The 68798-nt window shown below is 53.4% G+C and overlaps 3 protein-coding genes across 7 annotated transcripts; 2 read left to right on the top strand and 1 right to left on the bottom strand.

Moving 5' to 3' along the window:
- Positions 1–8636: 8636 nt before the first annotated feature.
- C1qtnf1 (C1q and TNF related 1) lies at positions 8637–29923 on the bottom strand. Its single transcript, XM_055592697.1, has 4 exons — positions 29671–29923; positions 15444–15602; positions 13235–13371; positions 8637–12151 (listed from the first exon to the last, which is right to left on the bottom strand). The coding sequence occupies exons 2-4, from the start codon at positions 15596–15598 to the stop codon at positions 11601–11603; spliced, it is 843 nt and encodes a 280-aa protein (XP_055448672.1). The 5' UTR covers positions 15599–15602; positions 29671–29923; the 3' UTR covers positions 8637–11600.
- Positions 29924–39841: 9918 nt separating this feature from the next.
- On the top strand, positions 39842–53248 carry Cant1 (calcium activated nucleotidase 1). Of its 5 annotated transcripts, XM_055592396.1 has the most exons (6): positions 39842–39959; positions 40582–40733; positions 47584–47663; positions 47961–48619; positions 50593–50796; positions 51416–53248. In XM_055592396.1, exons 4-6 carry the CDS (start codon positions 47983–47985, stop codon positions 51784–51786), a joined length of 1212 nt encoding a protein of 403 aa, XP_055448371.1. In that variant the 5' UTR covers positions 39842–39959; positions 40582–40733; positions 47584–47663; positions 47961–47982; the 3' UTR covers positions 51787–53248. The 5 variants fall into 5 exon arrangements, with proteins under 5 accessions (XP_055448371.1, XP_055448372.1, XP_055448370.1 ...); XM_055592397.1 differs by lacking the exon at positions 47584–47663; XM_055592395.1 differs by lacking the exons at positions 40582–40733; positions 47584–47663.
- A 5451-nt stretch (positions 53249–58699) lies between these two features.
- Positions 58700–67654, top strand: Lgals3bp (galectin 3 binding protein). The gene is made up of 6 exons (XM_055592557.1): positions 58700–58892; positions 60801–60877; positions 61937–62128; positions 62284–62415; positions 63673–63925; positions 66250–67654. The coding sequence occupies exons 2-6, from the start codon at positions 60823–60825 to the stop codon at positions 67358–67360; spliced, it is 1743 nt and encodes a 580-aa protein (XP_055448532.1). The 5' UTR covers positions 58700–58892; positions 60801–60822; the 3' UTR covers positions 67361–67654.
- The last annotated feature ends 1144 nt before the right edge of the window (positions 67655–68798 follow it).

Raw genomic sequence — 68798 nt, 5'->3', positions numbered from 1 at the left:
TGTCCTGGAACTCACTATATAGATCAGGCTGGCACAGAGATCTGTCTGCCTCTGCCTCCCAAACGCTGGGATTAAAGATGTGAGCCACCAGTGTTAGCCTGGCTGCTATTTAACACGCTATTACTGTAAAAGCTCATAATCTACTTATTAATCTATTGGTAGACACTAAATAACAAACTATCAACTCTTCCCATTTTCAAGTGTGTGGTGTGTGCTTGTGTTTGTGATTGTGGTGTGTGCGTGTGCATACATATTTGCATGTGTGTGGACATACATGACTGTGGGTATGCGTGCATGTGGACACCCTAAGACGTCAAGAATCATCCTCCATTGCTTTCCAGTTTATCCACTGAGGTAGGGTTTGTCAGTCAAGCCAAGAGCTCATCAATACAGACAGTCTTGCTAGCCAGTGTGCTCCGGGGATATCCTGTCTCTGTCTTCCCAGACTGGAGTTACAGGTGGGCAGCCATTTCTGCCCAGCATCTATGTGAACTGACACTTCAGCCCTGGTCGTCTGGTTTTGAGACAGATGTCACTATGTTGGCACAGGCTGGTCTCAAACTCCTGGCCTGGAGTGATCCATTTCCAGCTCAGAAGCTGTGTGGCACTGTGCCAGCAATGTTGACCCACAGGCTCCCAGCTGTTCTGTCTCCACCTCCATCTTACTGCAGGAACGCACAGCACTGGCTGTTCCGAGGTTCTGGGGAACCAAGCTCACATTGTCAGCTTGTGCACTGTGATGATCAGCTCTAATTGCCAACTTGATGCAACCTGAAATCACCTGGGAAAACAGTCCTATTGAGGGATTGTTAAGAAAAAAACAAACAGGTTTTTTTCAGTACATAATCTTGGGTTCACAGTGTGAGCAAATATCCTGAGACAAGGAATTGTTTACACTAAGTGGGCAGATGGGCTTGTCTGGAGAGGACTGTCTTAACCGGCATGTGAATGCCCAGCTCCCTGAGAGTGACACCATTCCCTAGATGGGGGTGGGGGTGGGGGCTGGCTCCACAAGCAGAGAGATGGAGCTGACCTCAAGCAAATAAGCAAGTGAACACATGTGAGCTCATTTTCTCTGCTCTTGGCTGCGATGTGATGTGACAAGATCCTACCTTGCTCTCCCCACAGTGATAGGCTGTAAGCTGCACCTGTAGGCCCTTTCTCCCCACGTGGCTTTTGGTCAGGGTGTTTTATCCCAGCAGCAGAAATGAAACCAGGACACTAGGCAAACGTTTTATCCAGTGAGCCGTCTTCCTAGCCCCACATCTTCGTTTGTTTGATTTTCTTTTTTTTTTTTTTTTTTGAGACAGTGTCTCACCACATAACTCTGGCTGTCCTGGAACTTACCAGACTACCCTCAGACTCGTATAGATCTGTTTTCTTCTGCCACTGCTAGAATCAAAGATATGCACTACTTACTTTCAGCTCACATTTTCTGTTTTCGTATGCACTACCAAAGGGGCTCGGCCGTGGACCCTCAGCTTGGGGTCAGTATCAGTTTCCCTGAAGCCTCTTAGACACTGTGATGGACTTGCTTCCTATTCGCCTGGTGGGTAGACGCCAGCACAGCTGTTGGTTTGACATCAGATCGCATAGTCTTTAGGGCTGCCGAGGCACCTGGGCACAGCAGCTCCTCCATGGCAATCCGGGAAGTTCTCTACCGTCCTCTGGTGGGAAGGGCCTGCTACACAGTGTGTATACTAATTTGTTTACTGCGTGCATGCAGGAGCACACACGTTTGCTACTCATCTCTTCACACAGCTCTCATTCCTCTGTGAGAGCAAAGTTTGAAGCCCACGGAGGCTAACGTGTGTGGTCTATCTGTTGTCTCCTGCTCAGCTCAGCTGTCTCTACCCCAAGGTCATCACTGCTCGGCTCTGCCTCTTCAGAGGTCTCTGGGGAGTGGGTCTCCAACATCCAGCTTCCCTTTGGTTGAGGACTGCAGATCCCTCTCTCTTACTGAACCATTTTTTTATTAGTTGTTTTCCTTGAAAAGTGTCCATTTCATCAAGGTTTTCAAATGTGGGTTATTAAGCTGCTCCTGGTCATATTCTTGGAACCCTCGAATTAAATGAAAAAAAAAAAAAAAAAAAAAAAAAAAGCACTCTACCCCCATGTGTGCTCTCTGCCCCCCTTTTTTCCCCAATGTTCTTTGTTGGCAGATTCTCCATCCTTGTTTTGAGTTTTTAAAAAGAAAGAAAGAAAAAAACCTTTTTTGTTTGTTTTCTGTTTCTCTAATTTCTGCCTTTATTGTCTTGCCTGCGGTTTTCTTTGGATTTGTTTTGTTGTTCTTCTGATTTCAAAAGAAGAAAGTTTGTCTGGCTTGTTTCTAACTGGCTCAGGTTTTAAGGTGACTGAGGCAACGAAGGCTTGGTTTGGCTTGTTCTGCTTTTGTTTTGTTGTTGTTGTTGGGCTGTTTTGTTTTAAAGACAGAGATCCTCTGTAGCCAAGACTGGTCTGGAACTCATACTGTAGCACAAGCTGGCCTTGAATTGGGAGCAAATCCCCCTGTGGCAGACTCCTCAGAGCTCCGATGACAGGCCGCCCCCACTAGCCACAGGGGTTCTGGAGAGAGAGTGCTGTTGTGTCCTCATTAAGTTCTAAAGGTAGTATCATTTCTACTTCCAGTTCCTACTTAGCCTGTGAGAAGAGTCTTTGACCACGGGGGCTGGGGAGTGGCTCAGCAGGTAGACGCTCAGCCTGCTCTTCCAGGTGACATCGGATCTGTACCCAGCATCCACATGGTGGCTGGAAGCCATGTGTAACTCCAGGGACCCCACACCTCTTCTGGCCACCGCTGACTGTTCTAGGCGTTCAGCCCTGCTCACGGGCTCCTGAATGCAACAGTGCACACATGTTCTCTCAGACACGTACGAACACAGTGACTGTTTCCAGCTTCTAAACCGGGGCAAGTGAGGTGGCCCGACCCCGCCTCGTCCAGCAACCTGAGTTTGATCCACAAAATCACAGGGCGGGGGAAGAGAACCAGTTCCCCAGGTTCGCCTGTGACCTCCACACACAGTGTGCCCACGCACCCACATTAAATGAGTAAACATAAAAACTAAGTCCTTAGTGGGACTCGGTGGCTCACTCCTGCAATCCCAGCACTCAGGGAAGCAGAGGCAGGTGGATTTTTGTGAGTTCGGGGCCAGCCTGGTCTACCAGAGAGTTGGCTCAGTGGTTACAGCGCTTGCTGCTCTCGCAGATGCCCAGCTTTGGTTCCTAGCACATACACAGCCTCTCACAACCACTGTAGCTCCAGTTCCAGGGGATCTGGCGCCCTCTTCTGTTGTCTAAAGGTACTGCATGCACATGGTGCACATGCTTGCAGGCAAACACACAAGATAAAAATAAATAAATCATAGTCTTGCTGAGGAGTTTCCTCCGTGCAAGATTTTAAATTACAGTTTGCACTTGATACCTCTAAAACTATCCAGCTGTTTCTTCACCTACACTAACCTCAGGAGTTGTGGGTTTTAGGGGGTTTCTATCTGTTTTTTCAAGCTCATTGTCATGAAGCAATGCTATTATTCATCTATAATCTATATTGATAGGATCTGCAATGATATTTTTGATGATTTTCCTGTTTCATTATTTATGACAGTTCATGATTCACTCCATTTCTGTGTCCTTTCCATGCTCCAAACCCCCAGAATCTATGTGTTCAATTTTGAAAATATTTAATAGACTATGACTAATTCTGCATCATGGCGACTCTTGCAGGCAGCCCTGACCAGATGGACAAGTGATTCAAGCATTGTCATGTGAGATGTGGAGACCACACAACAAGCATGAAGTAACAGGCTAGCACGCCACTTATGGGTCCCAGAGAGAAGACTGTGGGGAAGGCTAGAGAAGAAGAGAAGGAAGAGACAGAGAGAGGAGACAGGAAGCCAGCGTACAGGGAGACAAAGTTGGGAAGGAGGAGCAAGGAGGGAGGGGACATAGAAAAAGGAGAGGAAACAGAAGGGAGAGGAAAGGAGGGGAGACAGAGAGGAGAGAAGAGGGGAGAAGAGGGGAGAAGAGGGGCTGCAGGCTGTGCTGTCACTAGGAGCCCTGACACCTTCCCTGAGACTGTGCAGTGGTGGCATTCGGCAAACACACAGAGGGGACTTTGGTGACGTCCTCGGGTTTCTAGTCAGCAGCTGTGGAGTTCAGGGTGAGGACAGTAGGAAAGAACAGACCTCATCAAGTCAATCCCGGAAGGGAAGTGTGAACCAGGCCAGAGGGGACGGCGCGACAGTGCTGCAGCTCACTTAGGTCTGAACCCCAAACAGTCAGCAACAAGGGCAGTAAACGCCTGAGGAAGGCGGCAGCCCTCACGGTGCATGGCCTCACAGCTCTCTCCACCCTAGGCAGCTGAACTCCAGTCACCATCCTGCCGTCTGACTCCATAGTTTTTCTTCTAACGTATGAGCGTGTGGTGAATGTGTGGGGGCAGATGTGTGTTAGGGGGGTGTCACAGTGCACAAGTGGACCTCAGAGGACAACTTGCAGAGTTCAGTTTAAACCTCCCAGCTGGTGGGTTTCAGGGACCAAACTCAAATTGCCGGGCTTGGCAGCAGCAAGCCTAAAGCCGGCTTGCCAGTCCTAAAAAATGCCTTTTCACAAGGACAAAAAAAAAAGTGTATGTGTGTATAACATGTGAATCCACAAAAGTGTCTGCCATCCAGAGGGACATGAAGGCCAGTTCAACTTGCATGAGACTGTCTCAAACAAACAGAAAAGTGCACAGTTCAGCGGTGTTTAGCTGTGCGCAGCTGTGACCATGGCTTACTTTTAGAACAGTTCATCACTCCAAACGAAAATCCCAGTGAGTGGCCATCCCCTGGCCGCTCTTCTCCAAGGTACACGGCCCCAGGTATCCCATAATCCCCCTTGGCGGACTCCCTCTTCTGCTCACCCCCCCACTCACGAAGCCAGCCGAGCCCTGCTGTGACCCCCTGCCCAGCTGGTCCCTCACCATGGCACACACTAGCAAGCCACCCCCTTACTGATAAGTCATCACCCTCTTGCATGGTTACCCGAGTGTGTGCTCATGCACGCGGCTTCTGGTTTGCTCCAGTGTGGTGAGGCCCTGAACCCGTGTGCACGAGGCTCTGTGTGGGAGCATGTTTTTGTTTCTCTTGGGTATGTGCTTAAAGAGTGGGATTTCTGAGTCATAGCAACTCTATATTTAACATTTTGAGGAACTTCCAAGCTGTTTTCCAAGGTTGTTATTATTTTGTTTTTGGCAGGCGCTGTTCACTTAGAGTCAGCACCAAGCTCAACCACTGTGAGGCTCTTCGCTCAGCCGCCCTGCAGTTCTGGTTCTCGCCTTCCCTCTGCCACCATCCTCACTCCCGCCTCCTGCAAGTTTTGTGCATTTGCAAATGTCCTCTCTCTCCTGCTTGCTCTTCCTACACCCTCCCTACCCTCTCCTTCTCCCCCTCCCTCCCTCCCCCTCTCTGTCGTGCTCCCACAAGCGTGCGTTTTGTTTACGTGCTTGTTGAGAGCAGAGGACACCCCCAAGTATTTTTCAAAGTCGCTCCCCACTTAAAAAAAATTTTTTTTAGATTTATTTTACTTTGTGTGTATGAGTGCTTTGCCTGCATGTATGTCTGTTCCCCACACGCTTGCCTGGTGCCTAAGGAAATGGTGAGGCTCCATGTGGGTGCCTGAAATTGAACCTGGGTCCTTTGCAAGAACAACAAGCGCTCTCAGCCACTGAGCCAACTCTCCAGCCCCCACTCTTCATTTAAAAAAATAAAAGATTGTTCTTTGACAGTTTTACACATGTATAGAATACATTCTGGCTACTCTCCCCACCCACCCTCTCCTTCTCCTATCCAACTGCCGCCACTACCAAACCCCGCCTCCAACACGCACACGCACAAACATGTACATACACACGCTTCCCTCTCCCAGATTCCTGACTCTTGGTTTTGTTTTGTGACCCATTTAGTTTGGCCAGGCTCCTCAGACAGGTGTGTCTGATGCTTGGCACGACTCTGGTTATCTCCATCATAACTGCTGCTTTGCCAGACCGGGAGCCCTAGGGCCATCTCTGTCTACCCCATCGGTCAAAGTGAGCCCTAGTCAGCTGAGGGTAGTGTGCAAGCCAGTGGTACCCAGTCTGTTTGACTGACGCTGGACAAGTTAAGTCCTGAGAGCAGCCAGGTACCCTCTGGTTGTGCCTCATCCATGCCTAGCCGAACACCGGTTGGATAGTTGCTGCAGTAGCCTGGCTGAAAGATGTGAAGGAAGAAAGCTTTATCTGGGTTCCTGGTTTCAATGCAGAACTGTTCGGATCCTGAAGGGCAGGATGCATGGGTGAGCCGTACAGGAAGGGACCTTGAGGTGACACATCTCCAAGGGTGCAAGCCCTGTGACCTGCTTCCTCTGAGCAGGCCTCATGTCTGACAGCCCCCACACCTGCCAGCAGTCTATTCGAACTGTGGATCTGTCCATGGTTGCACTGTCAGAGCCCTGACAAGCAGCCAGTCCTCCAAACACTCCAGAGAGTGCTTCGGCGATCTTCTGGTAGGGCCTTGATCCAATCAAGTCAAAACCAGCCAGGCCCCTAGTGAAGGCCTCCGGCCCTGAGGAGCTGATGTCCATCTGTCTCTTGGACACACAGACAAACTTCCACTAATACACCGCCTGTGTATGCTCCATGACCCTGATTGTTTATGGCGCCTTTCACCTCAGTCCTCACACACGGGCCTCGGTTTTCCTGAGGTCTCCTCCGTCTTCTTCTGCCTTTGCCTTTTCCATGCTTGTTCCTGGGCATTTTCTCCTGACTCGCCTTCCCATTTGCTGATTTCCTCTTCAGCTTGTACAGCGTGTGATTGAATTCGTTTAGAGTTCTTGGTTTCATTCCTTTACTTTTCCACTTCCAGGACCTCCCTTTTGCCGTCTTCCAGTTCTTTGCCACACCTCTCAACCTTCTTTGATCCCTCTGACTGTAGTGAGTGTGTTAGTTTAAATTTTGTTGGTGACAGCTCTTGCCATCACCACCCCCTTTGCCTGATGAGCATGCGTGCATTTGTGTGCCTGTCTTCTGCAAATAGGCCTTCCGGCAGTGTGGATGCTAACTTAACAGCCTCACCACCGCAGTCAGGACATTTTCTTTGGGGAGGCAGGAAGCATTCCAGGTTCCCCAGGAGCACACGGGTTCTGAGGCCCGTTTGTAGGACTCTCCCAGGCACAGCCTCCTGGTCCGAGCTGGCTGTCTGTTCCTGGGGAAACGGGCCAGCCTCTGGCCTGTGCTGGGAGGAGCTGGACAATGAGCCTCTCGAGTGAGGGCACTTGAGGTCACCCCGCCTTTCTGATCCCCACACAGCAGCACAGGGATTAAGAGAAAAAGGCCCCCCCCCCCCCCATTACCTCTGCCTCTGGAATGTCCCCCGACCTCTGCGTCAGCCTCTCAAACTTGAGTGATCTTACACACTAGACGTTGAAAAGTGCTTATTCAGTAATGTTCTTGGAAGGCCCGACTCTCACACTCCCACCCGGCCTTCCTGGCTCCTGACTGTGGCTCCCCGGCTGCCAAGCCGGCAACGGGGGAAGGATGCTGAGGACCACAGCTCAGAACCAGGACTCTCTGGCCCTTGGCTAATGCCGTGTGTGAGTGTGCAGTGGTGAGTATGAGAATGAGTGGGTGTGTCTGAGTGTGTGACCCATGTGTGAATGTGGATGTGACGGCTCTGTTCTACAGCCCAGAAATGCATAGCATTCTAGTTCAAAGGGCCCTGGCAGTCACGGTGTTGTGTAACCATAACTGGCAAGTTTAGAACGTTTTCATTAAAAACCACCCGTAAAGGCATTAGCACACGCTGGCTGTCTCTCCCACTCTCCCCGCCCAGCCTCTGGAGATGTTGGTCTACTCCGTAAGGTTTGCCTATTCTGAGGGGGGGGGGGGCGGGTTAAGAGCAGAGCTGGGTTCAGTTCCCAGCGCCCACATACTTGCAGCCCACCACCATCTCCACCTCCAGTTCCACGGCTTCTTACACCCTCTCCTGGCCTTCGAAGATGCAAAACACTCACACACACAAAAACAGACATTATGAGGGACCTTGGAGAAAGCACACGTGGCACACGTCTGCAAGCATCCAGGAGGCTGTCGCTAAAGCGTGGCATGCATTTGAGGTTCGAGACCAGCCTGAGCTACAGCATGAGCTACGGCCTCAAAACAGACAGGCAGACCAACAAACGAACAAATAAAATGGCAGAGCAAAAGCACTGCCTCCCGGGCATGACGTGGCCGCTGCACTCTTGAACCCACAGCAGTTGTGATTGTCTGGAAACGACTGGGCACTTGGGCGCTCACTCATGGCACTGGGGACAGGGTGGGCTCTCATTGCCACACCCCTCCCTGAGGATTTATACACAGCTGCCTGGGGGAAAGGGTATGTTCTTCTCTCATAAGGTGCCCATGTTCCTGTGAACAACCCTAATGGAACCCAATGGGACACACACATACACGCACATGCACACACATATACACATATACACACATGCACAAACACACACAAACACACACACACAGGTAGAAGGGGGGCTAGCTGGGGAGAGGGAAAAATAGCTGGAGTAAAGGGTGAACAGGAGATGGATCATGGGGACTAGATATGATGGAAACACACCGTGGCCATGTATGCAAACGTCGTAAGGAAACTTTATTGTACATAGTTAACATATAGTAACATTTTAAAAGGTCAGGGGTATTGGGGCACACCTGTGATCCCAGCATTCAGGAAGTGGAGTCAGAAGGATGAGGAACTCAAGGTCAGGCTTATTCAGATAGTGAGTTCAAGATCAGCCTGGCCTACATAAGAGCTCTCAAAGCAGGCGGGAGCAGAGGCACCAGAGCGAATGCTGCCTTTTTCTCCACGGTGGCCAGGCCAGCTGTGGATCAAGCGTACCCAGGCCATAGGACAGGAAAGCAGCCAGCCAGTGGCCCTTGAGTGGGGCTGATGCATCCCTTCCAGGCCCCCACTGCCAGGCGACGGCCTCTCTCTCCCAATGGCCTCCATGCTGTGGAGAGGGGAGCTTGCTGTTTGATGGGGCCCTGTGTCCACCTGCTCCATTTTGGCACCATCCCAAGGCCATGCATGGCCACACGGGGCTCCCAGCACTGGGCCAAGGCAGAAGGCCAGCTGTTTGCCAGGCTGCTGGTTCCAAGTCAGCTGCTGGCAGGTGGAAAGGGGGGCCTTGTTGGCCAGCCATGAAAACAAGTGCCAACCCTTCACCGCAGGGACACAGAGAGGCTGTTAACGGTGTCCAAACCCATGGGTTGTCACAGCAAGCCTCACTGTGATCCCCAAAAGACACACACACCCTGGCCTCTGGCAGCTGTCAGTGTGCCAGTTCACAGGTCCCCTTAGCAGATGTGCTGACGTCCTGCATTTAAGGGAGAGCCTGAATGTAGCCCTGGGTGTTGATGAAAGGAAGACAAGCTATGGGACGGAGGTCATGTGGAGTCAGGACAGGAAGACTGAAGTGACACAGTCCCTCCCTCCCGGCAAGGAATGCCTAGAGATAGAGTTGGCAGGAAGCGCCCTCCTCCAGCCTGGCTCCGAGCACCTCCTTGCAAGCACCTGGTTTCTGAACTCTGACTTCCAGAACTATGAGAAAAGATTTGTCACTTTGCAGCCACCTGGTTTCTGGGCCTTTGTGACACAGCCCCAGGGACGGTCATTGAGTTGTCCAGACTGCAGGCCAGGCTAGGAGCCTACCTGCTCTGCTGGTCCCAGGGCCGTACCCTCTGCCACCATGTGGGAGTCTCCAGACCTGGGCAGCTCTAGATTTGCCGTACTCAGGAGAACCACGCCTCTGTGGTAGAAACACACCAGCTTGGGCACTGGCAGGTCCCTGAGTGCGAGGCTGAGGACACCATCTGCCTTTAATACACAGAAGGCGGGTGCCGGGTGGGGAAGAGAGAGGAAGGACTCTCTGATGAGCAAAAAAGCCATGGCTGTGGACTGCCATGGCAAGTTTCGTGTTTGCTGCAAAGAGCAGGGCAGAGCACAGGCGGCAGCAGGCCTCTGCTGCAGGCAGGGCCGTGGAAACAGGCTGGAAGAGCAGGCAGCAGGAGCCCCCTCAGAGGTGGCACAGGCACATGCCAAGCAGCAGCAGCCAGGCCCCGGAAGGAGAAGAGAGGGGTTCTAATCTAGGGCCACCAGGCAGCAGCAAGCAAGGCCTCGTTGGCACAAAGCAGATATCTATTGGCCCAGGCCCTGAGGATCGGCACTGGATGAGATGGGGAGAGGAAGCAAGTTCTCTGAGATCAGAGAATCAGCCCTGAAGCCATCCCTGAGTGTGAGGGGGTGATGTGTATTTCCTGTTTCCTCTTCTCCCACTTCAGGGTTGACCCAGAAATAGGATATACAGTCTAGCTTTTTACAGCTCTCCCACTGGCTCTGGGACACAGAGAGGGCCCTCCCACATTGCCACAGGCTGGCTAGGGCTGTCAGGCCTGGGTGGTCCTGTGAGGTGGGCCTGCAGGCAGACACATCAATACCCAGACAGTTCACTGAATTGGGGAGAAAGCAGGGCACTGGGCATGGTGGGGGCAGCTTGGTAGAACCTGAATCAAAGGCCTGGTGCCTCCCATGGCCAATCCATCTGGAAGGAGGAGCAGGGAGCAGACGCCACAACAGGCAAAAGAGCCCGCCCTGGCTTCCAGAGGGGCCTGGGGAGCAGAGCAAAGCAGAGACGCACTGGCACGTAGCGGGAGCTTTATTTCTTAGAGAGAAGCCCGTAGGTTCCGGAGTCCCTGAGGTCCCCAGCCACTGTCAGGAGCCTGTGAGCCGGCGCAAGCAGGACGCTGCCACCAGCCCAGAGCTGACCACAGGCAGCCTAGCTGTCCCTCTGGGAACAGCTGCCGTCCCCCCCCAAGCCCCCAACCCTTCCACTACTGTGGCTTGAGAAGACTGACAGTCCCCTGAGCAAGGCTGTATAGAGAGTCAACAGAGTTCAGAGGTCAGTCCCGCTGTCCCCAAGAAATCTCATCTGTGACCTAGAGTCAAGTCAGATGTGGTTTCCAAACCCATAAACTGCAGCTCCTCTGCTGCCTTCATGCTTCCCTTTAGACCCATTGGGGGGGGGAGTCTCTGACGCGCTTTCCCCGGTACAGACAGTGCTCTGGCTCCCCCTCCCCTTGCTCTGAGAGCCAGCTGGCTGGAAAGCCAAAACTAACACCCTTTTCCTTTCTCTTTTCTGCTTTACTTCGTTCCTAAGAAGCCCGGAGTGGGAATACATGGGGTTATGTTCTGGAACACCCGGTGGCCGCAGGAGGGTTGTCTGAGGCTGTGTACACAGCAGGAGCTGGAGGTCCCCCAAAGTCCTCGCAGGCACCCCGCCCAGTGACTTCATCAGCCGGCAGCTCTCTGCTTTAGAGCAGCAGCCAGATCGGGACCACGAGGTCCTCTGGGCTTCCCAGTGGCCAAGGGAATTCTTGTCAAAAACCAAAACTGAGGGAGCCGAGGCCAAGAAAGCCAGGACCGAGGGATGACGGGGTCAGCCTGGGGCAGGACTCCGGTGTCCGAGGAATGCAGGGATGGGCAGGGGTGAGAGGCAAGAAGGTCGGCAGTTCGTGGAAACACCACAGAGGGCGGCCACTAGGGCTCAGAGGCTGGCTTGACCAGGTAGCCGCTGAAGGTGATGTACGTGTCGAACTCGTCGCTGAAGATGGCGTTCTCTCGCTCGCCCTTGAAGAGGCGCACCCACACCTCGTCCTTCTCACGCAGGTCCAGCATGAGGCTCTGGCTCTGCATGATGCTCCGGTCACTCACCTGTGCGTATAGGATCACCATCTCCTCCTCGTTCTTCATGATGTGAAGATACGTCTCCTTCTGGTTCCACGTGTGCACGTTGAGGCTGAAGAAGTAGATGCCGGGCACATAGCAGTAGAACTTGCCCGTGAACATATTGAAGTGTTTGTAAAGGTTCACAAACTCCGTGTCGAAGACCACGGGCTGGAAGTAGTCGTTACTGTGCAGGTCCTTCTTGCGGCCCACAGAGAAGGCCGCGTAGACTTTCTTGCAGGGGTCTCCGGGAGCCCCTAGGGATCCCTTCTGCCCTTTAGGGCCAATGTGGCCCCTCAGGCCTGCAGAGCCTGTTTTACCAACTTTCCCCTGGAGGCCTCGGTCACCTCGGTCACCTTTCTCACCTAGGAGAGAACAGGAAGATGTGAGGTCCGGAGAAGGCTAGCCTGCAGGCTGTTTGACCCCGCCTCCCTGCCCTGACCCTCTCCCATGCCCCTCAGCAGGAGGCTCCTGGGCAATGGGGGTGTCTGGCTTCTCATATCATTAGAGCTAACAATTTTCGTTGTCAAGGGCTGGCCTACTTCCACCCAGAAGGTGTGCTTTTTCACTTTCTTTCTGGAAAGTCCTGGCAAAGATAAAGGGACAGATGGGTTTGTCCACCAGCAGCAGGCCAGGCCAGGCCTGGGCTCGCTCTGAGTGAATGGACTGCAGATGTCAGGGCTCGGTGCAGGATCCAGACTGCCAAGCATTCCCTGGGGCTGTGTGACTTATCTAGAAGGAGGGCGCAGTGTTTCAGAGAACCATTTGGGCATTGTGTCAAAACAAAGAACTTAGGTCTGCAAGTCCTGTGCAAACAGGGGCGGGCCAGAATCCCTGAGGCCTCTCTTTGCGTGTGTGCATGTGTGTGTGTGTGTGTGTGTATGTGGTGTGCACATGTGTGACGTGTGTATACACACCCTACAGGCACTTGGAAAGGCCAGGAGAGGGTGTTGAGTGTCATCTTTTCTCTGTCCACCTTATCTTTTGATATAAGGTCTCTCTGCATCTTATTGCCTCAGGTGTGGACTCTAGAGGCCCCCTGTCCCTCCACCTCCCCTACCCTTGTCCCTGCCCCTCTGCCCCTCCCCCTCCCCTGCTCCTCTCCCTTCTCCTTCCCCCTGCCCCTGCCATGCTATTTGCAGTGGTTACAGGCACATATGGCTACACCTAGCTTTCACATGGGTGCTAGGGATTTGAACCCAGGTCCTCTTGCTTTCTCAGAAATTGCTCTTACCCACCGAGCCATCTCCCCAGTGTCTTCTAAAACTCCTCCTCTGCTCATGGAGAAGGGTCACAGCTCAAGAATCAAAAATTCTTCCCCCCTTCAGATGACAGCCCCCCCCCCCCCCCGTGACCCTGCCCAGCCCTGCCCAGCAGCGTCTCCCTCTCCATCTCTATAAAGCAGCATCCAGGAAGCAGCCCCCACGCCGGCTCCGCAGCCCCCTCACCTTTCAGGATGGTAATGTTGATCTGGGGCGGTGGGATTGTCTGGTACACAGGAATGCCCGGGTCACAGCATCGATAGCACCGAGATGTGGGGAGGTCCTCACCCTGGTGAGGGCTGTGCTTCTGTGTTTCTTCATCCCTTGGGGAATAGAGCACCACAGAGGTGTGAATGTCTGTGCCAGGAGCTCTCCTCTGCTCCTAAGGACCCAGCTGTGGCCTTGCTCCCCTTCCCCTGCAAAAGCAAGGCTCTGTCTAGCTAGGCCTGGGGGAGGAGTCTGAGACCCCAGCTCAAACTGCAGGCAGCCCCCAGCCTACCCCACATACTCCACCCTCAGTAATAAATATCCAGAGCAAAGATAACACAAATGGCAGGAACCTCGGGACTGAGCTGGAGAAATCACGCCTTCGGGACCAGGTCTTCCCGGTGTTGAAGGACTGGGCTCTGAATCTAGAACACAGCTACCAGCGGCTCATTTGTAAACTAGTCTCCCATCATCTTCAGTGCCCAGCAGCAGCGGCCAGCGAAGGCACTGGTTCTACGCTGCCACCTCATGGCCATGCGCAACATTGCACTTTGCTCTCCTCGCCACTTGACCCAGGGACCTAAACAAGCCAGCCCCTCTCTAACCCTGACCCGAATACCATCCCCAGACCATCTGAAACATGGATCCACACTAGCCCCAAGGTCAGCCATATGAAAACACAGCCTGGATGGGACTCTCCCTCATACTCAGCTACGCCAGGCTTAACACTCTCCATCCTCCACTCCCAGGCCCCAGCTCCCGCCACTCCAACCTGCCCCCATTCTTCACCACTCGCACTACCCACCTACCTGCACCTACAGCACCCTGCCTTTTCCTCCCATGCCCAGGAGGACCCTGGTGCAGCACTGTGGAGGCAGCCCTACTTCGGAGCCTGGATTGTATTGGGTGTGTCTGTGTCCCTACGGCCCTGGAGCTTTTAGACTCCACGGTCTGTCCTCCATATGCTTCTCCAGGACCCAGGAAACGGCCTGGTTGACAGCAGCTATTTTGTGTTTGCTGAATGGAAACAAAGGAGGGGGAAAAGAAGAAACAAAGGAATGGGGTTTCTTGGCCCCAAATCCTGCCTGGAACCTTGAACATTAAATTGACCCAAGCAAGGTGCAGGAGAGTGAAGGAACCCAAAGCCAGCAGGGAGCCTTGTGCGTGCCTCTGGGACTTCGTGTTCGGTGTCCCTACAAAACACCTCCCACAGCCTTGGACCTGTGACCACTGAGGGCCACCGCCACAAAGGCAAGAAGCCCTTCCCTTCCTTTCAAGGGAGGCTGCTACCTGGCTGCCTGGCCTACCTTCACCAGCACTTTTCTAGGGAGAGACTGGAGTCAGACAGACCCCCTGGTAAGCACACAGAAAGAAGGGCCACAGCAAAGATGGTGCATTTCCAAGATGGCTTCTTCCTTGCCCTCCTAACTCGAGACAAAAGCCTGGCAGCTAAAGACAAAGGCTCTGCAGGCTTGCTCTCCCACCAGCAGGCCCCTGTTGAAGGATGGGCTCAACAAGTCCAAGGCCAGATCTGGACACGGTACAGAATAGTGACAACCAACCATCCCAGCTTCTTCAGACTGACCAATCCTAAATCAGAAAATGGAAAACTCTTCAGAGACTTAACCAAAAAAAAACACAGCCCTTGAGAAGAGAGTGGATTTTTTGGCTTTTTGAGCTTTCTTTGTCTCTGTGTATTGGCTGCGTGTGTGTTCCTCACCACCAATAAACACTCTTCTGCAAATTCTGCCGCTGTCTGCCCTCTCTGAGACTTCTCTGCTGCACCTGAGATTTTTCCTGTTTTTGCTTGTTTGCTTTTTGGTTTTGTTTTTAGTTCATTAACTGGCAGAGAAAATGAACCTGGTCAAGACCCCTAGACTGTGTCACGATTTTATAAAAAAATAAGTTGCTCGAGGCCACTTGTCCCTGCCCCCCCACCTCCTGGCACATACTCTCGGGAGGCCAAGCTAGAAGGCAAAGGCGACCGGAAGGGCAGAGCAGGTGCCCTTTCATGGCGGAGACTCGGGGTTAGGGTGGGACAGAACCGCCATCCTCAGAGTCACCGACACCCAGGGTCCGCCTCCCTGAGGACCACTCCTCAGCTTCATCTTTGCCCTTTGCAACCCAAGGCAGCCACATGCGGCGTGCCTCAAGCCTCACACGCTTGCCCGCTGCTAGCACGCCTCACCCCTTCACATGGCCCAGAGGAGACGTCAGCTCCTCTGTCTCTTCCCACTCCGGCTGTTCCTCCTGAGTGCGTGGCACAAGGCTCAGGACCGGGCCCCAGGCGATGGCCAGCAACACGCAGCATCCCAGAATGAATCCTGGTGCTCGGGAGCCCATCTTCCTGCCAGAACACAAGGAGAGGGCATGAGTTAGGAAGGGAGTCTACAGAGACACAGCCAACGGTGAGGGCTGTTTGCCCAGCCCGGACACACACACACACACACACACACACACACACACACACACACACACGCTCCTCCACCAGGAGTGCTGCTGAATCCCTGAGTGTCGTCTGCACCAGCCTTTCAAGGAGAGCCCATCACCTGCTGGCTCCCAACGACGATCAAAAAGATCAAAAACCGATCCCAGGTGAGTGCTAGCCCCTCCCTAAATGGGCTGGTAGGCTGAAACTGGCTGCGGTTGTCTTCTGCCACCAGGGGGCGCTGAGCGAGTATTCCTTTGCACTTAATTTAGGGAACGTCACCCATCCAACTCAATCCCATCTCTCAGCCCCCAGCTTTCAAGCAAAAGCTTAAGACAGGACCCTCCTTTCCCAATACAGAGACTGTCCTTCAAGCACCCCCTTGATCCCAGAACTTCCCCACCATCAGCCAAAGTAAGTGTTGATGGATGTGTGCTGAGCTTTAGTACCTGTTTAAATTCTCTGTCCCATCTCGAAGCTCCTGGCTTGGGGCATGCAGGACCTGCCCCTCTTCCCCTATGGCTACATGCCTTAGCCTGTGGTCCAGCCCTTGGCTTCTCAGACCTAGGACTCCTCTTCTAGTTCGGCTGACCAGAGCAGGGCCTCAAGACTGTTTTCAGCATACCCTGGTGCTGCCAGGGGTCTTCGGGTAGCACCTTGCCTCTGCCTGCACGCTAACCCTGGCACCTGTCGGGAAGCCTGTATCCCCATTCCTTAGGCAGCAGCATCTCCTCCTGATAAGCAGCCGACAGACCGGCCAGTGGAACCAGGCACCCAGCTGAGATTCCGAGCATGCTTCTCATTAATTCTTTGGGCCCAGGTGAGGGAAGGGTAGGCATAAGAACACGTCCTCATTAACCATCCCACCTGTGACCCCAGGGCCACTCTTTCCAGGAGAGAATTTTCATTCATTAGTAGGCCATCTGTAAATGAGGGTGGGGTGGGGGGAGGGCTGGGGAGCTCCAAGCCCTCGAAAAGCAGACACGAGGACACGCGTTCCATCCCTAGGATCCACATTCGAAATGAAAATAAATCAAAGCCAGATCTGGTGGCCCATGCTGCTGATCCCAGGATCACAAAATCGGAGACAGGCAGATAGATGCCGGGGGCTCACCACCCGCCAGACTCCCTCACTCGGTGAGCTCCGGGCCAGTGAGAGACCCTATCCCAAAAACACAAGGCAGACAGCACCTGCAGAGCAGCTGAGCCTGCCCTTTGACCTCCACACACACTCAGGCCCGCACACAGATGCGTTCCTGCACACATCTCAACATGCACAGCACACACGTGCCCACACACGATGCACACGCAGTGAAGACAGGGGGCAGGAACTGCTGGCCTAGGGCCTACTCCTGGCTGCACAAGCGGCCCAGTCAAGACCCACACGGTGCTAAGCTCTGTCACGTCCTCCCAGATACCTCCTCAGCCCCGACCTGGGGAAACCCTCCTCTGGGCTGGTTTCATGTATCAGGTTGTCTCCAGCCATGGAGACTTTTGCTTGGCCCTCACAGCTCTCCCTGTCCGGCCCGGATGTCCCTGGCCTAGCCAAGCGTCCTGCAGCACCCTGGACCTCACTAGTCCTCAACAAATATTTATGGAGCTAAGTTCTCCCGATCTGTTTATTTCTCTAATTCTGTATTTCCTGTTTTCCCCTGGTACCCTCATAATTGTTCTCCCTGTTCCCTGTAAGTGTCATGCTTGCATCAGGCAAAAGGAAGTTTTCCTTTCTTTAAACTTCAGTCTGTTTGGTTGTTTTGGTTTTCTTTTTTTTCTTTTTTTACTCACTGTGTAGCCCAGGCTGGCTTCAAATTCTCAATCCTCTTGCCTCAGGCTCCTAAGGGCTAGCAGTGTAGGTACGGACTACCACACTAGTTTTAAATTTGATTTTCTAGGAATCTGAACATATATCCATATATACACATACATATCCATGCATATCTGGGGACATATAAATGAAAGCATGCATAAAGCTACCTTTGGCCATCCCACCTCACAGGTTCTCGGCCTTGGCTTTACTGACACCTGAACTGGGCCGTCCCCTCAGACCCTGTCCTGTATATTTGAGGGTGCTTTGTAGGACCCTAGCCTCTACCCCAAAATGCTGTTAGCATCCTCCTCAGTTTGTAGCAACCAACAGCTGTAGACACTGTCCTGTATCTGTCCCCTCCGAGGCAAGATTATCCCCAGCCAGAAGCCGGTGCTATGGCCCCGATCCAAGGCTGATGTGCCTCTTCCCGAGCTAGAAAGGGGATTTTTAAACACGTTTGTCAGAAAACAGGGTGACCAGGGCTGGGCTGGGAATGCGACATGGTGGGTGGCAGGTAACAGCCCCCAAGGCAAACAGCTTCTGTTGAAGGCAGCGAGGTGGGCAGGGCCTCCCACAGGCACACACAGCGTCCTTTGCAGATTCCAATCAAGCCGAGGCTGAAATGCTCCGATCCTGGACGTCGTCTTAACAATCATAACCAAATCCTACCACAGAGTTGACCTCATCACATTAGGGTCATTTTAGTCACTTTTTGGGAAAAGCCAATATTGCGCAACATCCAACCCAATTTGGCCACAGACCACCTCTCTGTTCCCAGCACAGCCAGGGTCTCCCTGCAAGGAGTGAGGCTTCCCTGCAAGAAGGCCATCTGGGGGATGTGCGCCACACAGGGAGATTGGTCCCCACCCCCAACCTGCACTCACATGTGTTAGGTCTTAGATCCCAAGACAAACACAAATGGCTGAGGTGCCTGTTTAACATACTAAATCGGACCTGGCTACCAGGTTCTCCCAGCATCCCTCAGTCCCTACCTATTACTGGGTATGGCTGGCACATCCTACCCACTGGCATATCTCAACAGCTACCAAAATCTTCTCCAGCCCAGTGGCTGAACTGCCCTTCCCTATATAATGCAGTCATTTTGGTTACCTGGTCTTTGTCTAGTCTCTTGGCCCAAGCTGCCCCTCCTGGTCGACAGCTGCCCTCCCCTCTCTCTCCCTCTCCCCTCCTCTTCCTCCCTCTCCCTTCCTCTCCCTTCCTTTCCCCACCTCTCCTCACTCACAGAGCTGGGGGTCATGTCCACTCTGGACTCTCTCAGATGTTCTTGCCTCTGGCTATGCTCTCCCTTTTATTTTCAGTAAACTCTCACCTGCACCATACCTAGGAGCAGTCAGGTCCTTTCCTTTTCATTTATTTATTTATTTATTTATTTATTTATTTATTTATTTATTTATTTATTTATTTTTCCATTCGATATAGCCTGACTCTGGGTTGCGCTGCAGTAAGAGTCACTGAAGACAACCCCCGAATGACCCATCCCTGTCCGCCATGAAGGAGAGCTGAGTTCCACCGGAAACTGCTATCTTATTTCTCCCTCCACAGGACCCAGAGCAGAGCCTAGAACCCCTCCTCAGCCCACCCAGCAGCTTCCACCCAAACTTCACCCAGGAAGCAGGAATACTCTTTGCAGGAGAAGAAGGAAGAGAAGTAATGCAACTTACAGGACTCGGAGGAGGGTGGGGACTGTGTGGGGCTGCCCAGGCCGAATGTGGAGGGTCATTTACAGGAAACAAGATTCATCCTCAAGCTGTTTCCTCATGTTCCTTTAAGGTCCACCCTACTGTTTCTGGCCCCTTCACGCCTGTGTGTGCACTCCTGGAGTGGGAGGCTGCCTGAGTGGGTTTGGCCTTAGTCCCCCGCCCCAGCTTATTGCCATTGTCAAAAGCATTTTGTAAACACTGTTTTCTTCCTTAATCCTCATCCAGTAAGCAGCTGTTCAGAGAGGCGAGAAGCTTGTAATCTCCTTCAACAGCCAGGAGCCTTGGAAGGCAAGTTGGAGCCGCCTCCTCAGCTGGCATTTTAACACAGGCATGGCTTGTGAAATGCTCCTAGATTCGCCTGGCATTGTGCAAGACTTGAGGATTGTATGTGTGTGCACATGTGTGTGTGTGTGATTCAGCCATAATTTAAATGTAGTCCCTATCTCAACTGTGTTTCAGTCCAGGGAGAAAAACAGACAAATGCCCAAGACTGAATGACCAGAGGTGAGTGGGGAACTTTCGAGATCCTTTGCCCTCCCAAACAGTGGCATTGAAGCGTTGAAATTCATTCACATAAAACAGAAGTCAGGCACTAAGCGTACCTGCCATCCCAGAATGCACTAGGAGGAGGCAGAAAAAGCCCAACACTTTGAGCTCTGCCTCTGCCAGCCTTTGCCTCTCCTCACCATCCCGAAGACAACCACACCGGCATTCTCTACATAGATTCTGGGGACCATGGATCTTGTCTTTGTGTCTTTAATGCAAGAACTTTACCAAATGGGCTACTGCCCTGCCTGGAAAATCTCAAATCTGAAGCCAGTCTGGCCTTCTTAGTGAGTGTCTGTTTACAGGTGATCCCACTAGCCTACCCTTGGGATCCGAGCAATGTCCTACATCATCACCTGCCAAGGCCGGGCCTGCTGCCCCTGCCACCCCCAGCTCTCTCTGTCCGCACGTTTTCTCTCTGTGTTCCCACCCTCCTCTGTCCTTCTCAGCCCTCATGGCTCTGTACATGCCTGTCTACATGGCCGAACTGTCATCCTCCGCCTCTCCTCCAGGGCCTGACCCCTCTCCCCTCCCCCAAATAAACCTCCTTTTCTACCATATCTGTTGTGTGGCATCATTCCTCAAGGGAGTAAGTCTTGGCACAGGCCCTCCATGATGCCATCCCGCCACCAACGAGTCATCGTTACAGTGAGACTGTCTCAAAATGGCTCAGGATTGAGGTCAGTGGCAGAGCGCTTGGCTAACGTCTGCAAGAGACTGGGTTCTAGTCTCAAAAAGATGAGGAAATGGAACTCAGAGTTCTGCAACCCAGGCATGCCAGGCACCTCCCAAGCTCTGCACAATGGCACGCCTGACTATCGCTGCCATGTTGGAAAGTTCATATAGAACACGCCTGGCATGGCTGCCAGTTCTAAGGGGGAACTCTGTTCTAGATTAAAACGAGGCCAGCGGGGGAGGAAGCAGAAGCTATGAGCAAACAGCAGGCCTGAAATCTGGGAATCATTTGGACTCCCTCTCTTGCATCCGGCACATCTAATCCACCAACAGCCTCCCTCATAGCCTCGAAGGTCGTGTGTCCTTCCTGCCACTGGCCCCACCAGATGCTTTCCAGGGGCTCTGGCTGCCTCCCACACAAGGCAGCATCGTGGTCCAGCTTTGCTGGGATTTGGACACCTCCCTAAAGTTCCACACTCGGGTCCCAGGGAGCATAGCGGAAGATGGGACTGAATCCCACCCCCCTGTGCCTTCGGCTTCAAGCTGGAGACACATTGAGAAAGCTTAGCGTCAGAACTCTTGCCTGAACACAGCCTCTCCACCCGTCCGCCGTCACTGCTCCTCTCATGCCTGCATCTCCACCCTGTCAGCCACTGGGAAGCCAGGACTGCTCTGCCCCGCTTTCCACTGGGTAGAGCTGGTGCCAACCATGGAAGAGCACAGAGTGCTGCTGTGACTATAAGACTCGGCCAAGGAAGAGAAAATGCCGCACTGAGGTGCACAGTCCTGGGTGCTTTCCAAACACACGACATCAGTCCCGAGGCTTTGCTTCCCCATGAGATCATTTATCCCTCAAACACCCAGACCTCGCATGAGCAAGAGGGTGGTAGAGTGTCTTCCTCTTGGTGGATGAGGCTTGTTCCAGAAGCCCCTTGAATGTGTGGTTTTCCTGCTCTGTTTCTTCCCCAGCTGCCCAAGGGAGGCAGCTATGGATCTGGGATTCCTTATAGGAGGATGGATTCACACTGTTCCAGGGCCTGCCCTTCCCAGAACAACTGTCCTTCCTTTTTATATCTTTTCCCAGGAATGGAGAAGGTGGGTTCCTCCAGGATAGCCAGTTTATGAGCAAAGGACTCTGACCCTGGATGGAAGTGGGGTCTTGTTTAGGGCAAAACCACGAGAGGGAAGACCAGGAGCTCGCCTGTCCTAAATCTCCTCGCTCCTCTGCGGCCTGTCCAAGGAGACTCAACAGAGAGCAGGGCTCAGTCTGCCCGGGCCATGTGGTTGACAGGCCCTCAGCCTGCAGGGCTTCGTGCACCCTCCAGGAAACAAAGCTCTCCTTGAGTAAAACAGCTGTCCTTAGGTCACCTCCCGGCTGAGCCCCCTCCGGCTGGAAGCTCACCCTGCTTTGAGAACCGTCTGACAGAAAAGAGGCCCCAGGAGCTTGTACCAGGGCCCCACTCCACAGGTGGCCTGGCACACTGCCCATTTCTTTGGCACCAGCACTGATGCTGCCCCGGGGTCTGACCACTCCCAAGACCCAGGGAGGAGAGAACCCGGGGATTCTGTGCCTGAGCTCCTTCATGCCCAGCCTCTGCAGGGAGCACAAACTGGTCTTTGTCTGGTTACCCCAAGCCTGGATGTCCCCCAGCACTTCATAGGAACCGCCTGGGGATGCTCTGAAAGAGGGAACGATGCTCTGAAAAGAGGGAACGCTGCCCTCTACCTAGTGGCTCCAGGGTCAGCAAAGCTGTTTGCTCCTCATCTGTCATTGTTGCTACTGCCTTTCCCAGCCCAGGCTGCTCACAGCTCACCAGCAGGCAGAACCGAGTCCTCTGCAATGTCCTGAGTACTCCGCTTACCTATTTTATTGTTGTTACTGTTTTGAGAAAAGGCTCTCACTCTGTAACCCTCTTACTAACTATGTAGCCTAGACCTCATGGCCATCCTCCTGCCTCAGCCTCCTGAGTGCTTCGATGGCAGGCATAGGAGACCATGCCCATCATGAGTGCTTTAAAGTATCTACTGGTTGGGGCTGGAGAGACTGGGCCGCAGTTAAGAGGACTTCCTGCTCTTCCAGAGGCCCAGGTTCAGTTCCCAGTCTGACCCTGTAAATCAGCGTCATGGGATCTGGTTCTTTCTTCTGGCCTCCAGGGCACCCACACACACGTAGCATACACTCACAGAAACATGTATATAACACATACAGAAGAATATAAGTAAATCAGCCAAGAATGGCAGCACACACCTTTAATCCCAGCACTCAGGAAGCAGAGACAGGCAGAGCTCTTAATTCAAGACCTGCCTGGTCTACAAAATGAGTCAAGGATAGCTAGGGCTACACAGAGAAACCCTGTCTTGAAAAACCAAAAATAAAATTAATAGAGAAAAGAAGAAGAAAAAAATAAATCTTTAAAACATTTGCCAGTTTGGGCTATTTCTTCACCTGCACTAGGCTCTAGTCTACCCTGTCTGTTGGGTTTATCCTTCCTTATAGAAGGAAGGAAAGAAGAAAGAAGAAGGAAGATAGGCTTTTATGATATTGCCCAGGCTGGCCTTGAATTCACCATCGTCCTGCTTTGGCCTCCCTGTTGCTGGGCTTATAGGCTTATACCACCACTGTGCTCACGGATCTACCCTTCTTGGTCTCCTCACAAGACAGTTACTATCCAAGGCTGCTTCCTCAGTTTTAACTCCTCTCATTCCAAACCCTTCCTGCCTTCCACGCCTTCCCCTGACACTACCCCAACCCCATCCTCACCCAGCAGTGGTCTGTGCTCTGCAACACACCAGCCACATGGGACCGAACACAATAAAACTTCAGGTCACAATGCAGGCATCCCACCAGGACAGTGGTCACCAGCCTGGGCAGCCCGGCTGCTTGGGCTTTTCTTATGCCTTTAGCCAGTGAGGCTCTGCTTCTGTGTCCCCCAATGTCTGCTTGATGTCCCCTGCCCTGCCATGAGACCCTCACTCCCCACAATTAACTCTTCCTGTTCCCACAATCCCGACTTCTTCCCGTAGAGCTAGCAGCTGGGTGAAAGATGGCGCTGTCCCCGGGAGCTGCTTTTCATGCCCCTTCTGCATCTACTCCATCATCAAGCTCCCAAAGGTCTCTGCCCCTTGCCCCCTTGTGTTCGACACCAAGTCTTTCCCAGGTGGTCCAGAGTCTCCCTGCCTACCAGCTGTCTCCTACCATTCTCCCAGAGGCCGCTTTAAAACTGGAGCATTGCCGCTGACTTCAAGGGTATCTGGTGACAGAGAGGAAGTGTTTAAGTCCTGAGCATCAGCATGGACCTTCCCCTCCCCATCACCTAGCTACCTGCAGCCTTTCTAGGTCTTTAAATGGCTGACCCTCTCACTGCCACCCCCATTCCCAGCCATGTCTTCAGAAGCATTCTCCCCTAGAATGCCTCCCAGACCCTATCTGCTATTGCTGCCCCTTCCTCAGCATCTAGTCCTGATCTCATCCCCGGAAACTAGGAATTGCTGGAAGATGGGAGCTCTTTCATTCCTATGCCCTCTGGCATCTGGTGTCACTTAAAAAATATGTATGTACGTGTGTGTGTGTGTGTGTGTGTGTGTGTGTGTGTGTGTGTGTGTGTGTAGGGGTGCTCATAGAAGCCAGAAGAGGGCACCGAACCCCTGGGCCAGAGTTACAGGTGGTTATGGGCTACCTCACGTGGGTGCTGGGAACAGAGCCTGGATCCCCCTCAAGACCAGCAACTACTTAACCACCATCTCCCCACCCCTGTTTTGTGTCATTTTTGCCACAGTCAATCCCAAGTGCAAAACCATTATGCATCTTTTAAGTGTTCCGATGAGGCAAGGTCCATGAGAGAGGCCCAAGTGCTATGAAGTGTGACCTGAATTCTGAATCTACTTGGAGTCTGGACCTAGCCTTTCCCAAATGCTTCCCTTTTCTGCTTCTAAGGCTGCAATTCTGCACCACGGGTACAAACCCCAGAGGCCACCAGGAAGACAGACCAGATAAATGGCAGTAATCAGTTGTGGGGAGAAACCAAGACCATGCTTGCTGATTAGAAGTAGACTCCACTATAGGGAAGTAAGGGACTGTACTAACCAGAAAAGCCTGCCTGTGTCTAAGGCAGGAGGAAGGAGAGAGGAGGGAGGGCGGGAGAGGGGGAGGGCTCTGGGGGAGCACAGATCCACTGGCAGCAGCAATCAGTGCAGGAGGTAAATTATTTCTTGACTCAGCTGTTTCTAGAAGCATGAGGAGGGAAAGAGCAGGTTAAAAGTGTGGTGTTCTCATACCCCCACACACCAGCGGCCTGAAGCCCATCCACCCAGCTATTCCCAACAGCCACAGCAGAGGCTGGGAGCGGCACTGCCGACACTTTCTTATCCGGGCTTCCTTGGGTTTCTCTCTTTTCCCCTCTAACAAGCCCATCATTTTCTTCACAGTAAGTACACATTATTTTCCACTTAGAAAAGACAAAATAAGCCCTACCCTGGGGACCATGAGAGCCTTTTGTTTATTCCAGGGAAGTTGGCTATGCATAGGAAAAGTTGACAGGCGGCGGGGGAGGGGGGAAGCTGTGATGAATTTATGGCTCACACGGAGCCTCTGGGACACACGTCATCCTGCTGCTGACGCCTCACAGTGAGTGTCTGTGAATGCCTGCACCACAAGCAAGAAGATGCTGACCTTCCCTTGGGCACCGGCAGCTCCCACACACTAGGCTTGTGTTTGGGGTGCCCCCCCATTAGCTTGCTCAGTGACAGCTGGAACACCACAGCCACCGTGAGATGACAGGTGGCCATCATTCCCTGTAGGGCTGCTGGTCACCTCCAGCGTGCCAGGCACAGTATGGGCACCAGGATCCAACATTGGCTCTCTGGGTTCGATGTGCAGAAACCTCTGTGGCACCAGCAGGCTGATGCCAAGAGCCATCCCCTAGAATTTACTCTGTAGTTGGGCATAGAGTGACCAAGGACATTCCCTTCACATGTTCAAGTGGGAGGTGCCTGATCCTCGAATCACTTTTAGGATCTTGCTTTTAATACATGGAGAAAATAGCATGTCAGTGAGCTCTGAAGAATGCGGGGCATATGCACTGGGTTACGGGGATTCCTCTGCCTGTCAGTGGCCCGTGGAGGAGCCAGCCTGAGTCAGCAGACAAGGCTAAAGCCAGAAGGATCGTTTGGTGTCCAGGGCTAGCCCCACAAACACAGGGAGACCCTGCTACTATCAACAACACTAACAATGAAAGCCAGCATGCCTACAGGATTAGAGGGGCCTCGAAGCCCCATCCCAGTGGTCATGGGGTAGAGAAGCGGCTTGGGTTCGAATCTAGTCAGCTCCCAATAGCCTTCAGGGCTCTAGTCTAGACACGCACACACACACACACCTGCATGCACCTTCGAGTGTGCACACACACACTCACACATTAGCCTTGGGGCTCTGCCCTAGTCACCTTCCCAGCAGCTGAGGCTCTGCAAACCCTACCGCTCCTTCCCATAGATGGGTCTTCATGAGGCTCCAGGCCCAGGAAGGGAGAGGCTTGCCATACTGCAAGAGTCAGGAGCCCCGTGGCACCCCAAACATGCTAGATCTTCCCATCTTCCACCGGAACTCAGCTATAAGGACCCAGCTCAGTAACCTGGTAAAAATGAAGATCTTCCAAAGAGATACTTGGGCCTCTCCCTTTGGCTAGTAGGCCATTGTGACAATAGATCTTGACAATTTGGGATCTCCCACCCCTGCTGGGTGTCTCGTTCTTTGGAGGAAGAAACAGCGATGGATCAGCGACTGGCAGGATCACACCTTGGCCACTATGTCTTGACCAGGACAGCTTAGCTCTGTGTTCCTCTTGCCCTTTATATAGATCTAAACCTCACGTTAGGACCCCAGAGACAGACGTGGGGGTTGCCAGACCTCTTTATGCGCTCTCCCTAACTCATCCACACTGAATGAACCTGTCTGCTGTCACTGTTGTTTCTGTAATCGCCCTGCTGAGGACAGCGGCTGAAGGGGCTTTCAGGAGCTCAAGCTCTGGCCCTAAAAACCCCGGCAACAACCCCAGTGTGAAGAGCCAGCCCCAGTACGTAAGGGAGGGAGTTTCAGACCCAGCCCAGCTCCTGGTCTGCACATGTGTTAGGCCCACCCAAAGCTGGTGGCTCCCCTAAGGGATTCTTCTCCTGCCCTGGTGCCCAGGGCAGCAAGCAGCTGGTAACCAGATGCCCCTTGCTGGGGAGGAACTGTAGCCCCAGGATGTGGGATGCTCCACCACATGTGGTCGCAGCAGCCAGAAGCATCTCTGGCCCAGCCCCGGGCACCAGGAGCTTGGCTTCTCTGCACCGTCCTTCTTGCCTGGCTCTTCTCCCATCCTTGCTGCCTGGGCTTCTGCTTGCTGCCTCCCTGCTGTCTGCTCCTCAACTGTCTCATTTCAAGGGAAATTTCAACAGGGTCCAGGACAATGGTGAGACACAGAGGCCTAGACAATGCATGGAGTCCCGGTGGCAGTATGGGCAGGTGCCCAAGGAGGGGACTGTGGGTAGGCAAAGGCCTCTGAAGCATCAAATCCCAGTGAGGGCAGGAAGGGTGACTTGGGATGGGTACCAGCTGGTACATGAAGAGCTGTTGCTGGCAGGACACCAGCATCAGGCCATTGCTACTTAACCAGGGCTTTGAGACACAGCGCCCTTTCAGGCTCAGAGACCTCACCCTGTGTGCAGGCCTGTCCCTCCCCAAACCAAACAGGCCTGCAGGGATTCCACATGTCCCTTCCTGCTTGGGAAGGAAGGAAAGAGGAGCCACCTCTGAAGACTTCCAAGAACACACTGCCACCAGAGGTCCTGCCAGGGCAAGGACCCAGGGCAGGGCCCTGAGTGCCAGAGCACTAGCAGAGTGCGTGGAACACTCGGGCTTTCAGCAAACTGCTCTCCGGAGAAGCCAGAATGTCTCTTGCACCTCATGAATGAGTCAGGGAGGTGGCAGGGTCCTGTCCAGACAGCTACTGTGGGCCACTTGACATTAGTGGAAGACAGGTTTTCAGTGACTAAAACTAGAGTTTATATAACAGTTCCCAGGAGCCACCATCCATGTTCCAACATCTCTGGGTCCTTCAAGGCCAGAACCCAGACTGCTCCCAAACAGTCTTTTTCCTCCAGAGAGGGTGGTGGTCGGTCAGAAGCCATAGCCTGCAGTGGTCATCTTCCTGTCCTTCTGGCTTCACACTGCCACCTCACCCTCACCTAAACCCTAGCGCCTCAGCCAACCCCAGCTCTAGGAACTATGATCCACAAAAAGTCTGACCCCCCAGGATAAGAAACAATGGGTGAGGGTGCCCTGAGGCAGGACCCATAGTTTCTACAAAATTCTTTTCATCTTTGTTTTGATGGGTGCAATTCAATGCCAGAATATTTGGTTTATGAGTCATGCTAATTACAGGGAGAGAGGGGGGCCACGGGGGAAAGCAGGCACCAAGAAGAATAACAGAAAGGAGTGTGTTCAGAAAAAAATTAATGCTGTGCTGGTTGCTCTGAATAGGGAGGTTACAGCCAGGAATGAACAGTAGTCTGTCTTCAACCTTTAGGACAGGCCTGCCGGCGGGGCCAGCCTGGTCTCCATGACCCTCAGAACACCTCTTTAGACTTCATGGAGTTGGGGGGTGAGAGAGGGAGAGGGGAGCATGCATGTGTGAGTTTCTAGGAAGTAAAAGAGGGCAGTTGAAAAGCTCAGTATCTCCCGCCTGGGCAGGGAATCCAAGCTGGGTCTCTTTCTCTTCTGGAGTGAAGACACCGTTTAGCTGGGATGCTCCCTGCCTTGGCTGCAGAGCTGTGCAGCACAGTGAGCAGCTAAGATCCCCTTGGACCCCCAGAGGAAGCCCTCTGCTTCCCTCTGCAGGTTCCTCCTCTCCAGCGAGCACCAGGGTCCTGGCAGGGACTGCAGATCTCCCACACTGCACCAGGAAGTCAGCAGATGGTGCACTATAAAAAGTAGTTCCTAAGGACGTCGCTCACTCCCAGGGGATCCCAGGGATCTTTCTCAGGTTTTTGTTTGTTGTTTGTTGTTTTTCTTTTTGTGTACTTTGGAACAGCATCTCACTCTATCGCCTAGGCTGACAGAACTCATCCACTCGCTATCCGGCTCGGGATGGCCTCAGACCCACAGCCTTCCTGGCTCACAGTCTCAAGCCACCACACTCAGTGAAAATCAAAGTTGGTATTTGATTGTTGCTGTTTCCAGTACTGCGGACGCAGCCAGGACATTTCACAGGCTAAGCAACACACACACACACACACACACACACACACACACACACAACCTGAACCCTGTTGTCAAAGCTGGAAAAGCATGTACCATGGTCTCCATTCCAAGAAACACGGAAGTGGGGTGGGCAGAAAGGAATCAGGGAGGCAGCTCCCTCCCACTTGTCTTCTGAGAGGCAAGGGCGGAGCAGGGAGTAACAGCAGTGGGAAGTCTAGCTTTCCAGCGAAGGGAGCAGCCTGGGCGGGCCCAGGGATAGACAGGGTGGGACTCAGGTTAGCCGGGCGGGGATGACGTCTGCACCTACAGAGATGCCCAGATGTGTGAGCAGAGGGTGGACGGGGGCTGTGCAAAGGTGCTGGAGCATCCTGGGGACCAGAGCCCTAGCGCGGGGCCACTCTTAGCACCGCAGGCAGCTTTTACTTCCCAGGAAGGTCCACGGAGAGGGGATATTTGGTTTTTCCTGCCCAGGCTGGATGTCCTCCAGGAACAGCAAGGCTTTTAGAAAAGGGGGCCAAAGTCCACACTTCCTGTTCAGTGTCGGGGCTCCAGCTGACCATTAACAGATGGGACAGACCTGGATCCCATCCGGCCAGGTGATATGGCAGGGGTGGGGTGGAACCAGGTGGGGACAGAAATGCTCCTTCTTCTTCCACACCCTCTAAAAGCACCCAGAAAAAGGAGACATCCCAGAAAACAGTGAGAGAAGGTGTAGTTGGACCTGTCAGCATCCTATCTGCCAAAGAGCCCGCCCCCTGCACGCTCCAGGGAGCCCCAGCGGCTGCCTCTGCAGAGCCAGTCTGTGCAGGGGGAGTTAGCAAGAACAGCACAATGCTGTCCCCCAAACTTCTGCTCTTTCTGCCCCTTTGCCATAAGCTCCACATCACCTCTAACCCCAGGGAAGGTGTCTGTTCAGCTCTGCTCTGGTGCCCAGATGAAGCCACGAAGACAGAGTTCGGAGGCACCGAGTTACTTCCTGGTCCACCCGATGGCCAGGCCACTTACCTCCTTCCAGCGGAGCCGGCTGTGCCAACCGAATCCTCCTGCCTCTCAGGGCTCTCAGGACGCTGTCTCTTAGAGCATCTCCCAGGGGCTGAGCCTTTTCTAGGCCAGGTCAGAGGGAAGCACAGACGTGTCAACGCAGACAGAGAGAGCCAGAGGGAGAAAAAGTCCCCCCCCGAAGGGGGGGGACTGAAAGGAGAGGAAGGGGGGAGGTGCAAGCCACAGCGGTCCCAACACCTTTATCTCCTCAGCTGCCTCCAAGGTCTCTTTGGCCAGAAGCGGAAACGTGCTTTCTCTCAAAAGTAAAGTAAGAGAGGAAGAAAGCGGGACAAATACAAAGAGCAAACCCCAGCCAGATGTGAGCTGCCGAGGAGCCTAGAACGCTCCTAGCGCTTTTTATCCAAACAGCAGCCTTAGAGGATTAACTGTGTGTGTGCCCGGCTGGCTGGCTCTCCTTCTTTCTGGATACCCTGGGGAGCTAGTGCAGGCTTGGAGGGGATGAGGGCAAATACTTCTGTTTATCTAGAGGTCTCTCCAGATGTGGAGGTGGCCGAGAGCCCAGGACATGGCTGCCCCACTCAGGACAGAGAACTGCAGAAAGGCTGATTGAGCTAATTGCTGGTGGGGAGTTGACTCAGGAGTATGGGCAACCCCGAGTCCCAACCTTGGCAGCATCCAAGACACGCTTCCCAGCAGGGACCTATGGGTACAGTTGGCATCCATAATCACTTTGTAACAAAATGGCAAGTTGTGTGTTCATGCAAGTACGTACTGGAAAGGGATAGCTCTGTTGCTCAGTTCAGAGCCCAGAGAAGCCTGTTAGGCAAAGGTGAGGAAGCAGCTTCCGGAAGGTTCAGGTCCTCCAAAGAAGCCCTGGAGTGCTGGACCAGGTGCTTGTTCAGCCTCTGCTAGGCAGCTCTGCTCTGGACATTCCTTAATCTCACACACATGCCCCGATGAATCTGTCCCCGTGGGGATTGTGCCCCAGGCTCCTCCGGACAGTCCCTCCTTTCGACATCCAAATAGTGAGTCAGAAGGCTTGCTCTGCAATCTTATCACAACTCTAGAAGAGAGAGGATCTGGACTGAGAAATAAAACTGCCCTGGTGACATCAGGCTCTGAGAGCCTGCCCCTGCCCCTGTCCCTGTCTCTCTGTCTCTCCCTCTCTCTGTGTCTCTTTTCTTTCCCCATGCCTTCCTCCCACCCCTCCCTTCCTCCCTTCTCTCTCTAGGCAGGAGATGTAAAATTAGGGATGCTGGTTTGGGATATCCCAAGCAAAACAAACAGGCTGCACTTTGCTATTCTTTGCTGTGCCAGCATGAAGAAGAGCCAACAAAATCAAAGCAGGAAGGGAGGAGGTGCAAGCCCACATCATCTCCTCCCAAAGCTGGGCATAGGTCAGCAGAGGGCAGATCCCAGAATGTGAATTCCCACAGGCTTCTCCAGAAATTCCAAATCCAAGTGCCAACCCCACGAAAAGCAGAGATGTTCCCTCTGGTACCAAGGGGAGCATTTAAGGACACTTGTCGAGAATAAGTAGATGTGTTCCGGCCAGAGATGTGACCTGCCCTGGCCTAGCATCCCTGGGGATAGTTCCTGTTCCTTGGCACGTATCTAAGGCTGAGCAAAATCGCATTCTTGGTTATCCATATAGGAAAACACAAGGATAAGATTCTCCTCATTCCTGTAAGTGACGGGAAACTTCCCACCCAGCACGTGGACCCATTCTGTCCCCTGTCACTCTGTCCCCCACATCCTTTGCAATAGAGATGTAAGGGAGAGCAGCTAAGCAGAAGCAGAAAGGCCACTTCACCCCTACTGGGCTGCTTCGGGGACAATAGAGAGTCTTGGAAGTCTTAGCTACGTACCAGATGATGGGCAACGCTGTGCAGCTGGCTTGTTCTGGTGGGAGGTTTTGCATCCCGGATGACTTCCCTCAGTGAAGCTGGGAATGGTAGCCGACCACACAGGCTTGGTTCCTTACGGGTAAAGCAAAGATGGGTTCTGTATCTCTGATCTGGAGTCAGCTGGGCCAGATGTACTCAGAGCAAGATGGAAATATCCCAGAGAGCAGCTAACCCAGGGGCTTTGGAGCAGCCCCGAGTAATTGACTGGTCTTCAGGGCAATAAGTGAAAGCCACGAGGTTGCAAGACAGTGCAAGTCACATTGTACAAGTTTATGTCAAACTTAGGAGAGACCAAGATTTCTGATCTTTTTTGTATTTGGGAGGTTTGGGGTGGGGGTTGGTTAGTTTGTTTTTGATTTATTGTTTTTTGTTGTTGTTGTTTGAATCACAGGTATTCGCCGGGTATGGTGGCACATGCCTTTAACTCCAGCTCTTGAGAGGCTGAGGTTGGCGAAACCCTGTGAATTTGAGGCCAGCCTGGTCTACATAGCAAGTTTCAGGCCAGGCAGAGATACAAAGTGAAATGCTGTCTCATAAATAAGTAAACCAACCAACCAGCAGAATTGCTTGTGTGTGTGTGTGTGTGTGTGTGTGTGTGTGTGTGTGTGTGTGTGCGCATACACATATCACACTGGACATGTGGAGGGTCAGAGGAAAACTTGCAGGAATTGGTTCTCTTCTTCTACCATGTGGGTCCCAGGGACCAAAATCGGGTCATCAGGCTGGGCAGCAGGCACCTGCCTTGTTTTGTTCTTTTGTTTGTTTTGCTATGTAGTCCACGCTGACTTGTAACTAAACTAACTTATTTACTCTAAGTTATTTACTCTCTCTAGTTGTGTGGGGGTGGACATGTGTGTTTCAGTGCATGTACATGGGTGGAAGCATGGGTGTGGAGGTCAGAGGAAAACCTTGAATCTTGGTCCACAGCGTCTCTATTCCGGGACCTGTAATATGAGCAAGGCTGGCTGGCCAGCAAGTCCTAAGTCTCTGCCTGTGTCCACCTTCCCAGCACCTGGGTTATAAACTTGCTACCACAGTTTTTTAAACATGAATTCCAGGATGGAACTTGGGTCCTGGTGCTTTCAAGGAAAGCACTTTAAGAATTAAGCCATCTCCCCATTCTTGCTTCTGGGCTTTCTTTCAAGGTAGAGCTAAAACAGTATTTTATATTTTGGGGAGACTTTTCTAATCTCCTGCTCTAGCTCCCAAATAAATGAGACAGAGACTTACAGGTTGTTAATGAGCTTTAAACACTATAACTGGGCAGATACCCAATTATGCCAATCCTCTATGCTAGTCTTGCTGTTTCCCATGTGCCCTGATTACTTGCCATATCAGTCCTTCTTGAGGTCACTGTTTCACACCACATGCTTTCTCTCTCTCTCTCTCTGTGTGTGTGTGTGTGTGTGTGTGTGTGTGTCCCTACCTAAAACTCCAAGACCATGAACGGAAGCTCTGCTAACCTGTCTTCTCTCTCTTCTGCCCAGCTACAGGCTGTCCAGCTTTTTTTTTTTTTAATTAACCAATCAAAGATAACTGGGGAGCAAAGTTTACACAACACTGATCATTGTATATGACAATGCACTCATCCAGACTGAAACCAGATCCCAGGACCCAGAATTCAGCATCTGAATACACAGAGCATCAGACCAACCCCCAACACAGAGCCTCACTCAGCAACCTGGGCTAGCAGCAATCCTTCTGTCTCAGCCTTCCAGTTTCTGGGGCTAGATATGTGCACTACCATGCCTGGCGTATTTCAGGAATTTTGGATAAGCAACCATGACCCTAAAGTTTCTCACGTGATTGATAAAAAACGTTGAAGTGAGCAGAAAATGCCGGAATATCTGTAAATACCAATATTGTAAGTATAACCTCTCTCCTGCAAGGCTCTTAGGCTGAGCCCCCACGACTCCCAAGAGATTTGAAAGGGGCTTATTCATTTTCTTTGAGGTAGAAACTGGAAGAGGAGCACCATGGTACTAAACACAGCAAAGGCGTCCTAGGGCTTCCCAGGATCCTGAGAGTCAGAAGGCTCTGAGGCATGGGAAATTCTGAGGGATGGGACTAGAGATGGAGTGTCTGAAGGGGTGTCAATGTAACCCACAAACCAATCTAACAGGCAGACAGGCAAAGAGGATTCACAAGGCCAACACACACCAGTGTAACAGAAGAAATAAAATGTGTCACTGAGCTGGACAGCTTGCCAGACTCCTAAAGCCCTTTGTCATCAACTTCATTTCTGCTTTGAAACTGTGAGAAAGACAGGAAATTTAGCAAGACAGGGAAACTGCAGATTTCCTGGTTTCCCTCCATCCCTGCCACAAGCAAAGCAAGCAACCAGAATCTGAGCGTTTCCCAAAGAGCCAAAGCCGTCCCTCTGGGCTAAGGCAAGGGTCATGAGGCGCAACGACAACATAATACATGAAGTCCAAGATGGTGCAGAGCCTGGGTCAGCAGTGCTGGGTCGGCAGAGCCTGGGTCAGAGGCCATCAGCACCCGTCCAGGATCTTCCTGTCAAGTTCGGTGCTATATCCGCCCTGAATTCCCTAGCTGTTGCACCTACGCGAGGGGGTCTGGGCCAAGCATCAAAGGCTTCCTCCATATTCCCAAGTGGCTCTCTTTCCTCAGACCAGGGCAGCTCCTGGGAGAACACAGCAGCCAGTGGAGCAACCCCTGTGGCCTACCATGAAGGGTCCACTCTGTTCTCTGATGCATCGTGGTGCTATATTTACTTGTTTATTTTTGCATATATGTATGCGAGTGTGTATGTCGTGTATCTGTTTTGGTTTGTGTCAGAGAGAGAGAGAGAGAAAGAGAGAGAGACCAAAGAGTCAGAGGCCAGAGGAGCATGCTGCTCGCTTTTCATCTGATTACCTTTAAGAACTCAGTCCCCATGCTTGTCCAACAGAGGCTCTGCTTTCCCCTGCTGAAACATCTCCCCAGCCCCTGTTTGGCAATTCTTTCCTCCTCCGGGGACTTGTCATCCCTGCTGCTGTTTTCTGACTGTTTGGATGGGCTTCGAAGCCGGCTGCAGTCGGGCGATATTGGGTTCTGATAAACACAGCATGTCATTAGCAGCTCCATGACTTCTCCCACTGGGGCCCTAACATCCTGCCAACCCAGCTATTCTGGGCCCCGTCTGCCCAGCTGCCCCACAGGCAAAGGCTGGTTTTGCAAACTTTTGAATTCCATTCCGAAGGGTAGGGCGACGGGCAGGCTCCCATTGCTGGTGTTCCACTGCCAAGATGGGGGTGGGGAGCCTCTCAGAGATCCACAGAAGTTGCTGAAATGGGAAAGGAAACCTGGCGTCCAGACCCAGTACTGGCCACTGGCCTGCGCTGATGGCTCCGGCCCGGCGCCGCCTGTGTTCTGGGAGGCTCAGGCAGGTGGAGCTCAGGACTGGCAGCTGCATGGGCAGGCCAGGTTAATGGCTTGCACAGGACCCCACAGCTGGGAGAAAAAAGTGTGAGGGCTGCCCCTCTCCAAAGTCAGCCTGCCTTCTGACTTTCACCCAGCCTTTAACCTCCCTGTGCCTCGATTTCTCCATCTCTGCTGGCTTCCTCTGTTTTGGTAATACAGGTTTCCAGCTACCAACAGAGAGGCACAGAACGAACCTGATACAAAATTTCACCTGATAAAGTGAGATCGCCCCCTGGTGGAAGGCACAGTCCTAAGCACTTAACTAAGAGCTCTGAAAGACTGAAAGGGATGGTGGGAGGAAAGGACTGTTTTTTTTTTTTTTTTTTTTTTTTCCAAGACAGGGTTTCTCTGTGTATCCTTAGCCAAGGATAAGGCTGTCCTGGACTCACTTTACAGACGAAGGTGGCCTCAAACTCACAGATATTCGCCTGCCTCTACCAACCAGAGTGCTCGGATTACAGACGTGTGCCATGGCACCCAGTTGTGAACAACTGTTTATACAGAGCCACAGGAACAAAAATGTTCTGAAAGGAGGTGTATAGGGCAGCGGAATCCCTGAGTGAGAGAAGGCCTGAGCGACTTGCATTGTTGACATGAGCATGGCTGTGTAAAGGACCCCAGTGCTCAGGCTCATCCTGGGGTCCATCCTGTCCACACTGACCAGTGTGTACAGAAACTAGCAACCACGGCTTCCTCCTGCTGCCTGTTTACAGCCTAAGACTTCTGGCCTCCAGAGCCCTCCCTGTAGGCCAAGCAGGACTGGCTAACTCCTCTCCCTGTGCTGTACTGTACTGAGGTTGGGGGTTGATGCATGCAGCCCAGCTGACACCAGCTTTTCTGTTTGTGTTGTCTATGTGTCTGTCCTTTCTTCACTTCCTCCCAACTGTGGCAGAGATGCCAGGGCACAGAGCATGGTACCTCAAGACATGGTGTGGAGTCCTTTGGACTGAATGAGGTGCGGTGGAGTGGCTCTTGGGAGCAAAACCTCTCTCGACCTCTGTCAGCCCTCCTGTCTCTACTCCTCTCTTCTCATAGAAAGTAGAACCTCTCTCCCAGAAATAAAGCCATGACACCCAGGAATGCCCCTTAAGCTTCTCCACCTCTCCATGTGGCTGCTGAAGAAGTTCTCTGACCCATGAAGTATGGAGGATAAGCGACTGACTGTCGGGTGCTCAGTCCTAGACGGGGCATCCAGCCAGCCAGCCAGCCACCACTCCTCACAATCTCAGGGAACATCATGGAGGAAGAGGCGGGAAAATGTAAAAGCTGGAAGACACGAGGAGTGCTGTAACATGCCATCTCCTGGATACCACACAGCTGTGGCAGTTAGGAACCCACAACAGCTATGCTTACCCATAGCACCAAGCCAGGAAGACCAGCCAACCTCCCTGCAGGCAGCACTGAGCCAAGATGGAGCTGGAAGCAGGTGTGTCAAGATGCGCTGTATCCATGTATGAGACTGTCAGGTGACACAATGAAACATTCTTTTTAAAAGTTTCTTTTTTACCTGTAGGACTGGAAAGATGGCTCAGGAGTTAAAAGCATCTGCTAATCTTGCAGAGGACCCTGATTTGATGCCCAGCACCCACATGGAGACTCACAATCATCTGTAGCTCCAGTCCATGGGATCCTACTCCCTCTTCTGACTCCCATTAGCACCAGGCAAGCACATGGTGAACACACACACACACACACACACACACACACACACACACACGCAGGCAAAACAATCGTATGCAAAATAAGATCAATTTAAAAAAAGAAAGTTTATATATTTTTAAAAGTTTTCTGACCTATCTTGTTTGGTGATAGATCACATGAACTTCATCTCAGAAGGAGTTTCGCTCCACGCCTGGCGGAAGTAGTGCTGCAGTGAGAGGTCAAGGAAGCCCTGAGCAAACATCCCTGCTAGGTCCTCCCACCCAGCCTACGCCATCAGATCCCACCCCTTTGTCCAATCACTTTTATATAGGAAGTTCCTCCTTCAAGCACAAGCGCAGATATCCCAGGCTGGAGCTCAGCTGGTAGTGTTTGCTAAACAGGCATGAAGCAAGGAGCCTTGGGTTCCCTCCTCAGTACCACACAGACCAGGTGTGACAGGTGCACACCCGTAATCCCAGAGACCTGGGAGGTAGAGGCTGGAGTATCAGAAGTTCTGGGTCATCTTCAGATAGATAGCTAGTTTGAGGATAGCCCGGGCTGTATGTTTCCAAAAAAAAAAAAAAAAAAAAAAAAAAAAAAAGTCTTTCCTGGGTTCCCTGGGTTTTAGGATCTTCATCTCTGAAGGTTCTCTCGTGTCTTAGACTGAGATCTAGTGAATTTGCCATGCTATTCTCTTGCTACCTGCATTTTGTTCCTGGAGTGTGGCTACCTTATGGGGGTGAGTAGAGTCAGCATACCTTTCTGACTTCCTGACCGTACGGAGGCTATGATTGAAGTCTCTGGTGATGCAAAGAAGAATGAAACTCAAACCACACCTGGTGTGGCTGAGCATGGGGCCGCTGCTGACCTCCAGGACCACCCTTAGGCCAGCTGCTTTGGAGAATATGCACTCACTCCTGCACAAACACACCCTCTGGGCCAGCAGTCTTTCTTCCATGAATTTATCATAGATACGTTTTATAGCTCTTCTCTAATAACACAAGGCTACTCCCTAAAGCATTGTTGAAATATGAAATTATAGGTATTCCAGAAGAAATTTTAGGGTGGAATAAAATAGCTTCCTTATGGTCTTGGGTAGAAGAGTTGTATATAATAAAAACCTCAGTGGTCTCCTAGTCTACAGGTTCAAGGCAATTCTATGCAGTATCCCTAAGGGCCAGTTGCTGGGTAGTTGCAGGGGTGTGTGGTACAACTTATGAAGGCTTAAAGAGACAATGATGAAGAACCGCTGAAGCAGACCAGAAGAGTCTACCAGTGCAACCTAATATCCCCAAAAAGACCTGTATATCTATGGAAACATCATTCAAAAAAAAAATCAGTATTGCACAAAAGCAATGAGGGTGAAACAGATTCCTTCTTAAAGAGATATTACCGTAGCCACAAAAGAATTGTGAATGGTTTAAAAGATATATCAGGGCAGAGAGGATGAATCAGCTGGCAAAGTGCCAGCCTTGCAAGCACGGAGATATGAATTCAACCCCCAGAGATCATGTTACAAAAGAGATGAGTGTGGTGATAGAACCCCAATACAAGAGAGACAGAAACACTTGAGTCCTGAGGCTCCCTAGGTAGCCAGGCCATCCAGAAACAAGATAACAAGATGGCTGATGTCAGAGGTTGTCTCCTGGCCTCTTGGGGGCATGCACACACACGTGCACCTGTGAATATATAAACACACACAGGACAAATGCTCTCCCCCATCTGTGTGTGTGTGTGTGTGTGTGTGTGTGTGTGTGTGTGTGTGTGTGTGAAGCACCAGACATCTCAGGACTCACACCTGTAATCTCACTCAGGAAGCTGAGGAAGAACGATCATTGCAGGTTTGCAACCAGCCTGGGCTACGCAATAAAACCCTGTTTCAATCAAAACAAAACATATATTAATGTGTGTGTGTAGCCATGTGCATGTGTAATCAGGCAAGGAGAGAACTTCTGGTGCCACTAAACTGACAAAATTAAACTGCCATGGAACGCTGACTGCCATCTACCTCAAAGTTTTATTTCATCTTATAAAGGTTAAACCAGGCAGAACTAAGAAACACATTATTTAGAGCCACACAGCTATGTGCTGAGACAGCAGAGGAAGGCAAGAGAATGATGAGCACGCTATTCTGGACCATCCCTACATGTGCTTTTGTAGGGGTGTAAGGAGAGGAGCTGGGAATAGGAGGGAGTATCCGGGGTGCTTTAAAAATACTGAGAGTAATCTGTTATTCCCTGAGTGGAAAAATCACTGATAAAGGGTGTGATTGGGACTCGGTTTGGTCTGACAGGAAAGATCAGCGAATTCAGAAAGATCTGGCCCCTATCCAAGCACAGAGGAAGGAACCCAGCAAGTTTCCGTTTTAACAAGTAATTTAGTATATGTTCTACCGTTACTTGTGTCCCATAGGACATCTCTTAGAGAAATCACAAGAATCTAGCAATAACCGTGGCTGCTAGACAGGCAGGGGTGTAAGAAATGGCTGTTTTTCCACTGCGTGCGGTTTGTATATTTTGAATTCGTCCCCCTCGTGCATCGCTTACTTCCCAGAAGGCTTTTGGGAGACCCCGAGATAAGCCTGACGTGCTGGAGGCAGAGTTAACGTTCCCTGGGTGATGAGGGCCTTTCTTAAAGAGTCCTGCTATGCTACCACTGTCTGGGACTGAACGGGTACCAGGATGCCTGTTCACACAAGAGCTCAGGGTTAGGCAGGGGCCCGGGAAAAGAGGAATCGGGCTCCTTCGTTGTTAAGGGTTGTTGACTGCAGTCGGCGGCGAGGACACACCGCCCTCCTCATCCCGCGCAGATCCCGGTCCTGGTTGTGGACACTGGACAGCAATGTGCTTTGGCCGGCTGAAAGAGCTCAGAAGAGGGGCTGAGAACTAAGACGGCAGAGAGGGTCCGAAGTTCTGAACTTCGTGAGACGAAAGCCGGGAGGACCAGGGAAAGAACCCTGGAGCTTCTGGTGGTGAATGACAGCCACCTCCAGCAGCCGATTTCCGGGTCTCAACTGCGGGCCCAAGCGAAAAACTACGACTCCCAGCAGCCCCAAATTCGGCACGCAGAGCAGAGATTCGGGGGACGAGACAAAACACATAGAGCAAAGGCTGCCGGGAAGACGTGGCTCTAGGCCGGGCGCCACGGAGTGGGACGCGGGGGCAGAGCAGAGGCTGCCGGGAGCGCGCGGCCAGAGTGGAGCGCAGGCGCGGAGCAGAGGCTGCCGGGAGCGCGCGGCGGGGCGGAAGTGGCCGCCTGCTCTGTCCGGCCCTACGCAGGTAGGCGGCAGCCCGCGGGCTCCGGAGCCAGGCTCTCAGCTGGGTGAGTGACGGCGCGCCCGCGGCCGGGTGCCCTCCCTCGCCGTGTTCTGGGGGCCTGTCGCCGCCCGCACCCTTCCGGCCTGGTCTCAGGCACCTCAGGTTCCCTCCGCAGCTAGCCTGTGACCGGTGCTGGACAGACATCTTACCCCCTTTGGCTAGTGTGGGAAACCTCCCCCCTCTGAGCGTGCAATACTATACCGCTGAGGAGTAGTGTGAGACTTCTTCCTCTTTTGACTGACTGACATGCTCCAAGTGCCCCTAGCGACACCCCGTTCCCTCCATACCTGGCCTGGGCAGGGCCTCTCCAGTCTGGCACTTGACCACACCTGTAACAGACCCACCTGTCCACCCCCTCCCGACCTGTAACCACCCACCTGGCTCTTCTTGCTTTCATCAAGATTGGACCTTCCCCTGGGCAGCACAGTGCAGGGTCTATCATTTTTTTTTTTTCCCCAACTATCCGCATTCCCTGCCCTTTCTGCGCACACCCCTTCATTCCCTTCCTGCACATATAACCCCAATCTCGGCTAGGTTCTCCCAGCCTCAAAGACTGGAATCCCCTGGTCCATCCTTGCTAGTTGGTGTGGTAGCTTCTTCCACCTAATAGCCCTTCCTTCCCTTAGTACCCAGGACACACATCCACCTCCAGCAACCCCAAGCAGTCACTCAGGAGCGTCTCAGTAACCAGCCTGGAGCGTAGACCTGGGAACCTGCTCTCATGGTGTCCATGGGACCTGGCTGGCCAACACTTACAAGGGAGCATACGCTGCAGGAGGTGCGTTGATAGCTCCTTCTCCCTGCTTGTCTGTGGGGCTCGACTGGGGAACGTCCTTCTGGACTGGCCCACAGACCCTTCTTCCAGCTGTCCCTCAGACCTCAGCCTAGCAGTCCTGTTGGGACCTGTGAGTGTAGCCTAATTCCTTCTGGATAAGACAAGGGATTTGTGTCACATGAGACCTGGAGCATCTTCGTTTGGCTAGGGACAGAATTCTGGGAATTTCCTTGCTTTCTTTGTTCCATTTGACCTGTTCTCAAAAGATCAATGTTTCTTGCAACTGAGTGGACCACATAATGTGGCCATATTGTCCCTCATTCCCATTACCACTTAAAATATCTTACGTAGCTAAGTGTCCTTCCCAGTACAGTTGCAACCTTACTTTCACGGCCTGCAGCAGCTCTATGGAGGCATTGATTTAAGCTGTCGGTACTTGAGACCATTTTCACCAGCCTGTCCAACAGCGCAGGCCATTTACTGTGCCTGCTGAGCAGAGGACAGGAGGAAAGGTCTAGAGAGTGGTGGAGGCAGGCGTCACATTTTCACCCTCCACCCAAATGTGGCATGTGTGCCCACGTAGCTCCCACAGACTCATGTGACCCTGTCACCTGTGTCTCAGCATCCTTTGCTGTGTGGCTGTCTTCACGGTACAATACAGGTAGGTGTCCCAATGCATTAGTGTGTGCTCTTTCAGAACAGTGGTGCAGTTGTCCACACTCCCTTCCTCTCTGTAGAGTGGCACCAGGTCTCTATTAGAAACCAATGAGTGTTGAGACTTTCTGGACAGCTTGTCTCAAATGCCAACATCGAAGGAATGAAAACCCTGTATACTGACTTCAGAGACTTTTTATGTTGACTTTCCTTTAAATCAATACAAGACAGATAGGCTGGGAGAAAAAATCCTAGAGAAGTCTGCATGGAAAGGCCTTAGAGTTCCTGTTGATGGACCCTTGTCTTGATTCTCCCTGTCTGTCTTTAGTAAGCACAGCCATGAAGTGCTTCAACTGTGTCCAGTGTGGACAGGGCCACAGGAAATTAGCTAGAAGCTCAACCAGCTCTGGTGCATTGAGAGTGAGCAACTGTGAGCAGTGAGGTACAGGTGAGCGTGAGGTGGGACGCATCAGAATGGTTCTGAGGGTCTTGTCATTGTCCCAGGAGCCAGCACCAAGGGGGGCTCCAGGACCGTGCAGGTGGTACCTCGGTGCAGCTGTGCATTCTGGGGGTGAGTGCCTCTCTGAGTTGGACTGGGATTGTCAAACCTCTGTATTTTCAGGCATGCTGGCATCCAGGGTTGGGGTGTCACTTTTACCTGGAGGGCAGCTCCTTTGCTAAGTTCCTCCCGGGCCACTGGGGACACAGGCTAAGCAGATGCAGCAGTGTGTGATGCCACGGTTGAAAACTGGGGAGTGTTCTAAAGCCTCTCCACCAGGCGGAAAAGTCCCTTCGTGAAGAATAGTGAGCCTCAAAATGGCCATGTCCACCTCGCCCCCTAGCCCCTGACTGTGCTGCATTGCATGGAAAGGGAATTGAGGCTGAGAAGATTCCACATGAAAACAAGGAGGCTTACCCGGGAGGAAGTGTGAGGGCCCAGTCGGGCCCTCAAAGCTAGAAGGGGGAGCAGAAGAGCAAGAGGGAAAGACTGCAGAGCGCCACCTGTGGGTATCAGCATTGCTGGCTTTGCCGGGGAAGAAGGGGCCACAGGCAGGGGCTGAGCTCAGCTTACGGATGCTGGCAAAGACCAGGGACTGGATCATCCCCAAGAGCCCAGCCTTTGGGCGTAGCCAAACTTCTGCAGGGCTAGGAAATAAAATAATAGTGTGTGATGTTTCAGCTGTCATGTCTGCACTAATTAGTTACAGCCCCAGCGAAACCAGCGCACTCGTCCTGAGTAGCTGACTAAAAAACAGGCTGAAAAAACTCAGCTGCCCCCAGCAGTACCGAAGTTGACTCAGAAGAGAATTGTTACTGCCTTTGTATGTTTGACACTGGGAGGGGGGTGCAGATGTCAGAGATCCCGGAGCCACACTTGGCCTTTGAGAAGGATATGAGAGCGAAGAGGAGTGGCCTCCATAGTCCCTAGCGCAAACATTTGCTTTCTTCCTCCTTCCCCTGGGCTGTCCACCTTGTCTAAGTTAGGAAAGGAATTCTTAGGCACAGTGCTGAGCTTGGCAAAGCACGAAAGCAGGAGCCAGCTTCCATGCCCAGGTGCCTTACCCGTGGCTGCACACAGGTGTGTGCTGCTCAGCACCTGCCGTCAAAGGCCCTGGCTGGTTGTCTCTTCCTTGCCCAGTCTGTGCTGCTCAGGGGCTTTGTGCTGTTCCATGTGGTAAGAGAGTGAGTGTCAAACTGAACAGAGCAGACGTGTGAGGCCTGTCCACTCTGGTGTGGAAGGAGTCGGGGGAGCCCTTTTCTGCAGGTGTTAGGAGTGGTGGCCAGGAAGTAGCACTAAGAACTGCCCTTCCTTGTCCTGAAGGGGAGGAGTCAGTTTTAGTAACTGCCTTGAACCTGTTTGAGTTGCTACCTGTCACGGGACACACAATCACACACACACACACACACAGAGCATTCGTGAAGAAAGCAAGAAGGAGACAGGCCACGTTGGCTGTAGTTCTGCAGGGTGCTGTATAGACCCAAAGATGCCCATGGAGGTAGGTGCTCTCTGCCCATCCTCTTCCTAACAGTTTGGCCAGCAGCCGTGGCAGCTCCTGGGTACACAGGAAAAAAAAAAAACATTTACTTTTTGCTTGTTGCTTATTCCTTTCATCGTCTAGAAATGTCCTTTGGGTTGGAAAGACAGATTTGTGTGTCTAATAAGGAAGTGAGTTATGGATGGCCTTGCAGTTTTATGCCTGAGGATAATTAACTCTTCACCCACTGCACAGGAGGATTGGGGAGGAAAGGGACCTTGTACCTTTTGGATGGTAGGTACTTTGCAGCTGTGTCACACTGGAGCGGGGATGGCTCAGGAAGAAGAGAGGCAGCAGGGTGCCTCTGAGCCGGTCCGCAGGCCGTGGGCCAGTGCCCTCAGCTGGCCTGGAAGGAATTGTGACTCTACAGCTCTTGGGTTGGAACATGCCGTGCCTCAGGCCAGGTAGACAAACTGGTCACAATCATGCAGATCCCATAATGGCCTCAGGGTTCCTATGTGGGGCTGGGAGGAGGCAAGCCCACACCTGTCCTTTTCTGGGACTGTTGTCCATCTTGTCCCTTGCTACCAGGGCCTCCTGTCTTGTGCCCTTGACAACAGCTACAACCACAAGACACAAGTCAGTCTTAGGCACTAAGCAGCTGGTGTTGGAGGACACCAGTGAGAAAGCAGTTGACTTGGAGTTCTCTTCCTAGGAAGAAAAGAGGAAGACCAGTAGAAGGGCCTTTGATGGGGGTGTTCACAGGTTTCTGGAAGACAGACAGAAGTTGGTAGAAACTTGCTATTGTGGAAATAGTAGTACCTTCCATCCTTTAACCAAAAATTCCTGAACCCCAGAGGTTCCTGCCCTCCTTTTGCTCGTGGAGAGTCTTCTTGGCCAATCCCTTCCCATGAGGTATGGGTTGGCCTGGGTCGGGTGGTCCTTGGGCCACTGTCAGAGGGTCTTTGTTCCTACGGTGCTATGGAGAGTGACATATACAGTGGCCTGAGGTGGCCTGCATCCTCACAGGTCTAGAGAGTCATTGACCCAGAGTATTTGGTTCCATTGTTATTGCTACAGCGCCCAAATTAGAAAGCAGGGCCAAAATTAGGGTATCCTAGAGTTCTTTCTAAAGGTTCTGGAGGGTACTCATCCTTGTCTTCTCAGCTTCTCAGGCATTCCTTGGCTTGGAGCCATATGAATACCCCAACTTCTGCCTCTGGTCACGAGCCTTTTCCTTTAACACCCCCCCCCCTGACCTTTATAGAAAACACATGCAAAGGCTCAGCACTCAGGAGGCTGAGGCAAAGGCCAGACCCTGACTTGAAAATGAAAAAAGAAATGTCTATGATTGGGTCCACCTGGACAGCCTCCTCACTGAGGCCCTTAATCGCTCCTACAAAATCTGCCTTGGCATGGAAGGTTCCTGCACAGGGACATTAGCAGCCTCCCACAGTAGGGATAACTGGCCGTGTGAGGACACATGGTCAGAGGGGCGGCACAGAGAAAGCATGGCTGGCATGGCACTTGGAGGGGGTTCTAGATGGCCTTGTGTGGTCAGAGGGGATGTGCATCCCAGGTAGAAGGTCACACGTGTTGTCTGGACACATGGGCTCTGGATTGGCAGAGCTGCGCTTGTCTGAAATCATGGTTTGTGGAGGCTGGCCTGAAACACAAAGCCAGGCACTCTGAAGCTGCGACCAGTAAGGAGAGCTTGCAAGTAAGAAGGGGTAACAGGCGCCTCTCCCTCCATATCCAGCTTAACTGTCAGCAGATGTGGGAAGAAAGACCCAAAAAAGGGAAGCCCTTGTTTGAGGTCTCTAACTGGTCAGTGGCAGAGCAACAGTTTGGACCCTGAAGTTCTGGAGCATTAGGTCTGAAGTCTGGGTGATACAGGACCAGGCCCAAGGCTTTGGGGAAAAAGAAGAATGCAGTCTGCTCCTGGGATGGTTTGGGGCGCTGGGCAGCCCTTCCCTAGCAGAGAGTTCTGCCAAGAAGCTGCTTTGTACCCACTGGCCTGCAGTCAGGGGATGTGTCTAGGCAACAAAGACACATAGAATAAAGAACATGGCACCTGCCAGCATGTGGGCCAGCAGAGAGGACTCCCCGACTCTAGGAGGGACAGTCTGGAGAGCCACAGAAAGCTTGGGCATGCAGACCTGAGCCTATGGCTGCAAGAGGGAGGGAAGTGGAGTGCTTTTGAGATGGAGAGTGGGGTGCTGGGGCAGAGGTGAGGAGACCTGCTCCTCCACAGACATGGAGGTCCTCGGTGCCCCTGAGAGGCCAGTCCAGGAGCACACGAGCTAGACAAGTGGACATGATGTCTGCAAACCAAAGGAGGCACCCAGGAACCAGGGTCAGCCCCTGGGATAGCCCATAGCGTCCCTCTACCTGAACAGAGGTGTGGGCATACGCGCCGCACCCACCTTGGCGGCTACAGGAGCCTCTTGGTGCAGGCGGGCTGGTGACGAGCAGAACAGTGAGGGTGTGGTGGCTCACAGGAGTACAGTTTGTTGAACAGGAACAAGCAGAAGGGTTCCAGAGACCAAGGACGATGACGTGTCATAGTATGTGGCACTCTATATAGTAGTCACGTCTGTTGGGCCTGCTGCTCATGTCTGGCAGCTGAGTGGCTTGTTCGTCAGGGCCTTTGTCTAGAGTGTGCACTTCAGAAGGACTAACGGGACCTCACCGTGTGTTGATCTCTCAGTCCAACAGATGTGTGCTCATTTTGCCTTGGCTACTAGCTCTGAGCTGGGTGCCAGAGATGGAGCAGGAAGCCCTGAGTTGGTGAAGCTCCCAACAAAAGGCGAGCAGATGGAGGAGTCTCCCAGGACCCCTGGGGGTGTGAGAGAAGCAGCTGTGCAGAGCAGGGCAGCCGTCCTGGGTGAGGGGATGGTGTGAGGCTTGCTCTGGAAATATGGACCCTCATGGTGAGGACCAGGAGGGACCAGGGAGGACCATGCAGCCATGAAGATCACATGGCATGTAGTGCTGGCTGCTAGGTGGCAAAGGGCTCTCAGGAGGACTGGGGCAGACTGTCGGCATGGTCTGGGTGAGGGGTGGTAGTGCAGGTGGGTAGTTAGTCAGACAGGTTTTGGATGGAACAGGCTTCCAAATGGGGAGCTATTACTGTGTGACAGAAGTATAACATTCACACCAAAACTGCACTTTTTCTTCAGTTTTCCGTGGAAATTTTGACTTGGTTGTGGTGTTCATGGCAGCCTCAGCCATTCCTGAGGAGGATTGGGTTAATCGGCTTGAGGTTGGGGAGCTCAGACTTATATTTTGAAATAGTGCCTAAGGTGCAAGTTGGACTCGGAGCGTGGCAGCAGTTGACACCTGGCAGGGCTCAGTACCGTGTCCAGGATGGGGACACAAGCACTCTGAAGCCATGTGACAGGAAAGACTGTGTGAGGCGGAGCCTGAGTGGGTCCCAAAGAGGCACCACAGACATGGGGTGGGGACACTTGGGGGTAACCAGTCCTGCAGCCATTGCTAAAGGATGGCTGTGTTGCAAAGTGGTCACGGCACAGCGGCCCCATAAGGGCACAGAGCCTTCTGCCTTTGCTGTGAACAGCAGGTCCTGCAACCACTGTTCCCCTTGGACCTGACATTGGCTAGTAAAACCTGAGCACATCCAGGAACCGGTGGCCTGTGAGCAGCCCACAGCATGGGCAGAGAGCCCTCTGCAGCCGCCAGATACCAGAAGCTTGTAATTGGAGCACATGGGCACCCCTCAGACCAAAGCTACAGGAGCCCCCCGGCCTTCCCAGGTGCTGTGTGCAGCATGTGCCCATCCATTCTTCTGATCTGTGGAGGCAGTGGCTGTGGCCAGTATGCAACAGCCTTATTACATCCAGATGAAGGACTGAGGGCCTGAGTAGCGACTGTGCCTTCTGGGCAGCTGTCTGGAGACACACACCTCTCCACCACAGCCAGCATTGGCTTGGAGGCTTTGTGCCACTGGTATGGTCTGCTAGGAGCAGACAGGGCAGGTAGTGGTGAGGAGGTGGACTTCCCAGCTTCCTCCAGTGTTCTGGGACTGTAGCTGTGCCACAGTGTAGAGCCCAGCTTGGGTCTAGAACCAGAACCCTGCCCCAGGTTAGAAGTTGAGCAACATGCAAGACTCAGTCCCTGCACCTGCTGTGCTAATAAAAGAAAAGTGCCAAGCGACAGCACCAAAAACTGCCGTGTGGCTTCTTTGTGTTGAACCATTACAGGATCTGCCCGGGAAGTAAAGGCTCGGTGGCCGCAGGCTGCTGCGTGGGAGGCACTGTTGGGGCGCTGAGGCTGGGCACCAGTAAGTGTTGCCATACCTGAGAGCAGGGTGGTGGGGGAGACTGAGTCAGGCTCAGATCTGCCCCTCTGTTACAGTGTGCCAGCTTGCAGGCCCTGGCCCTCACTAGCACATTCCTCTGCGTGTATTACTTTGGAAATACTTGCCATCCTGCTGAATAAGAATAGCTGACTTCATCCGGGGGCTGGGGTTCAGCCAGGACACTGCTGCCACGAGGTGCTGTCTTCAGTCTGTATGACTGGGGGCTGGAGAAGCAGCGCCCGCCTCAGCTCACTCACTGCTCTCCCTTCCCCGATGTAGGTTCTGCCCAGCGTGCAGTCTGATGCCCATCCAGCCCTGTGACCACCGGGAATGGAATGAGCCTATGCACTCCCTCCGGATCAGTGTAGGGGGCCTTCCTGTGCTGGCATCCATGACCAAGGCCTCGGACCCTCGCTTCCGCCCCCGCTGGAGGGTGATCCTGACATCCTTTGTGGGTGCTGCCCTCCTCTGGCTGCTGTACTCCCACCATCAGGCCCCAGTTCTGGGCAGGACCCCCACCCACAATGCACACAGCTGGAGGCTCAGCCAGGAGCGTGTCTCTCACTACAATGACACCTACCCCCTGTCACCCCCACAGAGGACTCCGAGTGGGATTCGGTACCGAATCGCGGTCATTGCTGACTTGGACACGGGGTCCAGGGCCCAGGAAGAAAACACTTGGTTCAGTTACCTTAAGAAAGGCTACCTGACCCTGTCGGACAGTGGGGACAAGGTGACTGTGGAGTGGGATAAAGACCACGGAGTCCTGGAGTCCCACCTGGCAGAAAAGGGCCGAGGCATGGAGCTCTCTGAGCTGATCGTCTTCAACGGAAGACTCTACTCCGTGGACGACCGCACAGGGGTCATCTACCACATCGAGGGCACCAAGGCAGTACCCTGGGTGATCCTCTCCGATGGCGATGGAACCGTGGAGAAGGGTGAGTGGAGCTCTCTGTGGGCTGTGCTTCCATCAGCTGTCATGTTCCTTACTGCTGTGGCAAAACTGACGAGAGTAACTTAAGGGGAGAAGGGTAACGGCTCAGTGTGAGGATATAGTCCACCAGGGTGGGGTCATGGCGGCAGCAGGGTGAGGAGCTGCTCACACTGCCCTCAGGAGGCAGAGGTGAGTGCTGGTGTGCAGCTTACTCCTTCTCACCCAGCCCAGGCCCCAGCCCGTGGACCGTGCCACCTACATAGGGTGAGGTTTCCTGCCTTAGTTAGCTCGTCTGGAGACTCCCTCAGTGATCGTGGATCCCATCAAGGGACAGTCCAGATCTACCACAGAAAGTAACCCACATCCCTGTTAAAGGCCCTGCACATGCAGAAGGTGACGATTGACTCAGCTCCGACCCACCCTCCCACCCACTCACCTCTGCCCTTAGCAGAGTTTTACTGCGTGTACATGGAGCTGTTTCTAGAAGTTTGAGCTGATCACTGGGAGCCCTTTTCAGAATGAGCCAAGGCTGTGTGCACTGCCTCCCTTTCCCTCCTCTACTCTGGTCCTTGTCGTGTCTTCAGAGGTGCTCCTCCCACCAGGTGCTCACTGTGATCTCAGGCCCAATTCAGTTTATTGGGACCACAGGTCAACTGCTGCTACCCCGCCCTGCTCTGAGCACAGTTCAAGGGTCTGTGTGCTGAGCAGCAATGACTCCTGGGAATAGAATCTGGTATTAGCCCCATGTGTAGCAGAGAGGGAGGGAGTGCTTCCACAGGACAGAGCTGCTTGAGCCTTTAGCAGATCTCAGAGCAAGCCAAAGATCACCACAGTCTCCCTGCAGTGGAAGGGCTGCATTAATCCCCTGCGCTCTCTGCTCGGCCCAGCCTGGTGATAAAGTCTCTACTGTTTGTCCAAGGCTGAGCTCTAGGGAGTGGGTGTCTCCACCTAGGTATCGTGACTGTCACTCACACATTTCGTGCCCATCACGGTCAGGGTTATAAAATTGTGTTGTGTGGGTAGTTCTTCCTCCTGAACGGGAAGAATGCAGGCTAATGGGGTGCTCAGGGCTGAGCAGTGACTGTAAATCCAGAAGGGTCAGAAGACTGGCAGATGGGGAAACTTCTCATAGAGGCAGCTCAGAAGACTCGTGAGGTCACTGGGGGGTACAGGAACCAAGCTGGTCCCTCCAGAGCTACTGTAGGATGTGCCAGAAGCTGCCATCCTCTTTCAGTGGAGAGGTGGGCACAGCCCTAGCTCCCCAGGGGCTAAGGAGCTCGCAGGAATGTTGGAGACGGTGTGTTTGGGAATGTCAGGAAGATGAATGTGCTGGAACAGTGCAGGCAGGCTTCGTCAACAGGAGGCTTGCAGCAGGAGGGTTGGGTACAGTCAGTCAGTTAAAGGCAGCTTCAGAGTCAATGCTCTGAAATAAGACAAGGATGGGAACAATCACTGCCTGGTCTGAAAGACCCTGTCACCCTGCTTTCTCCCTCAGCTAAGGGAAGAACAGACTCACATGATGGTGGTCTACAACCCTGGCAGGCAAGAGGCAGAAAACGGGTAGCCCAGTGGTTAGGTATCAGCTGTGGCCCATGTGTCAAAGAACTGCCACAGTACTTGAGAGCTTGGACTGCTGCAGCTCACCGGGCTCCCGAGGCTGCTGACATCACACACAAACTGGGATAGGGGTTGCTGAAGGGTGAGTGAAGAGCTGTGACATCTCCGGATAGTCTGGTGTGGTTTTTGAGTTGGTAAACAGGCGGTGCGGCTCCTTGGAAGGAAAGGAGAGAGAAAGAGAGCACGTGGGCTTTGGGACTCGACTCAGGGTTCTGCCGGGCTCCTTTCTAGGCCTCTCATGCCAGCCTCAGTGGGACCCCAGCGCCTGTGCACGCCGCTCTGCAAGCCGCTGACAGCACAGGCAGGAGGCAAGCTGTCAGGAGAGGGGCCCAGGTCTCACACTCACCCCTCTTGTCCCAGGCTTCAAAGCTGAGTGGCTTGCTGTGAAGGATGAGCAGCTCTATGTGGGTGGCCTGGGCAAGGAGTGGACCACCACCACAGGGGAGGTGATGAACGAGAACCCTGAGTGGGTGAAGGTGGTGGGCCACAAGGGCAGCGTGGACCACGAGAACTGGGTATCCAGCTACGATGCTCTGAGAGCTGCTGCCGGAATCCGGCCTCCAGGTAAGAGGCCTGTCTCTTCGCACTCCCAAGTTCAGAGCTCTCACAGCTCTCACAGCCTGCTCAGTTCTGCTGATGATAATCATTGGCTCTTTCCAGTGAGCCATTTGTTTCTGTCCCTCACTGGTCTCCACAGTGGCCCCTCATCTACAAAAAGGGTTCCTAGCCTAGAGCCCTCCTAAGCAGAGGAGGGGATGGTGGGCCTAAGCTGCTCCTATGGGCTCTGAGGAGTGTGACCTTTGAATGGAGAAGCCTGAGTCAGATGTGGGGCCAAGTCAGCAGGGAGACCCAGAGAACTATGCCATGATGAAGTGGGAGAAATGCGCTTCCCTCAGCTTCGTGGCTGCTGCTCTGCCTTTAGGATCCCCCTTTTGACTCTGACCTGTGTGCCCTGTGACTAGCACCAAAATCACAGGGCAGCCTGGGGAGGAATGCTGTACTGTCTGGCTAGGCTGCATGGGCTGCATGGTTGTCCCAAGTAACTGAGGGCAGCTGCAGACTAGAGGACTGTGAGTGAATGAGGCCCCAAAGGGCAGCCTCTGGGGTGGCAAGACCCTTGAGAGGAGGGGCTGTGTGGGTTAGCAGGGTAGGTGGTGACTGTGGGTCTGTGCTGCCACCCCAGGCTACCTCATTCATGAATCTGCCTGCTGGAGCGACACACTGCAGCGCTGGTTCTTCCTGCCACGCCGGGCCAGCCACGAGCGCTACAGCGAGAGAGACGATGAGCGCAAGGGCAGCAACCTCCTGCTCAGCGCAGCCCAGGACTTCAGGGACATCTCTGTGAGGCGCATAGGGGAGCTGGTTCCCACTCACGGCTTCTCATCCTTCAAGTTCATCCCTAACACTGACGACCAGATCATCGTGGCTCTCAAGTCCGAAGAGGACAGTGGCAGGGTCGCCACCTACATCATGGCCTTCACGCTGGATGGCCGCTTCCTGCTTCCAGAGACCAGGATCGGTAGTGTGAAGTATGAAGGGATAGAATTCATCTAGTAGAATAAGCCCCATGCACAGCAGGGTGAGGGCAGATGGCCCGAGCTACCAGGACTCAGTTTCATAAAACCAGGAATGCACTTTCACTTGTTTGCTTTTTTTCTTTTTTTAACTGAGAGCTGGATGCCTGGCTAAAGATTTCCAGAATGGGGAGCTGAGTCCCAGGCCATATGACACAGCTTTGGGTGTGATGACCTGAAGCCAGGAGCAAGGGCGAGGGCCCTGTGCGGGAACATCCAGCAGGTCCTCAAGTCCACCCAGGCCTCGCTCTGTACTGCCCCCTGGTGGTAGGGCTTGTGCAATGCTGCAGGTACCTGTTGAGCCCCTGGCCTTCTGAATCCAGCCATGCCTGCCCTCTGCTGGCCTCACTTGCCTTTCCATGAGTTCTCTGGCCAGTACATATTTCTGAAGCAACCAGGTGTGTTAAGCCCTGTTCTAACCCTGGGGGCACAAGGCAGTTTGCGGTGGGCCTGCCAGATAGGTACCCCACCTCCTCTTGTGTGACCTTGGCATTCCACACACTGCAGGAAATGTTTACATGGCAGGGTGAGGGCCTTACCCCTGAGGATGCACCTGCCCACACAGCTGAAGCCACTCTTGCACAGGATTATTTGTGAACTGTTTGTAACTCCAGTCTCCCCTCCGAGGATTCTGGGGCTGTGCAGCCCTTTAGCGTCTGAATTATTAATTTATTTTTATTAAAGCAATTTCTTTTCCTATAGAACAGGGTCACCAAGCCATCACACAGCGAAGGTGGAGTTTCTACATCTCCCAGCAGCGAGGGAATCACCCCCACAGCCACAATGGCGGCATTAGCTTTACCAGAAAGGGTCTCTGGATCCTTGGCTTCTGCCATCAAGCAGCTTCCCAAAGCTGCCATGCTTTCCGCTCTCAGCAGCAGCTGAGGGAGGGCTCTGGTCCCAACAGGCCTGCCCCTGACTACAGACTGTCCCAGTGCCCCTGTTTCTCGTGGGCTCCTGGTGGGTGGTTAGCAGCCCTCTCCTGGGGAGCTTCACTGCTCTTTGCTGTCACCTTCTGTCCATGTTCAAGAGAGCAAGGGCAGCAGAGTCAGGCTCAGAGGCTGTTCTGTAGGTAGCAGCCACCTCTGCCTGCAACACCCTTAGGATAGGACACAGGTACTGCTGTGGGCAGAGGACCCTGATGGCCCTCACAGACCCCTTCCATGGGAAGTTAGGAGGCCACTGCCACTGGGGCCTGACTCCCCTCTGCCCAGCAGGCTGTTGCTGACTTGTGGTGACATCTTTACCTCCTCGATGTGTGTCAGCTGTGTGGGTTTGTGTGATTCTGAAGTGAAAGAGATGAAATGAAGGAGGCTGAGAGAGGCCTGGGACCCTCATGGAGGAGCCCTGAACACGCCCTCCTTTCCCTGACATGAGCACAGTGATTGTGTCATTCCCTCCCTTCGTTTGTTTTGTAAACAATAAAGTGTCAGGGAAATGTGCTTCTCTTGTCTTGTTGGCTGTGGCTGGAGGGCTCTGCCCCAGAACATCTGAACAGGGGCTGCAAGCTGGGGGTCCTGAGATGGCACCTCACCTATGCCATTGAAGCCTGGAGAGTGAAGCCCGGTCCAGCTTCCCAGGCTTGGATCTGATGGGAGGAGCTGTGTGTAGAGACCGGCTCCAGCACATCAGGCTCCGACCTATTCCATCTCTTCCCACTGTGGCTATTCCTGGAGTCAGGACATAACCTGACATGCTGGAACCTGGACCACGGTACTTACAACAGGCGGAGGCAAAGAATAATGACGAGTGGCCACATCAGCAGAGGGACAAGGTCCAGAGTGGACCAACAAGGGGCCTCGGCGTGGGTAGTGCTTGCCACACAAGCCTGACAGACTGAGTGAGCCTCAGAACCCATGGTGGAAGGAGGGAGCCGACTGCCCAAAAGCTGCTCTCCAAACTTCTCATGCCTCCCTCTGGCACATGTGCCCACATGCACACACACAGATTCATGCAAGCTGTGGACATTTTGGTTTATGATATGTAAAATGGTTTTGTTCTAATCCCAGGTGGGCAGTCTTAGTTTGTCCACACCTGTTAACTGTCTCCTGCGGATCGTGGCCTTTGCCAGCTGGAGTTAGCTGAGTTCTGAGGACTTGGAGGGGTATAAATACAACAGCCCAGAAGAAGATGACTCGGTGGCTTGGAGGAGGAGGAAGACTACTTGCTGTTTGCTGTCTGCAGGTTCCCTGGACTTCTGGATTTCCTGATGGCGGATATTGGTATTGTCCCTGAAAGGATCCTATGACCCTACCCAGCGGGAAGAAGTAAAGAGGACCACGTCCCCTTTTCTTTTCCGCCATTTTCCCCTGGCTGGGGTTGGGGGCTGGAAGGGAGGCATAAGCTTTAAGGAACCCCCAAATAAAGCAGTGTTTGAAAAACTAGCACCTACACACGCACGCGCACACATAAGCAGGCACAGAGACACGTGCACACATCAAACATCCACGCATGGGTGCATGTGTGTGTGCACACAGGCACATTCGCACGCCACGCATGCGTGCCTGCGTGTGCACACAGGCACATTCGCACACCACGCATGCGTGCCTGCGTGTGCACACAGGCACATTCGCACGCCACGCATGCGTGCATGTGTGTGCACACAGAGGTGTAGATGTTAGCTTTTAACCTTTATTTTATTTGGGTTCCTTAAGCCTCTACCTCCCTTCCAAGCCCCAGCCATAGGTGGGAGAGAAAGAAGGTTAGAAGGGAAGGGACCTCTTTAGACTTAGTTCCAGCTGGTTAGGGCCGTCGGCTTCTTTGGGAAAATACCAATCTCAGTTCCCAGGATAGCCAGCAGTCCAGCTAACCGGCAACCTTCTTTCTCTGCCCGTCTGCCTCCTCAGAGCCCTCGCTCTCTGAGATCTCATATTTATAGCCTCCCAGAGTCCTCAGAATTCCACTAACTCCAGCTGGCAAAGACCGCTCACCTCTCCCAGCCCACGAGGCTCTTACCAGCTGTTACCCACTGAGAATAAGGCATTTTATCAGCCATGGACAAACTAAGGCAGCCCAATATCCCATACTTGGGATGAAAACAAAAACATACTTACCTAACATAACTGAGTTTTTAAAGAAACCCAAACTTCCACTACATAGAGGTACAGTGACTCAAGCCCACCTTTGGGTTCCTGACACACAATTTAGGTTTAAATAGAGGGCAAGAGTTATGCATGGCTAGGCAGGTCTGGTCAAGGCGTGGTCCTGCCCGTCACTGACCCATCACTGTGTGCAGTTCCGGCTCCTGTGCGGCCAGACCCCTCCGACTGGCACCAGGCCTCAGCTTTTCCCTTCTCGGGTGTGAGGACCCCTGGGAAAATTCCAGTTTCTTGTGATCCATCACCTCAGTTACCTGGTAGGCAAGGGGAAGGATGTGGGCGTCTGTCTCTGTCCTCCCTGTTACCCGTTTTCTCTGCAGAAGGCAGGCCATCCCTGAACCACTGCCCAGGGCTGCAACAGGAACCAGTGTGCGCACGGATCATGTGGCTTTTTTGAGTGGGGGCACCTGCAAAATCTGCTGACAGATGACACTAGAGTATGTCAAAGGTGTGCTGCACCTCCCCCCCGCCAAGGATGCACAAAACTCCCCAGGCCAAGACTGAGAGCACCCCAGAGGGGCGAGTAAGAAAAGTTACCAGTATATTGGCTATTTCCCCATTTCATGAGGAGCTCCCTTAAACGGAGGCTGTTTGCTCAGACTTCACCCCATCACCCTAAGAGACCATTTCCTATCCAGTGTTGCAAAGCATGTCTGTATTCTGTGGCCAGAAGATGGAGGAGTGAGTCTGGGCTTCCAAGGCGTGGGAAGCAATAGATGCAGAGCAAAGGAAATGAGACATCAGGAGGCCTTGTGCCTTCTGGGAATTGGACAGTTATTTGTTTAGAGTTTTTTAAGACAGGGTTTTTCTGTGTAGCCCAGGTTGTCCTGGAACTTGCTGTTTAGATCAGGCTAGCCCCAAACTCACAGAGATCCGCCTGCCTCTGCTGCCCAAGTGCTGGGATTAAAGGCATTCCCCACCACTGCCTGGCTGGACACTTCTTTTTGATACTTCTTTTCTACTGGGATCTTAACAGTTCACAGCTGTCTTGGCCCTGAGGATGTGTCACCTCTGTGCAGTGTTGGGATGGTACTTGGGGTCTGCTAGAGGTCACTGTGGCCCTGATCTTTTCAGGGCATTATCCTGAAGAGGCCCTTGTGACTCTCAGGCCCCTGTTGTTCACTTAGCCTTTGTCCCCTCACCTCACACTTCTTCTGTTTACTTTTAGTTTCTAGATGTGTCATGAAGTGGTTAGAGAGCCCTGCATGTTCCTGGGGCCTGACCTCTTGGGAAGTCCCGTGGCTCGGTGTCTGGGTCCATTAACTACCCGTCTGCTGGCTTTGGAGACAGCCGTAGAACAGATATTTACATTACAATTCCTAACAGTAGCAAAATGATAGTTAAGAAGTAGCAACAAAATTTTATGGTTGGGGGGTACCATAACATGAAGAACTGTGTTAAAGGATAGCAGCATTAGGAAGGTGGAGAAACATAGAACTGACCTGCTCCTGACCCCACACCCTGTGATGGCCCTGCCTGTATGACCTGGCTTCCTTCTAGGGAAGCAAGGGTTCCTAAGTCCAGGCTGGAAGGTGGGGCTGACCCAGGATAGAGGCACCAGGTGGTCTAGGTGCTGGCTGTCCTCTCACCCCATCTTCTCCAGGGGACACCCCCATCCTCCCCTTCACGTTCTCACCCGAAGGTGACCGAAGCCACAGCTTAGCTTGGACATCTGCAGAGTCGTGGCTGTCTCTGCCTGTAGATCCAGGATGGGTTCCCGGGGCTTCGTGACCCCATGGCCTCAGGAAACAATGTGTCTCAAGGGAACCAGTCCTTGAGTGCCTGGCCTGTGGGCACTGTAGTTCAAAGCTTGTGGTTGAACCCAAAGGGACTCTTTGGGGCTCTTAGAACACCAGTGCCCCTCTCCCCACAGGCTGATGAGACCATTATTGCCTGTCACAGGTGACTCTCCTGGGCATCCCAAGTTGAACCACACTGACTGAGAACTCCCCAAGTAGAAACTAGGATGTGGGTTTTGTTGTTGTTTGCCAAGGAAGGTGAATGGATGTAAGCCAGGCAGACCCTTCGGTGTGCTGAACCCCAGAGGATCATTGGGGCCACCGGGAGATTGTGTTGCTGGGTGTGAATGGGAGTCCATCTGGTCACCAGCCCCCGCCAGGGTTTGGTTCTCCTGGGTCTCAGGGCCTCCCAATCACCATACCTGGGACAAAGTAACAGGGCTTCTCAAGGTGCAGGAGAGGATTTACCAGCCTGGAATTGGTGTGAACATTTTAATAAAGAGTAGACTCTTGGGGGTGGTGCTGGAGAGATGGCTCAGCTGTGGCGAGCGAGCACTTGTTCTTACACAGAACCGGGTGTGAATCCCAGCACCCACATGGTGGCTCACAGCCATGTGTAACTCCAGCGCCAGGAGTTCTGATGCCCATGGTGGACTTACATGCAGGCAAAATGCTCACACACATAAAATTGATGAATCTAAAAAAAAAAAAAAAAAAAGGGACAGAAACATGGCAAGTGAATTCTGAACTGTACACCTGAAAAGGAATGGAATGATTTTATACCAACTAGGAGTCACCTGGCTTTGCCTCCTGGGCCATTTGAGTTCAAGAGGACAGCTCAGTGTCCTGAGGTAGTACCTTACAGTGCCAGAGAGTAGGGCAGGTGCAGGGAGGTGTGGGGACCTAGGCCCCCACTGTATAAAGTTATCCTAAGTCTGGGAAACTTTGCCTTTTTAACGTCTTTAATTTTAATGTATTTCCTATGTGGGTGTTTTGTTAGCATGTATGTGAGTGCACCACATGTGTGCCTGGTACTCCATGGAGATCATGAGAGACCATTATATCCTATAGAACTGGCTTAGGGGTGCTTGTGAGCCACCATTCGGGTGTTTCAGATTGACCCTGGGTCCTTTGCACAAGCAGCAAGTGTTCTTTACCACTGATGTCTCCCACTTCTCTGTGATTTGTATCTACTTTTTGGCATGTATTTGCTGTGTGTGTCCACATGCATGCTCATGTATGCCATGGTACACGTGCAGAGAACAGAAGACAACTTACAGGAGCCAGTGAAATCCAGGGATCAAACTCACACCATCAGGATTGGCTGTACCTTGGCCCACTGAGCCGTTTCTGCTGCTGTTTGAGGCAGGGTTTCTCCGTGTAGCCCTGGCTGACCTGGAACTCATTGTGTAAACTAGGCTAGTTTTTAACTCGCAAAGATCCACCTGCCTCTGCCTCCCAGGTAAAGGTGTGTGCTTCTGGATTAGCCCTGCTTTGTTTTCCCCCTTCAAACTAGCTATGTAGAAACCTTTGAAGATTTGGTGTTTTAAATTATGTCTATTGGGTGTGTACGTGCATGCATACTTGAGTGTGGGTGCCCAGAGAGGCCAGAGTGTCAGGTGCCCAGGAGGAGACCACACCCTTCATCACTAAGCTCCCCGCCCTGCTTTTTACATTTGGCCCTTTTGTCTTTATACCTGCCCTCTGGCTTGGTCCACGTACCCTCCCTCTGGAGCATGGCACATTTGTGCATGAACACAGCCAGCCTCCCCGGGTCCAGGAAAGGATTGTGCAGCCTACATCCATGCTCACAGTCACAGCCTGTCTGACCTGAACCTCTGCCCCTAGGGCCACTCACATCATCTTTCCACCGTCTGGCGTGTGCCCCCCTCCAGGGAGCCTGCCAGGCCAGCCTGGACATGTATCTGTTCGACCGTAGCCTAGGTGCCTCAACGCTGCTGTTTCATCAGCTCAGCTACAAGGCATTGGGTGCCTGCCATCCCCCCAGCAGAGCAGCGAGCAAACAGAGGGCTGCTAGCCAACCCCAGCCAACCCCAGAACTAGCCTCTGTCATGTGTTTTCTGGAAACCGAAACCAGACTAGGTTTATGAAGCATTTCCTGGGACGAGGAAAACCACCCTGTGGTGCCTTTCCCCGGCTGAACCGTCTACAGAACACCTCCAGTTGCAGCCCGCAGGGCTCCAGGACCGTCTTCAGCAGCTGCCAGGACGAGCACATCCTGATCCCAGGTGGGTCTCCACTCCACACAGTATGGTCACTGGCAGGTCAGAGCCCAGGAGCCATCGTGTTCCGCCTTGACCTGCAGAGATGCTGGACGATTGAGCAAGCAGCTGAAGGGGCAGGGGTTTAGAACTCAGTCCTTGGGCCCCTGCTGGGTCTGTGGGCCCTTGCCCAGGATTGCACCTACCTGCACAGTGGTACTGAATGAACCAGCATAGGCAGGCTTGGCCCAGCTTCCCCCAGCAGCAGCCACACACCCTGCCATGCTCCCAAGTCCTAGGGTTCCTGCCCAAACATGGACGGTTTGGACAAGCAGTTTGCCTTGGGGACTCTGGTTTCCCAGAAGCCAGAGTCCCTCCTTGGGATAAAACTGGGATGATGTCTCAGCACACAGACGTGGGCTTCCAGGCTCCCTCAGCCATTGCCAGGTCTGTGTGGTAGACGGTGGGTAGACTAATCTGGGGTTCACTAACTGTGATCTGGAGTCAGTTGCTTCTCTCTCGGTGTTTTCACTCAGGATGCGGGAACTTGCTGAGTTGTTTGTTGCTCTGGGGTCTGCACATGGCTGGCTGCTGGAGGCTGCAGGAGGCTGTGAGAGGCTGGTGGGATAGAAAGGGTGCACAGCAATAAGGGCCAAGCTTCCCACATCAGTGTGTTACAGGACTTGGTGGTCAGAGCATATGCCCAGAAAGCTCCCCTGATCACCAGACTCAGCCACTCATCCTCCATGGTCCAACTAAAGATACAATAGTGAAAAGCAGAAAAAAAGGGATTTGTTTAATGTGGCTGTACTGAGAAGATGGGAAGATCCAGTGTCCTCCCCTTCCAGTCTGTTAGGGGTGTTAGCATGAGGGCTAGGTTCAAATAGAGGGCTAGAGGTGTACATAACTAACCGGGCTGTTGCCTGGGCTGTAAATCTCTTTCCCTGGAGACTAACTTCCTCTCTGGACCAGACATTGACCTCCTCTCTGCAGGAGACTCCTAGGGAAATTCCGCTTGCTTGGGGCCTGTTGCTTTAGTTGTCTGAAAGCTAAAGGGAGGGCACAAGTCTCTCTTAGAATATCTTCACCCCTGCCAAGATAGTGGCCTGGGACCCTGAAGTCCTGTCCATGCTGGTCTAGTGCAGAAGTGACTGGGGCAGAGGTGGGGGAGGGGAGGGTCAGTCCTACTATTTCTGCTGGTCCTGGGATACCTCTGCTGCTGGTCTCTGGTCCCCTGGTCTGAGGATACCAGCTCCAGTCCAGTGCTCCCAATAGCACCATCCACTAGCTGGTCCCAGGCTGACTGCTGGGAGCAGAGTGGGTGTCTCCAGGGCTACTGTACCTTGCTCTGGGTCATACTCCTCCTTGCAGGGCCTGGGGGACGGTGCCTGGGTGGGGCATCCTACGACAAGCAAGAGTGTAAGTAGTGAGTCTGCCCAAGTGCTCAGAACTGCCAGCATCCCGGGGGCTGACCCTGACCCTCTCCCACTTACTCCCACTTCACACCACAGAGCCCCAGACCTTCTGCACTCTCTGTCACCCCCCTCCTGGGGAGTCCCCTGTTCCAGCCTCATCCACAGTTCCTTGCCCCATTAGCAGCTTATCTTGTGCCTCTGGGGTACACCCTACAGGGAGCTATTGCCTGAAGATAAGGCATACACCCTGTCCACCCCCAAGGCACAGCCTCTCGTCTGTCTGTTTCCTGGCTCTTCGTTGCCAGGAGCCCTCAACCCACCTGCTTCATCTGGGAAGTCTTACTGACCTGAAGATTATCCTACAGAGCATGGGAGAGAGAGGCCTGAATGAGGGCGATCAGAAGAGGGACCATCCCCAAAACTGCCTGTCTTCCACAGGCAGAACTGAGGGGACCGTGGAACTGCTAGTCTCCCGCAAAGAGCTGTCACTGGTCTCACTCTGTTGTCCCTTCTGCTGCAGGGCTGGGCTTCTAGGCCAGGCAATGGCTCTCCTGTGGCTCCTGTCTGTGTGGTGGTTGCTGGTTTCAGGAACTCAAGGTGAGTCCTGCCCCCTGGGAAGTGTCCGAAACAGATGTCTTCAAGGCTGCAGCACCCTGTGGGTCATGCCCCCCCCCCCCCCCCCCCCAGCAGAGTACCATCCTGCAAGGTGCCGTGTCCCAGGATTCCCTCCCATGTCATCCCAAATGGTAGTATATGGGCTCTGGGGCTCCCCTGGGCCCAAGTGAAGCGCAGGGGATAGAGAAAATGCCAGGGAATTTCCCCATCTCATGAGCAGGACGAGGAGGGAGCCCTGCCTACACTCTCCTGGAAGTGGGTGGCCTCAGGATACAGGTTAGAGTCCCAGGGGGCAGTTCACAGCTCTGCATTGTGGGTCCAAGAGCCTTGCCAGTCTTGCACCCTCAGCTGAGTGAGCTGAATTAGCATGGGTGACCACCAACTTCAAGCCCCCAGCTACTCGCTGACCCCATGAGCATGGGCAGAAATGGAGTGCCAGAGAGTGGGGAGCAGGAGTTCCCTGGCTGCCCGTGCCTGAGTGCAGACTGTCTCTGCTCCAGGATTGTCCACTTTGGGCAGGCACTGTAGGGACGAGATAGAAACTGTATGTGCGGGTCGAGCCAGCGCAGTGCGGCCCACTCCTCCCACCATGGCACACCACACCCCGCTGCCCCACGCCTCAGAGAGAACAAGCAACACTAGTGCCCCGCTGCTGAGTGAGGAGAGCGCCAAGGCCCCAAGGACGAGGCGCATTTCCACTTGAGACAATTTCGGTTTACACTGGGTTGTCAGGGCGTCACCTGCCATGAGTTGAGGTGCCTCTGCTCTCTGTCTGTGTCCAGGAGCCCAAGAGCTGCCTTCCCTCTCAGGCCAGGATTCCAGACAGCCAGCAGGGAGTCTCCTCACCTCCCAGTTCACTCTGTAGGCTGAGGGCCGACGTGCCTTCTGGGAGCAAAAGGCCCAGAGCTCAGAAACAGAAAGGCCATAGCCTCTGAGGGGTCATCACAGAGCTTTCAGCCCTCCTCAGTGGGTAACATCTCTCTCTCACACGCACACACAGGCTAGCCCTCCTCCAAGCTGACCCCCACTCTCCCCTGACAGGTACAGAAGACGGGGATGTGCGTCTGGCTGATGGGGCCTCTGCCAACGAGGGCCGTGTGGAGATCTTCTACAGAGGCCAGTGGGGGACGGTGTGTGACAATCTCTGGAACCTTCTGGATGCCACCGTTGTCTGCCGGGCCCTGGGCTATGAGAATGCCTCTGAGGCACTGGGCAGAGCTGCTTTTGGGCCAGGTGTGGCTGCCACCCCATCCCCCAAAGCTGAGGTCACCCAGTAATGCCCCCCAAACATCCCTGCTGTGTCAGTACACACCCGTGTTGCAGGACCTGCCCCCCTCTGAGGGTCCAGTTCCTCCAGCGCAGCCCTTGGCTTCCTTCTGCACCCACAGGAACGGGGCCCGTGATGCTGGACGAAGTGCAGTGTACAGGGACAGAAGCCTCGCTGGCCAACTGCAGCTCTCTGGGCTGGATGATGAGTCGCTGCGGCCATGACCAGGATGCAGGCGTGGTGTGCTCCAATGGTAAGCTGCCCTCACCCTGCCAGCACCGGGAGGAGGCAGTGTTGGTGCCCATGTCCCTGCTCCTGCCTGTACCAGCCCCTGTGTAAACACAAGTGGAGAGCGACACTCTGGGTGTGGCTGGGATGGATGGAAAGAGCGTCCCTTGCAGCACCCACGTCAGAGATGCTTCTCCAGCAGGGCGGTGGCCTATGGGAAAGGGACTGCTTCCCATAGGCGGATGGTGCCTGCGTGCTGAAGGGCCGGCCTCTAACGGCCGGGGTCTTGCGGTTGTTATTCTGACACACTGCATAGCACCCCTGCACACAGGCTGTGTGTGGTGACGTTGAAGCGATTCTCAGGGACACTCCAGTGTCTGAGGCCCAGTGGGAGCTTCCCTTCCTGGCTGCCACCTGTGGCTTCCTCCTGGGCTGGCCTGGGGGTTCCTGGGGCACCCCCCTGCTCTGTCCTGAGCTGGGGAACTGAGGCATGAGGGTATTAGATCCCGCAGGGTCAGGCAAGCTTGGGTACAAGCTGATCTGAGGTGGAGGGCTCAGCCTGAGCTGGCCTGGTGAGTGTGAGCAAGCTGTACAGGTTTGGGGAGGGCAGGAGCCCCCGCCTGGCTGGGGAACAGTGTAAAGCGGAGACTGGAAGCTATAGGAGGCCACAGGGGTCGTAGTGTGAGGAGACAGGAGGAGACAACTCACCCACTCTAAGTGTAAAACTCAAGCCAAACCCTCACACTAAAGGATGTGGCATGTGGCTCTGGATTAGGATTTGGGAGGCAGGGACAAGTGAGGATGCCCAGAGGCATGGCGTAGCCCCTGGAGGACAGGTCTCCTTGGGACTGGGAACCCCCAAGTTTTAATGTGGGGTTGCTGTGGACCCTGACTTAGGAGGCACTTCACTGAGAGTAGGCCAGTGGCCTGTGCAGTCACTGGTGAGTTTGTAGAGGATGGGCACAGGGTCAGTGTCTCCCTCTAGAGGAAGTGCCTGAGTGTGGCATGCAAGGAGCAAGCCTGTGGGCAAATCAGGGCACAGGGCCACACATGGCCACGGAGGCCACCAGGGCCTGCTGCTGTCTTGTAGGGTTCAGAGGGCAGTTGAACTCTTCCTCCAGGCCTGTCCCCTCCTGCATCTTCCCATAAGCCCTCTGAGCAGAGCCAGGTACCAGGATGGCAGGTTCCAGATGAAGCCCCTGACCCCTGAAGATTGAAGTCACAGAGAAAGTGGCCCACAGAGTCCAAATCCTCACACAGCAACTCCCTCTGTCCCTCCCAGAAACCAGGGGAGTCCACATCCTGGACCTCTCTGCAGAGCTCCCAGATGCGCTGGGCCAGATCTTTGACAGCCAGCAGGGCTGCGACCTGTTCATCCAGGTGACAGGGCAGGGTCGTGGGGACCTGAGCCTCTGCGCCCACAAGCTGATCCTGAACACCAACCCTGAGGCCCAGGCCCTGTGGCAGGCGGTGGGCAGGAGCGTCCTCATGAGGGTGGATGCCGAGTGCATGCCTGTGGTCAGAGACTTCATCAGGTAAGCCAGGCCTGGCTCTGGTGGCACCTGGGCTGCACACTCCTCCTCACCCCGAGAGCACCCACTCTGCTAGGGCAGGGCAGCAGGGAGGCAGGTCTGTTCCACACACTCAAGAGTGCGTACATGCTTATGCAACCCCCTGGACGTATGCACTTGCATATCACGCAGCCACATGCACGCTTATTCACGCTGCACACGTCTGCCCATGCAGACAAATGGTCTCAAATTCCCACCTATCTGCAAAATCAAATGGACACACACATCTGAATGCTCCCTGCACTTGCGTGGACACATTGAACATTCACGCATCTGAGTGTACATCACTACCTTTGTGTGTGCGTGCAGGGGCGCGCGCGCACACACACACACACACACACGTGCACGAGCACGCTTATGCATCCAGATCCTTCCTGCACTTGCCTAAAAACATGTGGCCGTGTATGTGAATGTTACTTTTGTATGTGCCTGTTTGTCTACTTGTCTCAATCCCTGCTCTCTTGCTGTGAAGAGACACCATGACCAAGGCAACTCCTCAAGTAAAAGCATTTCGTTGAGGGCTTGCTTAAGCTTCAGAGGGTTAGTCCATTGCCATCATGGCAGGTGCCAGAGCAGTAGCTGAGAGCTTTACGTCCTGCTCCACAGGCAGAGAGAGAGGGAGAGACTGGGACTTTTGAAACCTCAGAGCCCACCTCCAGTGACACACTTCCTCCATCAAGGCCACACCTCCTGGTCCTTCTAATCCTTTCAAATAGTTCCGCTGCCTGGTAACTAAGCCCTCAAATATAAGAGCCTGTGAGGACCATTATTAGCCAACCAGCACTGTTCTTACGGACAAGCATCTGTGTGCGCTGGTGTGCACACAGGCAGTCTCCCCCACATTTGGTGCATGTAAGTACATGCACCTTTCACCATACAACTCAAACTATTCTCCAAATCACCGTGTGCTGGTATAAGAAATTTTTGATTCCCCACCCAGGTGAACTTCTCAGCTTGCACTTTGAAAGCAATGATTTGAAAGTAGAACATTTGTTAGAAAATATTCTCTCTCATTCTGATGACATGAAGCGTCATGGAATGGAACATGGCATTTAAGAGACCAACACTGGTAATTATACCCAGATTAAAGCCAATTGCTTCCAGCCTAGTGCAAGCCTGACAGAGATGCTGCTTCCTATGTCTTACACACCATTCCTGTTTTCTTGACCTCCCCGGCCTCCCCAAGCTGTGACCCTGGGCTCAGCAAACAGGAAACACAGCAGTCTCCTACACCTCCAGCTGGGCCTCAAGCCACTTGTCGCTGCTAGCTTTGGGCCTTTCCCCTCTCTGTGTTTTGTTTTGTTTTAAGATTTATTCATTCATTATATTATACAGTGTTCTGTCTGCATGTACACCTGTACACCATAAGAGGGCACCAGATTCCAGTATAGATGGTTGTGAGCCACCATGTGGTTGCTGGGAATTGAACTCAGGACCTCTGGAAGAGCGGCCAGTGCTCTTAACCTCTTAGCCATCTCTCCAGCCCTGGATATGTGTTTCTTACTTGAAAAAGATGGGCAGGGCTAAGGTACCCACTCTGATGTCTTGAATTTAAAGCTGGCCCTGGGTGAATGAGGCCTTGAGGGAGAGAGGAGAATAGAGGGGCATACACGTGAACCCTTGACATGAGTAGCTCATCTCAGCCTCCCTCCGTGCTCAGAGCTGCCAGCTGTCCGAGGGACCACTCTGCTGTGGGTGAGGATTAGACACTGGTACCAACCCTTCTTCCTGGTCCTCCCTCCTTCAACAGCAGTGCTGGTGGCGGCACCCTATTACCCCATGCCCTTGCTGGGAGGGGATTTCATGAAGGGTTTCTTGCAGGTTGTGTGGGTGGGTCAGTCTAGAGGAGAGAGTCCAGCTCTCTGCCTCTGGGGTGCCGTGGAGGCAACAGCAGGGACCCTCGGATGTGTTTGAACACTTGTGCACAGAGGCAGGATGCCACTCACTCTGGTGGGCTCAGGCCCTCCCATGGTTCATGTCACAGGAAAGCAGAAATAAGGTGACCCGAGAGCCATTGTCACTTGCCCGGGACCAGGTGCTCAGGGAGAGAGGTAACCACAGGAGCCCAGCTGGGCACTGATGCCCACACCTCTGCTGGCCAAGGCTCACAGCGACAGCAGAGAGACCAGACTGTTGTTAGTTGGTGTGAGGTTGAGGGTGACTGATGGCCCCAGAGTCAGCAGGCCGCTGGTGGGGGGCCTGATAGCTGGCTGGGTAGGAGAAGAGGCCAGGCATATCTGCTGCATGTCAGGGCCGGCTACAGATGCCTCACTCCCCCACCCCCTCAGGTACTTCTACTCCCGAAGAATCGAGGTCACCATGTCATCCGTCAAGTGCTTGCACAAGATAGCCTCGGCGTATGGGGCCACGAAGCTACGAGACTACTGCGGACGGCTTTTCGCCACCCTCCTGCCCCAGGACCCCACCTTCCGTACACCCCTGGACCTCTACGCGTATGCACAGGCCACCGGTGACTCCGTGCTGGAAGACCTGTGCGTGCAGTTCCTGGCCTGGAACTTTGAGCCTCTGACGAAGGCCGAGGCCTGGCAGAGCGTTCCCCTCAGCTTGCTCCAGGCTCTCCTCCCGAGGAGTGAGCTGGTTGTGTCCAGCGAGCTGGATATGCTGAAGGCGGTGGATCAGTGGAGCACAGAGAGCGGTGCCTCCCACGAGGAGGTGGAGGGCCTGGTGGAGCAGATCCGCCTCCCTATGGTGTCGCCGGAGGGGCTCTTCGAGCTGCAGTTCAACCTGTCCTTGTACTGGGACCACCAGGCAGTGTTCCAGAGGAAGACCCTGGAGGCCCTGGAGTTCCACACTGTGCCTCTCCCCGTGCTGGCCAAGTACAGGGGCCTGAACCTCACTGAGGACACCTACAAGCCCCGGCTCTACACCTCCACCTGGAGCGCCTTGGTGCTGGCCCGTTCCTGGAGGCAGTATGAGTCCAATCAGTTGTACCCAGGAGGCTATGGCTATGGCTATCGCTATGGCTACAATTCAAGAGCCCAGTACAACAGCTACCAGTCCTTCCAGACCCCACCACACCCCAGCTTCCTCTTCAAGGACAAGCGGGTCTCCTGGTCAGCCACCTACCTGCCCACCATGCAGAGCTGCTGGAACTATGGCTTCTCCTGCACCTCTGAGGAGCTCCCCGTGCTGGGCCTCACCAGGTCCAGCTACTCCGATCCGACTGTCGCCTACGAGAACAAAGCCCTGATGCTCTGTGGAGGGGACCGCGTGGTGGATGTCACCAGCTTTGAAGGCTCCAAGGCCCCTATCCCCAGTGCCCTGGACACCAATAGTTCCAAGACCCCCTCCCTCTTTCCCTGTGCCTCGGGGGCCTTCAGCAGTTTCCGGGTGGTCATCCGCCCTTTCTACCTGACTAACTCCACTGACAAGGACTAAGTGGCACACCTCGTGGTGGTCCCCTCCTTGGCCTCCCTCCTCTTTGTAGCCACCTCCAGCAGCCTGCCACCAGGTTTCCCCCAAGCTGCCACTCTCTCTATGAGCTTACAAATTCACTAGAAGGTTCCAGCCAGCGCTCACCCCAGTGCCGTGAGTTCCCAGGGCTCTCGTTGTAGGCACAAGCAGGTTCTGTAAGGTCCTGTGGGATTTTCTGTGCCTGCTGCAGTTGCTCAGTCTGTCACTGTCACTAATCTCAACTCATTAAAGTCACGTGTGTGTCTCACGATTCATTCATGCGGGAGGTGTTGCTGGCTTCCTGCAGTGTTTGGATGGCACATGAGCCGGGCTCTGGGGGACAGGGAGTGAGATTGTGAGCCAGTCGGGAAGGCTGACAGAAACAAGCAAACACCCCAGCCCTGGCACAGGACTACCACAGAGGAACAGAGTGGGATACGACCACGGGTATTGAGCTGGTGAGCACGGGGCTCAGCTGCTTGAGAGTAGGAACATCTCTGAGAAGGGGTTGCTGGGCTTGGCCTCAGAGGCTAAGGACAGCAGCAGGAGATGGAGGAGGGTATGTCCGGGGAGAAGGGAGAGGCATGGTGGCCAGCTGTCCCTCCAGAAGCCTTTGAACCTGTGCCAGGGCAGAGACACAAAGACGCACCCCAGCATCCATAAGAATGGGGAAGTGGGGAGACCTAGTGGGTGCTCAGTCACCCACAGCAGAAGACAGCCTGGGCGGGGAGTCAGGCAGGAGATGATGCTGGGTGCTGGGTGACCCCTGAGGCCTAGGAGCAGGCTTAGATGCTGTTGGGACATCCTGTGAGAATGTAACCTTTGGGTTCAGGGCAGTGGATGCCTCTGCACCTCTGTTATGACCAGAGAGAAGTGTGTATGTGTGTCTGTGTGCCTACTTGTGAAGGCCAGAGGTCACCCCCCCCCCGCCCCCAGTCTCATTTCTCAAGATCAAGCGATCATCCACCTTGGCCAGCATTACACAACCTAGAATCATAGGGAAGGGAGTCTCAATGAGGGATTGCCAGCAATGGGTTGACTTGTGTGCATGTCTGTGAGTCACTTATTGTGGGAAGACCCGGTCCACTGTGGGGAGCACCATTCCCTAGGTAAGAGGTCCTTGCCAGTATATAGGAAACTGATCTGAGAATAAGCAGGTAAGCCAGCAGACGCACATTCATTTCTCTCTGTGACCAGCTGCATGTTCCTGCCTGGATGTCCCCATGATGATGAACTATGACTTGGAACTAGGAACTGAAAAGGCCTTTCTCCTCTGAAGTGTTTCTTTGTCAAGGGATTTTATGGCAGCTTGTGCAGAGCTTGCTGAGCAAGCGTTGTCTGGTGGGCATCCTCCCATGAGCACCACCGCCCATGCCGTGTCCTCACCGGTGCTCCATGTCAGCATCTCTTGACTGCCCCCATT

The sequence above is a fragment of the Psammomys obesus genome, unplaced genomic scaffold (assembly GCF_907164565.1).
Source record: "Psammomys obesus unplaced genomic scaffold, mPsaObe1.curated_primary_1811, whole genome shotgun sequence".
Taxonomy (NCBI): Eukaryota; Metazoa; Chordata; class Mammalia; order Rodentia; family Muridae; genus Psammomys; species Psammomys obesus.
This window is presented reverse-complemented; position numbering and strand designations above follow the sequence as displayed.

What these genes read in the sequence shown, in the direction of transcription:
- C1qtnf1 (XM_055592697.1), bottom strand. Translation starts at nt 15,598, where the DNA reads ATGGGCTCCCGAGCACCAGGATTCATTCTGGGATGCTGCGTGTTGCTG. An exon ending in CCTCTGGGCCATGTGAAGGG is followed by an intron (nt 13,372 to 15,443) that starts GTGAGGCGTGCT and finishes CTATTCCCCAAG; the next exon opens with GGATGAAGAAACACAGAAGC. An exon ending in CAACATTACCATCCTGAAAG is followed by an intron (nt 12,152 to 13,234) that starts GTGAGGGGGCTG and finishes GTTCTCTCCTAG; the next exon opens with GTGAGAAAGGTGACCGAGGT.
- Cant1 (XM_055592395.1), top strand. Translation starts at nt 47,983, where the DNA reads ATGCCCATCCAGCCCTGTGACCACCGGGAATGGAATGAGCCTATGCAC. An exon ending in CGATGGAACCGTGGAGAAGG is followed by an intron (nt 48,620 to 50,592) that starts GTGAGTGGAGCT and finishes CTCTTGTCCCAG; the next exon opens with GCTTCAAAGCTGAGTGGCTT. An exon ending in TGCCGGAATCCGGCCTCCAG is followed by an intron (nt 50,797 to 51,415) that starts GTAAGAGGCCTG and finishes CTGCCACCCCAG; the next exon opens with GCTACCTCATTCATGAATCT.
- Lgals3bp (XM_055592557.1), top strand. Translation starts at nt 60,823, where the DNA reads ATGGCTCTCCTGTGGCTCCTGTCTGTGTGGTGGTTGCTGGTTTCAGGA. An exon ending in GCTGGTTTCAGGAACTCAAG is followed by an intron (nt 60,878 to 61,936) that starts GTGAGTCCTGCC and finishes CTCCCCTGACAG; the next exon opens with GTACAGAAGACGGGGATGTG. An exon ending in GTGGTCAGAGACTTCATCAG is followed by an intron (nt 63,926 to 66,249) that starts GTAAGCCAGGCC and finishes CCACCCCCTCAG; the next exon opens with GTACTTCTACTCCCGAAGAA.